The 69,650-nt window shown below is 43.4% G+C and overlaps 2 protein-coding genes and 2 non-coding genes across 4 annotated transcripts; all 4 read left to right on the forward strand.

The window, feature by feature from the left end:
• Positions 1-6,387: 6,387 nt before the first annotated feature.
• Positions 6,388-25,194, forward strand: LOC121453379 (stress-70 protein, mitochondrial). The gene is made up of 17 exons (XM_041660113.1): positions 6,388-6,577; positions 8,708-8,766; positions 8,964-9,051; positions 10,193-10,374; positions 13,345-13,469; positions 14,306-14,379; positions 14,468-14,574; positions 15,767-15,929; positions 16,248-16,340; positions 18,713-18,922; positions 20,163-20,390; positions 21,303-21,407; positions 22,100-22,217; positions 23,238-23,332; positions 23,687-23,779; positions 24,116-24,256; positions 24,444-25,194. Exons 1-17 carry the CDS (start codon positions 6,497-6,499, stop codon positions 24,519-24,521), a joined length of 2,040 nt encoding a protein of 679 aa, XP_041516047.1. The 5' UTR covers positions 6,388-6,496; the 3' UTR covers positions 24,522-25,194.
• LOC121453736 lies at positions 19,128-19,200 on the forward strand. Its single transcript, XR_005975056.1, has one exon. It is a non-coding gene; the product is annotated as a small nucleolar RNA SNORD63 (small nucleolar RNA).
• Positions 20,934-20,999, forward strand: LOC121453739. The gene has a single exon (XR_005975057.1). It is a non-coding gene; the product is annotated as a small nucleolar RNA SNORD63 (small nucleolar RNA).
• Positions 25,195-28,080: 2,886 nt separating the features above from the next.
• LOC121453666 (eukaryotic peptide chain release factor subunit 1) lies at positions 28,081-58,950 on the forward strand. Its single transcript, XM_041660591.1, has 11 exons — positions 28,081-28,235; positions 28,394-28,497; positions 49,366-49,541; positions 49,818-49,957; positions 52,180-52,318; positions 52,508-52,698; positions 53,031-53,160; positions 55,228-55,383; positions 55,770-55,834; positions 56,916-57,063; positions 58,004-58,950. The coding sequence occupies exons 2-11, from the start codon at positions 28,412-28,414 to the stop codon at positions 58,084-58,086; spliced, it is 1,314 nt and encodes a 437-aa protein (XP_041516525.1). The 5' UTR covers positions 28,081-28,235; positions 28,394-28,411; the 3' UTR covers positions 58,087-58,950.
• The last annotated feature ends 10,700 nt before the right edge of the window (positions 58,951-69,650 follow it).

The following is a 69,650-nucleotide window of genomic DNA, read 5'->3' on the forward strand; positions in this document are numbered from 1 at the left end:
ACAGAGAATTTTGATACTGTATGCTATTATGCTCTCTTTGAATTGTTTGAATGCTGAGGAAGGAGCAACAGATGTCAAAAGATATTTGTTTATAAATGCTGCTGAACTAATCCAACATAGATATTTTGTGCCTTGAATTTGAAATTTGGATCTAAGGACATGATGCTTTGGAAAGGAGTTTCTTATTTTGTTTTCACAGAGGATGAGACCCTGTTCATTTCTTCTATTCTGATTTGGTATGATGGACCACGCCCTCCTGAAGGGTTGGTGTGAACACCTTCAGAAAATTGCTTCGCTCAACTGCCAACTGAGATGAAACTATCACACAGGTTATACCATGAAAGACCTAATTAACGACGCCCCCATTCAGCAGGAAGCAGTTTGGAGAGAAAAAACTGCGCCCATGTTCCCAAATATGGTTTATTAACGTTCTTTAACATTTAAAGGGGGATATGATATAGATATGAATAATTTGTATTAGTATAGATTTTGCTTTATTGATAGAGATTTAAGGTCAATTTTGTTATATGTATATGCATATTTCTGCTATTGATTAAGATATTGTGATTATGTAGTTCATTAAAAAATGTAATGTATAATTAAGAAATAGGTTAATGGATAATCATCAGTAATAGTCAAGCTTGTAGTCATGTTAGTTAGATTTTCTAGATATATAGAGATACATTTTTCAGTTAGATAGACATTCTTCATATCTTTCAAAGATTACAGAATAGGATATTTAATGTTTTAATAACTTAGGGTTTTTCATGACAATGAGACACTCTGCTCCTGGCAGCACCAATCTACTTCAAGAAAAAGATGTGCATCGAAGAGGATCCTTATGGAGTTTGATAGCCATTTGGGCAAGAAACTGCTCTTGCCTGGACTATTGCATAAACTGGACACAGAGAACCCGCAGAGAGAGGACTACTGAACTTGCCTAAAGGTGAGATGATCTTTCGGGGTTCCTGATTCATGAAAGAGTTTGCAAGACATTCTTCAGGACAAGCAGATAGTGACTGCCTTTGAAATTTCCTGCTTTGTGGAAATGTCTGCTGGAAACTATGGGCCTGTAGGCCAAAGATGAATGCCCCAACGGTACAGAGGAACTTTGGGTGACTGTCCAGGCAGCAAAATGTCTCTGTCATTTCTAGAGTTTGTAAGTTGTTTACTTCTTATTTACTTAGGTAATATTATATTCTTCTGGAGTCTCTGATGGTGTTGAAGAATAGATAGATAGTTATAGTTGTTTTCCTTAGTTATGATAAAGATAAAATAAATGTAAATATTGTAATTTTTACTTGATAACTGTTTTGTTATATGTTAAAGTTAAAGCTTTCCTTTTTTTTGTTTAAACAGGAAAAGGGGAAGTGATGTGGGAGTGTCATATATCAATGTGTTGATTTCATTGGTTAAGTAATAAACAAACTGCTTGGGCTCATAGCTTAGAACATAGGTGGGTGGAGTAAACAGAACAGAATGCTGGAAGAGGAAGCGAGTGAGGTAATGGACCAAGCAGTGTTTAAAAGAATACAGTGTCCGTGTAATTATTTCGGGGTATAAGCTAGCCAGGCAGCCAGGGTGCTGGGGACGCAGCCCCGCTGCTCCTATCACTACACACCAATATATAATAAATAAATAAACCTTTAAAAGAAAAAAAAAGAAATAGAAGGTATCAGCCGGATAGAGCAGCAACCCTTCAACTGTGAAAGCACCCAGAGCAAAAGCCCTAGGTGAGATCCGGCTGGCAAGAAAGCAGGTCAGGTCCCTCTGCACAGCTGATGAGTGCGCTAGGTCAGATGTGAGCAGGCTTGAGAGACATTGAGGATGAACTACTCTCTCGCAATCAGCAGCAGAAACCAGAACTCAAGCTGGCATGGTAGAGTGTACTTGCAATCCCAGCCCTTGAGAGGTGGAGGCAGGACAATCAGGTCATCTAGCTATGTGAGTAGGAGGCCAATCTGGACTATATGAGACCTTGTCTCAAAAGAGCCAAAAGGGAGAGGGGATACTGGGAGGATGGCTCAGTTGGTAAAGTACCTGCCATGCAAACCTAAGGACAAAGAACATGGGCTGTGTGGAGCAGTGCACGTCTGCTGGCCTGCTAGTCTAGCCAAATTGGTAAGGTCTGTGTTTAGGATAGCTCCTATCCCAAAAAATTAGGTGGAGGGCAATTGAAAAAATACCTGATGTTGGGGCTGGAAGGATGGCTAAGAGGTTAAGAGCACTGACTGCCTTTCCAGAGGTCCTGAGTTCAATTCCCAGCAACCACATGGTGGCTCACACCATCTATAATGAGATCGGGTGCCCTCTTCTGGCATGCAAGCATACAGACAGACAGAACAATATATATAATAAATAAATAAAATATTTTAAAAATACCTGGTGTCAACCTCTGGCCTCTGTGTGTCCCTGCAGACACATGTGCACTCATGAGCATGTACATACAAACATGCACAAAGCTTAAAAAAAGGACCAAATCAGGGAGTGATCAGAATTGTCTCTAAACCACCAAAAAGATCCAAGATCAAATCATAAGGTTATCTCTAGTCAGAAGCTTTCAAGTAAAGAACAAGGGTATACTACTTCCTTGAGAATTAACCCAAATGAGCCTGTCAATCACTTAGACAGGAATAGATCCCCCAGGAAACCATCTGCCCCAGATTTTAAGAAACAGTATAAAGTGGCTGGGCAGTGGTGGTGTATGCCTTTAATCCCAGCACTCAGGAAGAAGAGGCAGATGGATCTCTGTGAGTTCAAGGCCAGCCTCGTCCACAGAATGACTTCCTAGATATGTTCAAAAGCTACAAAAAAAAAAAGTTCTAGTATGTCTTTATCACAACTACTGACTTTTTTGAGGTAGGAGGAAAGAAGAAAAGTCATTCTTGAAATATAACTCTCGTCTTGCTATTCTCTCTCTCTTTTTATAAATCTCTATTTATTAGTTATAGTGTTGTGTCTGCATGTATACCTGCACACCAGAAGAGGGCACCAGATCTCATTATAGACAGTTGTGAGCCACCATATAGTTGCTTGGAAGTGAATTCAGGATCTCTGGAAGAGCAGTCAGACTCTTAACCTCTGAGACATCTCTCCAGTCCTCTCTTTAGTCTTATAGAGAGGAAGGACACTATATTTTTAATGACAAAATTTGAGGGGTTCTTTGTTGTTTTGCTCTTTTGTCTGTTTGGAGACAGGAGGATATTACCGTAGCCCAAGCTAGATACCCTAGAACTCTCTGTTTTTGTTTTTGTTTTCTCTGTGTAGCCTTGACTGTCCTGGAACTCATTCTGTAGACCAGGTTGGCTTCAAACTCCACGGGCAGACCAACCCCCGGGATTGGTCCAAACGTGATTCCTTCCGGTTAAGGAAAGCAACAGTAGCAGAACGAAAGCAACCGTAGCAGAACAGGGAGAGACTCACCAGTTGAAGCCATCTGAGAAGCCGGTGGTGGGAGTGGAAAAAGAACCCGGTTCAGGATATCCGAGCTATCTGTCTCTGACTCCTGAGTGCTGGGATTAGAGGTGTGCACCACCACAGCCTGGCTAATAATAATAAATTAAAAGAGAACATGGGGGTAACAGAATTAGCACTGTTTCTTCTTGTCTGATGCTAGGGATTAAGCCCAGGGCTTTGCCCGGGTAAGTAAGCACTCTGTCATAAGCTGTAATACTAGCACGTGGTCAGCACCTCTAAAGGCAGGTCCTATAATGAGAAGCCTCAATGCAGGAGCTCAGTAAAGACTTTGTAAAGATGATGATGATGCACATGGCTGGAGAAATGGCTCAGAGGTTAAGAGTACTCATTGCTCTTGCAGAGAACCAGGGTTATGGTCCAGCACCCACATAGAGGCTCACAACAATCTCTAACTCCAGTTCCAGAGGATTTGATACCCTTTTCTGACCTCTACAGGCACCAGGTGCATGGCACAGATACATAAGTGTAGGTAAAACATTCATTCACAGAAAATAATCTTTAAAAACCCTAATGATTAGCAACCTCAGTTCATAGATGGGTTCTTGGCTTTTGATAAAGACCAAGAAGAATAATTGTGTTTTCACCCAGGGCTTTGCTTTGAAAAATGTAGGGCATTCTCAGGCTGAAAGTGTAGCTCAGTTAGTAGAGTGCTTGGCCCAGCACCACGCTAAACAAGCATGGTGGCACATGCTTATAGTCACAGCACTTGGGAGGTGGAGGCAGAGAGATTAGAAATTCAAGGCTGGGCTAGCAAAATGGCTCTCACTGGGTAGAAGTGCTTTCCTTGCAAGCCTCAGATGAATCTGAAACCCCAAAATTATTCTCTGACTTTTGCACCTGTCCTCTCTCATGTACACACATGCGAAATAATTTTTATATTATGTATTAGTTCAAGGTCGTCTTCGCTACCTAACCAGTTTGAGTCCAACCTGAGCTACAGGAGACACTGAGTCACACAAAACAAAGACAAGCAAAGGACATTTACAACTTGTACTATAACTAGTGGCTAGACATTTCAACCTCAGGTTTCTTTACTTTAAAAATTATGTTTTTGCTGGGCAGTGGTGGTGCACTCCTTTAATTCCAGCATTCAGGAAACAGATGCAGACGGATGTCTATAAGCGTGAGGCCAGTGTGGTCTACAGAGCGAAGTCCAGGACAGCCAGACTACATAAAGAAACTACTCTGTCTCAAAAAAACAAAACAAAAAAAACCTCAAAATTATTTATATTATTATTATTTTACATGTATAGATGTTTTGCTTGAATGTCTGTGTGTGCACCATATGCATGCCTGGAGCCTTCAGAGGCCCAAACAAGGAGGCAGAGGCAGGCAGATCTCTGCATGTTTGAGGCCAGCCTGGTCTGCAGAAGGAAGTCCAGTACAGCCAAGGTACACAGTGCAACCCTGTCTTGAAAAAAACAAGACAAATAATTTTTAAATCATTACTGTATGTGCATGTGCCACAATGCAGGCGTGGAGTCAGAGGACAACCTTGTGGAGTCAGTTCTCCCCTTCCACTTCTACACGAGTTCCAGGTCTCGAACTCAGACAGCAGAGTTGTACATCAAACATTCTGTCCCTAAGCCATCTTTCCAGCCAACTTCAGGTTTTCAATTAGCAGCTGTGTTCAGTACCTTTATTTATTTTTTTCATTTTGTCTTATGCATGTGGGCTTTGCCTGCATGTATGTCTGCACTAGGTGTGTTCTGTGTCACAAAGGCCAGAAGATGGCATCAGAACCCCTGGAAATGATCAGTGGTCCTGCAGGTCCAGGAATCTGCGACTCAAACCCAGGTCCTCTAGCAGTCAGTACTGCTAACCACTGAGCAATCACGCCAGTCCCCAGGGTTCACTCTCTTGGGGATAGCAACTAAAACTAGTCACCCTGGCCCCTGGCATCCACCCCAGCGCTCTGGCCTGGGAGTTGCATTGGTCGGAACTCCAATTCCCAATATGCCGGGGAGGTCAGGCTCACTCCCACAGGCTATTTAAGTGGGCACTCAGAGGAGGAACATGTGGTCCTGGGTTTTGTGTGCGCCCCCCCCCCCGTTTTCTGTGTCCCCTGCCGTGCTCTCGGCCACCCGGGAGTGCTTTATTTACTAAAAAAAAGAAGAAAACGAAAAAAGAAAAAAAATGGACATTTTAATTTGGTTTGATTTGACCTGGTTGGATTTCTTTGCTCAGGCGGAATAGCTCGGCTTAGGATTTTTCCTAACAGTGCTAACCAAATGCTGCCCTAGAAGTTGGAAACTCAACCGTGCCGCCGCAGTGTGCGGCACAAATTTAAGGATGCCCTATCCAGGTGTGCATACTTCAAGCTGTGCACAAGAGCTGACAGAGAAAGAACACGGGTACACTCAACAGTGCCTCAGGGCAAGATGGCGTCCGCTTCACGAAGAGGCCTGAGGAGAAACTTCGAGGCCGTCAGTGCGACCTCGCGCTCCGGGTACTCCTGGGCAAACTCGCGTACACTGGAGCACCCAATAAAGCCGACAGTTAGGTCCCAAACCCAGGTCCGCCACGCCCTTCGCACTTGCGCGCTAGAGCCTAGGTCGGGTGCCAAGGACGCAGGCGCAGGAGGCTCCTCCTTCTGCGCAACTGACGCAAGGAGACTGTAATCTTTTCGTAATTTACCCCGTGTGTCCTTGAGTCTTTCCAGCCGCGAAGGGCCGGGGCTGTCTGAAGCACTGCCTGTGTGTTCCTCTTCCCCGTCTCCCTTCTCTCTGCTCCCGCAGCCGCGGAGGCCGTGTAGAGAGGACAGAACTTTTCAACAATCTTGTTGCGGGGCGTGCTCGCCGCGGGCTGCGATTTTGGGAGCAGCAGCCGTTCAGTCTCTGTTCAGGCAACGCGCTCAGCGCCTCAGCGGAAGGGGGGGCCTTCGTGCTGCGGCCGTCAATTCCCGCCCCCCACCCCACGTGGTTGGAGGTTTTTAGAAGTGTGGCTGCCGCTCTGCCGCGCAGCTCCGGACCTGTGCGGTGCTTGCTCTCTGCTCTCGCGTCCCCTCCGTCCAGTCGCCATGATAAGCGCCAGCAGAGCCGCAGCCGCGCGTCTCGTGGGCGCCTCAGCCTCCCGGAGTCTGGCGGCCGCCCGTCACCAGGTGAGGAAATGCTATGCCTTCTGGAAGGGGCTCCAGGCCCTGACTTGAGTGAGGTAGGTCTTGCCCTTTAAGGGTCAGACTCTAGGAGAAATCCGGAGCGGAGAAAGGTAACGGACCTTCGGTGGTCAGGGCTGCTGGCCTTGGTCAGGACTTTAGCCTCGAGCTCTGCTGAGTCACAATCCATGGCGTTCTGGAGTCGCACCCACTAATTCACGAGGTAGCGGTCCTCCCCACCTGACATGGGGCGCATTGGATGTGCTTAGTCCCAGGCAGCGGGTGTGGTCTATCGGAAGGCAGAACTATGAGCTAGGCTCTGTTTTCTTTTTCTTTTTCTTTTTTTTTATTTTTTATTTTTCGAGACAGGGTTTCTCCTAGGCTCTGTTTTCTAAAGAGCCGAAGGACACTTGCAGCTCTGGTTTTTGTTTGTTTGTTTTTTCTTGAAGCAGGTTGTCTTTGTAGACCTGGCTGGCCAGGAACTGACTATGTAGACCTCATAGAGACCCGCCCGTCCTTGCCTCATCTCTGCTGAGATTGAAGGTGTGCACCACCCACCACACCTGGCTCCAACCTCGGAGACTTTTTTTTTAATGTCTTCGATTTACTTGTGGATTGTAATAGAACAGGAAAAGGATTGTGGATCTTGGTCTGAAATAAGAGAAAGTACGTCTTTGAGACTATAGCTCCCCAGAGTAGTTGTTGACAAGATCATTGGAAGTGGCTCCGGTATCTTTTGGAGTGCAGGTATAATGAGGTTCAGGTGTGCGCAGCTGTGGGTTTGAGACAGGGTCTCACTATTTAGCCTTGGTTGTACCGGAACTTACCAAGACCAGACCTGCCTTTGGCTTTCAAGTGTTGGGGTTAAAGATGGTTGCCACCAGGCCTGGCGACTGTGAAATAATTTTGAATTTTTTGCATAATGTCTTCTTAATCTGATCAGCAGCAGCACAAGTTGTTCCCCCAACTCAGGGGAATTGGGGGGGTGGCAGGTCTGTCAGCTTCCGGGTTGTATTGACTTTGAGGGACACTAATTTATGGGCTTCTTGTTGGTAAAGAGCGGAGTTACTTCTAAGCATTCCACACTTAACGGGTCACAGCACGTTGTACCATATCAATAATGTCAAAGTTGAGAACCCTCTGTTGCACTGTAATTCCTTTTTTCTTTTTCTTTCATTCTTTCTTTTTTTTTTTTTTTTTTTTTTTATTTTCGAGACAGGGTTTCTCCGTAGCTTTTGGTTCCTGCCCTGGAACTAGCTCTTGTAGACCAGGCCGGCCTCGAACTCACAGAGATCTGCCTGCCTCTGCCTTTTTTCTTTTTTTAATGCTAGTTTTTTTTTTGTTTGTTTGTTTTGAGATTGTTCCTCTATATAGCTCTGGCTGTCCTGTAACTCATTGGTCCACCTGCCTTCCGCCTCCCAAATGCTGAGATTAAAGAATTGCTCCACCCACACTTCTTGTCTAGTTTTCTGTTTTGTTTTTTCAATTTTTCTTTCTTTTTTTTTTTTTTTTTTGTAATTTAAGACAATTAGTTTTGGGGTTTTTTGTTGTTGTTGTTGTTTTTGTTTTTTGTTTTTCGACACAGGGTTTCTCTGTAGCTTTGGTGCCTCTCCAGGAACTAGCTCTGGTAGACCAGGCTGGCCTCGAACTCACAGATATCCACCTACCTCTGCCTCCTGAGTGCTGGGATTAAAGGCGTGCGCCACCACTGTTTGGCCCCAGTTAGATTTTTTTTTTTTTTTTTTTTTTTTTTGGTTTTTCGAGACAGGGTTTCTCTGTGGTTTTGGAGCCTGTCCTGGAACTAGCTCTTGTAGACCAGGCTGGTCTCGAACTCACAGAGATCCGCCTGCCTCTGTCTCCCGAGTGCTGGGATTAAAGGCGTGCGCCACCACCGCCCGGCTAGAATTTTTTTAGAGTTTAAGACAATTTGCTTATTTTTACCTGACAGTCCGGAAAACTTGTAGATGTGTGGTAGACATGTAGATCTTTTTCCTTATACATACTAAGTACTTTTCTTCTGTTTTTTATACAGGCTACTACTTAATTCTAAAGGTTGTATGTGTTTCTCAGTAATAATTGGAAAAAGTCCAAGTGTACTTGTGTAGTTGACGGATGATGCAATTTTTCCCCCCTCAGGATGGCTGGAATGGTGTTAGTCATGAAGCTTTTAGATTTGTTTCAAGAAGAGATTATGCGTAAGTATAACTTTAGTTTCTTTGGGAGAAAACGCATATTAATTGAACACCTGGGCTGTGATCTATACATTTAAATAAATTTTCCCTCTGTAACTTTATACTTGTAGTTTATGAAATATGCCGCTTAACACCAACATAAAAACAGTTATTATGTTGGAGACTGTTAAGATAACCATGATGTTTTAAATTTCTTGCAGATCAGAGGCAATTAAGGGTGCAGTTGTTGGCATTGATCTGGGTACTACCAACTCCTGTGTGGCGGTTATGGAGGGCAAACAAGCAAAGGTGAGCAAGATTGGAAGCTGGGGTCACTTAGGTTTCCTGCCTGACCTTAGGTGCTTAGAAATACTGAACCGAGCCGGGCAAGGTGTAACACCTTTAGACAGTGGAATCTCAGAGTTTGAGCCCAGCCTGGGCTATAAATAGAACCCCTGTCTCAAAATGAGGGGAGGGGAACATAGAATCAAGTTTGGTGCTGGTTTTTCTATTGAGACAGTATATATATTAGGCTATTCTCAAATGTAGATTATTCAGCACTAACATTACAGGCATTAGCTATTACTCCAGACATGTGTGTTTCTGTTTTTGCTTTTTATGGTGTTTGTGTTTGGAGAAAGGGTTTCTCTGTAGCTTTGGAGCCTGTCCTGAAACTCTGTAGAGCAGGGTTGCCTAGAACTCACAGAGATCCGCCTATCTCTGCTTCCTGAGTGCTGGGGTTAAAGGCATGTGCCACCTTCCCTAATTTGCATTTTAAAACTGCTTTTATTTCTTTTCTTTTTTTTTTCTTTTTTTCTTTTCTTTTTTTTTTTTTTTTTTTGGACTTAGGAATTCACTTGGTATTGATAATTGAATGAATACAACTTTCCAGGATAGGATCTAAATGTGTTCTCTAGCAGTATGGGTGGTAATGCCATTAGAGGACTCGGAATGGCTTTCTCAGCTTGGAGTTCAGCAGGGTTCAAGGTGTCTGCTATGGAGAGGCTGTTAGAGTCTCCTCAGAATGTGCAGATCTTAAGAGCACCTGTAATTGTAGAGTTGTCTGTTCATTCTTGACCCTTCATGTTTTCTTTTCCCATGCCCTCATCTGAAACAACTCGGGCTATTTACAGGAGTCTGGCTTACTGAATACTAAGAGAAGTGAAGCCCTTCCTTAGTTCTATTTATGCTGCTTATCCTCACCCCCCATTTTCTGAAGCTTTAGCTTCCACGTGCATTTTGCATATTATTCATCTTCAAGGTGTATGATCATAGACTTCTCCATACATTTGAAATGATACTGTGTAGCATTCCTAGCAGTAAACATGCCAACTTAGTGTTATCCTTTTAGCATTTGTTTTATGATTTGAGCTGTGATTGTATCTTAAATCAGAACCACAAAAATGTTAGTGGTGACTAGTATCTTAATCATTATCTTTGGTAATTTTAGGTCCTGGAGAATGCTGAAGGTGCCAGAACTACGCCTTCTGTTGTTGCCTTTACAGCAGATGGAGAACGACTTGTTGGCATGCCAGCAAAGCGACAGGCTGTCACCAACCCAAACAACACCTTCTATGCTACTAAGCGTCTGATTGGGCGTCGCTATGATGACCCTGAAGTACAGAAAGACACGTGAGTAATAGCAAAAGCAACCGAGAGTGCTTTGCTCGAGGTCTCTTTTTCATTATTGTTCCTAAAAGAAATTCACATCTCTGCCAAAAGAGTAAACAGTTTTTAAAAGCCCATTTGTGCTTTCATAGACTAGGCTTTTTTTTATTCAATAACATGACAGGTAATATGTTAAGATGCATTAAGGTTTTTGAGATATTCCTAAATGATGTTCCTCATCAGTTGTGTAAGGCTGTTATATGTCCTTACATTACATGCATGTGTATGTGTGTGTGTTTACAGTCCTTTCCCATTATTTTTATTTGTTTGAGACAGGGTTTCTTTGTGTAGCCCTGGCTCTCCTGGAAATCACACTGTAGACCAGACTGGCCTTGAATTCTGATTAGCTTGCCCCTGCCTCCTGAGTGCTGGGATTAAAGGCATGTACCAGTGCCTGGCTAAGCTTTTATTAACATTTTTGTTTGTGGGTATATTCATCCTCACAAAATGGGAGGTCAGAGTCCAGATTCTGTTCTCCTGTGTAAGTCCTGGGCGTTAGCCTTGACAGTATGAGCCTTTATTTGTTAAGCCATCTCCTTATCCAGCTCTTTGGTTTGTCTCTTTGTTGTGCTTTCAAGACAGGTTTCTGTGTAGCTTGACTGCCCTAGAACTCATTCGGTAGACCAGGTTGCCCTCAAACTCAGATCTGCCTGCCCCTGGCTCCTGAGTGCTAAGGTCAAAAGCCTGTGCCATCCCTGCCCAAACAGGTTTTTGGGTTTTGTTTGTTTGTTTTGTTTTGCCACAGTGTTTTTCTGTGTAACAGCCCTAACTGTCCTGGAACTAACACTGTAGACCAGGCTGGCTCGTGAACTCAAAAAGTTGAACTGGAGTTAAAGACAGTTTTGAGCTGCCATGTGGGTGCTGGGAATCGAACCTGGTTCCTCTAGAAGAGCAGCCAGTGCTCTTCACCACTGGTCTATCTCTCTCTCTGGTCTTCAATAGAAATTGCCTGTGACCAAATAATATTCTATTACATGAACATATTTTTTCGCAACTTTCAAATGGTCATTTGAATTAATTTCACTTTGTTGTTTTGAGTAATGCTATCCTAATTATTTGTTTTTACTTTTGGTTTATTTGAGACAGGATCTCACTGTGTTGCTCTGGCTGTACTAGAACTCACTATGTAGACCAGGCTGACCTCAAATTCAGAGGTCTATCAGCCACCTCTACCTAGCTCCTTGGCCATTCTTACAGGTATAAGGTGGAATCTCAGAGTTGTTTTGATTTGCATTTCTCTGATGACTAAGGATATTGAGCATTTCCTTAAGTGTCTTTCAGCCATTTTAGATTCCTCTGTTGAGAGTTCTCTCTTTAGGTCTGTATTCCATTTTTTTTATTGGATTATGTGATCTTTTGGTGTCCAATTTCTTGAGTTCTTTGTATATTTTGGAGATCAGACCTCTGTCTGATGTGGGGTTAGTGAAGATCTTTTTCCATTCTGTGGGCTGTCGTTTTGTCTTGTTGACTGTGTCCTTTGCTTTACAGAAACTTCACAGTTTCAGGAGGTCCCATTTATTGTTTCTCTCAGTGTCTATGCTGCTGGGGGTTATACTTAGGAAGTGGTCTCCAGTGCCAATTCGTTTAACTGTGTTTCCCACTTTCTCTTCTATAAGGTTCAGTGTAGCTGGCTTTATGTTGAGGTCTTTGATCCATTTTGACTTGAGTTTTGTGCATGGTGATAGATATGGATCTATTTTCATTCTTCTACATGATGCTATCCAGTTATGCCAGCACCACTTGTTAAATATGCTTTCTTTTTTCCATTTGATATTTTTTGCTTTGTCAAAAATCAGGTGTTCGAAGGTGTGTGGATTAATAACCAGGTCTTTGATTCGGTTCCATTGGTCCTCCTGTCTGTTCTTAAGCCAATACCAGGCTGTTTTCAGTCTGAAGCTCTGTAGTAGAGTTTGAAGTTAGATTGTGATGCCTCCAGAAGTTCTCTTATTGTACAGGATTTTTTGCTTTTCCATATGAAGTTGAGTACTGTTCTTTCGAGGTCTTTGAAGAATTTTGCTGGGATTTTGATGGCAATGCATTGAATCTGTAGATTGCTTTTGGTAAGATTGCCATTTTTACTATGTTAATTCTACCTACCCAGGAGCATGGGAGATCTTTCACTTTCCAATTTCTTTCTTCAAAGATTAAAAGTTCTTGTCATACAAGTCTTCCACTTGTTTGGTTAGAAACTCCGAGATATTTTATGCTATTTGTGGCTATTGTGAAGGATGTTTTTTTCTGATTTCTTCCCCAGCCTTTTTATCATCTGTATACAGGAGGGCTACTGATTTTTTTTTTTTTTTTTTTTTTTTGGATTTTTGAGACAGGGTTTCTCTGTAGCTTTTTTTGGTTGCTGTTCTGATGCTAGCTTTTGTAGGCCAGGCTGGCCTCGAACTCAGAGATCCGCCTGCCTCTGCCTCCCGAGTGCTGGGATTAAAGGTGTGCGCCACCACCGCCCGGCTTGATTTTTTTGAGTTAATCTTTTATCCTGCTACATTACTGAAAGTGTTTATGAGTTGTAGAGTTGTAGAAGTTCCTTAGTAGAATTTTTGGGATTGCTTATGTAAACTATTATATCATCAGCAAACAGTGAGAGTTTGACTTCTTTTCCAATTTGTATCCCCTTGATCTCCTTTTGGTGTTTTATTGCTCTAGCTAGGACCTCAAGAACTATATTGAATAGATATGGAGAGAGTGGAAAACCTTGTCTTGTTCCTGATTTTAGTGGAATTGCTGCTTTGTCTCATTTTTGAGAACTATTAAGACAATTTTTGAAATGATTTCAAGTCATCAGGCTCACATTTTTACACGATAGTAATTATAGAGATTTTTAATAAACCTGTCTCCAGGAATTATTGTTTATTGGTCCATCTGTTTATTTTTATAATTTGAAATGGATAGATATATGATGACATAATTCTTTTTATTTTTCAGCAAAAATGTTCCCTTTAAGATTGTCCGTGCCTCTAATGGTGATGCCTGGGTTGAGGCTCATGGGAAACTCTACTCTCCTAGTCAGATAGGAGCATTTGTTTTGATGAAGATGAAAGAGACTGCGGGTGAGAAGATTTAGTTCATTCTGGGGAAATTGGAAGTGTTGGTGGTTCCTCTGAGTTTATAAACTCATGCCCTGTAGATTATGCTCTTTGCACAAGAAATTTAGGAACGGCAAAACTGTGCAGATGAAGTTTTTTTCACACTTCATCTGCAGGTTGAGTTTAATTTCCCTAATGATACAGGCTGGTGCCTTTTCAATAGGGGGCAGTGTAGTATTTGTTAAAATCTGGAAAGCTACACATTAAACTTAGAGTCTAAAGGTCAATTGATGTTGGTGAGTCTTGGCTGAAATGCTAAAGGTAATTTGGAATTTCTGGCCAGTACCACCTTGGCTGCTGAGCTACACAAAATTACTCCCTACATCTCCAAATAACTTTGTAATAGAGGAGGGGGTTGGCTGCCTTGAGCTTCTGGTACTACTGTTACAGCCTCTGAAGGACTAACGGTGGTCAAGGTGATTTGTTTCTGAGAATAAATGTCATTCTGGAGTTTACGTTTATCTTCAGACTAATTTTGTGGCCAAGGCTGGTGTCAAACTTAGGGTGATCTTCCTGACTCAGCTCTGGATGCCAAGATAACAAAAGGCATGAGCTGTGTAACCCAGGACAGCCTTAAACTCACCTTCCTCCTGCTATCTCCCTGGCGCTAGATTACTAGGGTATAATACAGTGTTCAGTGTTTTTCTTATGTGGCCTGTCTGCAGGTTAAGCTGCAAAGGAGGTGAGTGTTCTCTGTTGCTCCACAAGAGGATTTGAGGAGGAATATTAGGCTTTGGTAGTAATTTTGATGCTTTTTTTTTTCTGACATAGTGCCACAATTGAATTTTATTCTTTTCCAGAAAATTACTTGGGTCACACAGCAAAAAATGCTGTGATCACAGTCCCTGCTTATTTCAATGACTCACAGCGACAGGTAAGGTTAATTATATCTCCTATTTGCCTGGGGGAAAAGTTGCCAGAGTTAAAGGATGGAAAAATACATTTATTTTTACTTTCTCTAGGCCACTAAGGATGCTGGCCAGATATCTGGGCTAAATGTACTTAGAGTGATTAATGAACCTACAGCTGCTGCCCTGGCGTATGGTCTGGACAAATCCGAAGATAAAGTGTAAGTTTATAAAGCGTAGATACTCGTACCTGAATTATAGGTTTTTACATGATTTTTTTTATTACATTTTCTAATTCTGTGCTGGTACTTATGTTGGAGGTATGTTTATGCTATGGTATGTATGTGGAGCTCAGAAGATAAAATGTGTGAGCTGGCTTTTGTCTTTCTCAAAAATGGGTCTTGGATCAGTTTGTCTGGCTTGACAGCAAGTGCCCTCACCCTCAAAGGCCCTTAACGTTTTATTTTTTTTTTAATTAAAAATTACTCATTTTCAATTATAAATGTGTTTGTGTATGGCTATATGCACGATATTGCAGATACCTTCAGAGATGTCAGATTCCCCTAGAAATTAAATTACTGGTGGCTGTGAGCTACCTGATGTAGGTACTGGAAATCAAATTGGTCCTCTCTGCTTTAAAAGCTGCTGACTCGCTCTAACCCGTACCCTCCTTGTCATTGACTATGTGTGTGGTGGGGCATGTTCATAACAGTGTGCATGTGGAAGGACAGCATGGAGTTCATTCTCCTTTCATAGGTTCCTGGGGTTGCATCAGGCTTGGAGCCAAGGATCTTCACCAGATAAAAAGCTATCTTGCCAGTCCTCATGTTGTAAATTGTTTTGTTTTTATTTTGTCTTTGTTTTTCAAGACGGATTTTGCTGTGTAGCCCAGGCTGTCCTGGAACTTTCTCTGTACACCAAACTGGCGTCTAACTCAGATCCACCTGCCTCTGCTTCCTGAGTGCTGGGATCAAGGGTGTGTACTGTACCTGCTACACTTGTACTGTAAATTAACCTGAACTGTGAATCAAGTTATAACAACTATAAGATTTATCCTATAATATTTCCATTTCTTAGGGTTATAAGGGTTGTGCTTAGAATGAAAATGTACTTCCTTTTTTCTCCCCAAATTTGTATATATAGTCTTTTTTCGTCGTTTCAAGACGATTTTTCTCTTTCCTTGGTACCCTGGACAATTTTTGTTATTATGGGTGTTGATACATACTTTGGGAACCATGGTTTGTGTGATACGAATTTTGCTAGTCTCTCTTATATGTTACCAATGCCATATGTTAAAAGGCATGTTGGTTACTAGATTTCAAAATTAGTATTTCAGGAAGATAACTAAGTTAATCTTTGGTTATTGAATTCATTCCTTTGTAATAGGATTTGTTTCTTTGTTTTCCTTTCTAGCATTGCTGTGTATGATTTAGGTGGTGGAACCTTTGATGTTTCTATCCTAGAAATTCAGAAAGGAGTGTTTGAGGTGAAATCCACCAATGGGGATACTTTCTTGGGCGGTGAAGACTTTGACCAGGCTTTGTTACGTCACATTGTCAAGGAGTTCAAGAGGGAGGTTAGTTATCATTGTGGATTTAATGTGTAGGCTTCTTTGTAGGAGGTTCAGACTTTTTGTTCAAAATGCTCATTTGCTTTCTGAATAATTTTTTTGCACTAAAGTAATTAATTACATTCAGGTTCATGGCTAGACTCAACCATTTTAGTTACATATATATAGCACCTTAGATTGGGAACAAAAGACTTGTCCCCTAGCCCACAAATCCTCACAATTTATATTTCTTTATAAAGGATGACCCTTTCATAAGCAGACAAAATAAATCTACATTGCCACTGCAGTTTCTCTATTAATTGTCTTATGAATCCTATTTTGTAGACAGGGGTTGATTTGACCAAAGACAACATGGCACTTCAGAGGGTTCGGGAAGCTGCTGAGAAGGCTAAGTGTGAACTCTCCTCATCTGTTCAGGTGAGACATGAAGAAATCCAAGTTCTTTTGGTGGATATTTTTAGCCTAACCTTATTTGAATCATATATTCTAATTTACCTAATGTCAGTGTAGCCTGTTTATGGTTTTCTATTTGGTAAAAACCGTGGCAGTGCTGGCCACGCCTTTACTCCCAGCACACTGGGAGTTCGAGGCCAGCCTGGTCTACAGAGCGAGTTCCAGGACAGACTCCAAAGCTACTGAGAGAAACCCTGTCTGGCAAAAAGAACAAAAACCTTGAGCTGGGCAGGGGTGGTGCACTCCTATAATAATCCTAGCACTCGGGGAGGCCCAGGTAGGCAGATCACTTTGAGTTCAAGGCTACCCTGGGCTACAAGAGCTAGTTAGAGGACAGTTAGGGCTGCGATACAGAGAAACAGTCTCAAAAAAGAAAGAAAAATACGACAATGATCAGTTTTCTTTTTAATGAATTAGGTAAATCTTTGTGTGTGGATCTTTTGTTCACATGTATATACGTACTATGTGTGTGCTTGGTCCTTGCAGAGGCCAGAACTCCCATGTTCTCTAGAAGACCTGCCAGTGCTCTCAAGCACTGAACTATCTTTCCAGCCCTGAGACAGATATTTTTTAAATTATCTATTATATGTGCACTGGTGTTTTTACCTGCATTTTTGTCTCAGGGTGTCAGATCCCCTGGACTAGAGTTACAAAAGCAGTATGGTGAATGATTAACCTTGAAAAAAATTAGTGTCTTCAATATACAATTTTGTGGATTATATGAATTACTAGTTTTCTGCCTAATAAATTGGATCACCATTCTAGAAAGTGAGCTGTGGGAAAAATCTGCCCTTTGAGCAACAGATTTGCTCCAACTCTCTGTTCTGCACTTGTTTGTTGACCTCAGTTCTGAGAGGTAAAGCTTCCCTGTCTTAAGCAGATGTAGACTAGTGTAAAATCTAGGTTACAGCCTCACCAGCGTGAAACTAGACCATTCTAAACCTGTGACTGCTTAAGATTCTTACATTCACAGCAACAAGTTATGATAGCTGTTGGTTAAGTGGTTGTTGCTAAGTAAGTTGCTGAAACCTGAATGCTGTATACAATAATCTATTTTTGAGTTCCCAAGCCTTCACTGTTGTAAGGGGCTGTGAGTAGTTAGTTACTATGTTGTCCGTACTATGCTCATGGGTAGTGATGCCATTCTCCCTGCTGAGTGACAGAACTTGTGTGACTTATTCATGTTTAAGGTTGTGGTTTAAGAGCCTGGGTTTGTCAGTAGAAAGAGAAATCTATAAGTCTCAGATTTGATACTGGGAGGGGAAACAGTTGTTTACGTTTACATGGCTGTGTCTTACTGACGGACATTTTCTTTTCTAGCCTTTAGCACTTTAGCAAAGTATTTAGCCAAGTCAGTGTATAGTTATGATTTTAAATCTGTAAAATAAATCCTTGGGAACATCTCAGAAGACTTAATAGTGTACTCTGAAAAGATGGATTTTACCTAGAATATTAACTCAGCCCTGTGGTGGTCTCCTACCACTCAGACTGGCCTTGAACTCACTATTGCTGAAGATGATTGTGTGAGTTCCTAAGGGCTTAGGCAGTGCCAGCACATCCAGTGTGCATCGCTCCTGCTTTTTTCTAGTAAGAGCATATGTAACACTAATTCCTGGAACTTAGTCTGGATATGTTAAGAGGTTGATGGGGAACATATGTTCTTTTTGTTTCTTGTTTGACTTCGTCGTTCCTCACCCACCCCCCATACACAACACACCCTGATTTCTCTATAATAGTCCTGGCTGTCCTAGAACTTGCTTTGTAGACCAAGCTGGACTCAAACTATCAGATCTGCCTGCCTCTGCCTCCTAAGACCTGGGATTAAAGGTGTGCACTCCAATGGCCCTTCATGATTTCTTTCTTTGATTTTCATTTTTATATATGTGGAGAGGATGAGAGAAGGTAAATGTGGGTACCAGTGGAAGCTAGAAGAGGAGAGTATCGGGTTCCTCAAAACTGCAACTATGGGCAGTTGTTAGCTACCCAACATAGGTGCTAGGAATTTCACTCAAGTCCTCTGCCAAAATTGCAAGCACTGTTTAACTATTGAACTCAGACATGAGATATTTTAACTCGATGTGAAAGATAACCACACACACAGTATGTTTTTATGGTACTATTCATCTGTCACATGATAATTTCTTCAGCTTGTGTGCCCCAGACTTCATTGTTAATATTTATAAACCTTATTAAAAGAGATTTTAGTGTATTTACACTACATTGTAGGAATTTAGTAAGGCTGATTTTCTGTGCTTCCTAGGTTCTATCCTGGGGTATAGTCTTAACCTTAATTGGAGTCATAAAGATTAACTTATAGTGAAATATTTTCTGTGTAGACTGACATCAACTTGCCATATCTTACAATGGATGCTTCTGGACCCAAGCATTTAAATATGAAGGTAACTCGAGCTCAGTTTGAGGGCATCGTCGCAGACCTAGTCAAGAGGACTATTACTCCATGCCAGAAGGCGATGCAAGACGCAGAAGTCAGCAAGAGTGACATTGGAGAAGTGATTCTGGTTGGTGGCATGACGAGGATGCCCAAGGTATGGACTCATATCTCATGTGGGGGAAAATCGATACATAATGCAATTTAATTAAAAGATGCAAGAAAGGGTATCAGGGAGACTATTAAACCCATTCTTATAATGTTGTCAAGCCTTGATGGTGGTCATTCCCTAGGAAATGTCTTTTGGGCACTTTTTCCCAGCATAGTGGTTGGGACTACTTGCATTACTTCAACAAAGATTTGTGCAATGATGCATTTTATTAATCAACACATCATTCTGAAAACAGATGTGTAGATAAGTAATAACTGAGCACAGACTGTTGTTGAAGGTGCAGTTGTTCCTTGGAGGCTGGATAGAATTATCTTGGGTCCAAGTTAATGGTGGAATTACTGCTTTTGGTGGTGGTTTCTGTTTTTTTTGTTTTGTTTTTAATTTTACTGATTTTTATTGAGCTCTATGTTTTTCTTTCTCCACTCCCTGCCTCTCCCCACCCCTTTAACTCTCTCCCTGGTCCCCATTCTCCCAACTTACTCAGGAGATCTTGTCTTTTTCTATGTCCCCTGTAGATTAGATCTATGTATGTCTCTCTTAGGGTCCTCATTGTTATTCTAGGTTCTCTGGGATTGTGATTTGTAGGCTGGTTTTCTTTGCTTTATGTTTAAAAACACTTAAGAGTGAGTACATGTGATAACTGTCTTTCAAAATGATGTTTTCTAGTTCCATCCATTTGCCTGCAAAATTCAAGATGTCGTTATTTTTTTTTTATCTTTGTAGTACTCCATTGTGTAAATGTAGGTGGGTTGTGTTTATGGGAGATTTTGTTTCTCTGTTGCAACACTAGGATATTGGAAAATGAATCTAGAATAAAGTTGGACCCAGAACTCTGGTTAGAGAAGACATGTTGATATTAACAAATTTATCCCAAGATGCTGTGTACTTTTGTTATCTCTTAACAGGGTCAAAAACTATCCCACAGAATTGGTATTACTGCTTCCTTCAAATTGGCCTCTGATTAATTATTTAATAGTGTAGGCTGTATTTTATAGTCCCTTGCCTTATGCCTTCTGTTTCCAGTGATGAATGTCATCTGGAAGACAGATAATTGAAGCATGCTTCTAAATTAAGGGGACAAAGTGAGTTTTCACCTAAAGAAGAAGTCAGCATTGTTGGAGCTGAGTTCATCTGACTTGCAATCTGGGTGGCACCTTAGTGCTCTGTCTCAGTTCAGCAGTGGCCCTGGGTGTTGGCTAACAGGTTCTTTATCCTCCGCTCACAGGTTCAGCAGACTGTGCAAGATATTTTTGGCAGAGCCCCAAGTAAAGCTGTGAATCCTGATGAGGCTGTAGCCATCGGAGCTGCCATTCAGGGAGGTGTGCTGGCTGGAGATGTCACAGATGTGCTGCTCCTGGATGTCACTCCCCTCTCTCTGGGTATTGAGACTCTGGGAGGTGTTTTTACTAAACTTATTAATAGGAACACCACAATTCCAACCAAAAAGAGCCAGGTAAGAGTTATCCTTCCTCACAGGTTTCAGTTCTCTGAGTGCATAACTGCAGCCACTTCATGAACTGTTTACAACTCAATGTTTCTAAATCCACACCAGCTGACTGGGTGGTGAGATTACCATTTGTGTGTGTTTTGTTGCAGTTTCTGGAAAAGTTCTTAGATATCAGCTAGCAGTGATGATTAAGGGAAGGATAATGCAGTCTCCTAAAAGGGCTGTTGTCATTTGCCACTTAATTCTCTGTAGTCAGAAATAAAATAAAAAGTCTGGTTAGCAACATGGGACTAGGCTTGATTTCAGCATGAATGATGGGGGCTGAGTTGTGTTTTACCAATCAGTGAGATATGGGCATGGCTTGGCAGGGTCTTGGTTGAAGTCACACTTCTTGTGCCTGGTTGGATTGTCGCAAAACTTGGGAATTTGAGGCATGAAAATTGAGAATGTGAGAACTGCGGACCATATAGTGTGACACTGTCTCAAATGGTTGTATTTCCAGACTCAAATCAGTCTTGAATTATTCTAGGATCTCTCTCTTTGGTATTTGTGCAGTGATGTATTTGTCAACACATCATTCTGAAAATATGTGATGACATCTCAAGACTGAGCACATGGTACATCGCCTATCTCTGGTCTTACTTCCTTGGACTGACAAGTTGTTATTTTATATCCTTATTTTGATGTCTTAAACTTCCAAGCTTAAAGCTTCATCTTGTCCAACATACTTGTCTAGCAGAAACAATAGCTGTTGTGTGCCATTTAATACTAAACCTGTCTTTGCAGAGATAAACCTTTGTTCTGAGAGTAATGTATGTTAGGAATCATCAAGTATTAGAATGTCATTGTCTCGTTAGCCTTTTTCTGTATAATGGGTGTAAGTTTAATCATCAAGTAAGGAAGTTTCCTTCTTACTAGGTATTTTCTACCGCTGCTGATGGACAAACTCAAGTAGAGATTAAAGTGTGTCAGGGAGAGCGAGAGATGGCTGGGGACAACAAACTTCTAGGACAGTTCACTTTGGTAAGTATTTCAAATCTGAGTATCATGCGTTTTGGTCCTATAGCTTACAAAGGTGACAGTAGTCTAATCTCTCCAAACTGCTTGCAAACAGGCATACTTTTACTTTATTAATACTTTATTAAGGTTTTATTGTATGGGTGTATCTCTATGTACCAAGGGCACTAAGGCCAGAAGAGGGTATTGGGTTCCCTGGATGGATTTACTACAGTTTTCTGCAATGTGGATGCTGGGAATCAAACCTGGGTCCTCAGGAAGAACTGCAAGGGCTCTTAACCACTGAACCATCAGCCCAGCCCATATCGTGTTCCTTTTGAAAAACAGTTTTCATAGGTGAACTATGAAACTCAAAAATTCAGTACTTTCTGTGTTTTCAGATCTTTATTGAAAAGCCAGGGACATGTTCAGTTTCAGAAGCAGTGCTAACTCAGAAACCAGTTGAGTCATGATCCATTGTTTCAAAACCACTTGATGGTCACCGTTTTGGGTCAGCATTACTACAGTGAAGAAGTCCTGATTTACTGAAAAAACTGGCCAACACGGCTATTATGGTTACGTATTTGCTCCTTGAAGCACTAAAATCTCAAGTTTGTGTACATTAGTGAAGATACCACTTGTTTTCGGGAGCACGTGGTAGATGGCCTGTTTGGAAATGGGAGCATCTGAGAGGAGCTGACTCTGGCTGTTTACTTTAGGTTGGAATTCCCCCAGCCCCTCGTGGAGTCCCTCAGATTGAAGTTACATTTGACATTGATGCCAATGGTATTGTACACGTTTCTGCCAAAGATAAAGGAACAGGACGTGAACAACAGAGTAAGTATTCAGGCTGTATGAATGAGGTATGATGCTGAGAACGTCGTCCAGCAGTAGAGTGCCTTCCAGCATATGTGATGCCCTGGGTTTGGTTACCATCAAAGGAAAAGTAAGGTGGCCATTATTAGGAACTACATACTCTGTTTCTATGCCTCTTCTCCCCTGGGATGGTTGCTACCACACTGCCCCCTTTTCCAGGTATCAGAGATAGGGGTGCTTCACTTGCATGGTTTTTGTTTCTTTTCTCTTGGTTTTCTGAGATAGTGTCTTGAGGATTTAAGGTGTGCGCCACCACTGCCTGGCTTTGCATGTATTTCTTGTACCTCATGCATGTCCAATGCCCTGGAAAGGATTGCTGCCAGTCTTACTGAAGTGAATTTCTGGCTTGTTTTGAGACAGGGTCTGACTTTGTATCCCTGATTGACCCAGAACTTGCTGCTCAGACCGTGCTAACCTCAAACAATGAGATCTGTATGCTTCTTCCTTCCAAATGCTGGCATAGATCTCTAAATTTTTTGTTAGGTTTTTGAGACAGGGTTTCTCTGTGTGTAGCCCTAGTTGTCTTGGAACTAGCTCTGTAGGCCAGGCTGGCCCCAAACTCAAGGTTCATCTGCTTCTGCCTATTAAGTGCTAAGATTAAAGGTGTGTGCCACTACTACCTGGACAAATATCTGAATTTTCATAAGTTAACATTAGGAGGGGACAAACCAAGCCTGACCTTGTGGAATGCTGAAGTTTCACCAGGGAGGCAGGTCACTTGGTCTTTTTATACAACTCACTTATAAGACAATAACTAAAATCATAATTTGAATCATTCAGATTAGTTACTACAGAGGCAGCATTTATTTGTTTATTGTGGAAGCAGAGTCTTATTTTGTAGCCGTGACTGACCTTAAGCTCAGAGTTGCCTGCTTCTTGAGTGTTGGGATTAAAAGTGTGCACCATGTAGTGTAATGTTATTTGTTAATACAGTGAAAGAAGAGAACTAAAGAGATTTTTTTTTTTTTTAATTAACTCTAGTTGTGATCCAGTCTTCTGGTGGATTAAGCAAAGATGACATTGAAAATATGGTTAAAAATGCAGAGAAGTATGCTGAGCAAGACCGGAGAAAGAAGGTGATTACTTCTGAACGTGTTAAAGCTGACAGACTGGGCTCTTAAGTTTCTCATCTTTATTGTTCCCTTTCATTAATTTATACTTTGTTTAATGTGAGATTACACCCTCCCATTTCTCAGCCTCCACTAGTACCTGGGACTAAGAGCACTTAACTGGGTTGGAATGTTCTCTTAGTCTCCCCGCTATCAAAATTCCCACGCCACAAAAGCCAACTCTTTTCTCCGGGTCAACCCAAGTACTTCTGAGTACAGTCATTCTAGCTCTACTGTTAACAGTGTGGAAAGTAACTTATTGTATCACGTGATATAGAACTTAAGGGAAATCAGTTATGTTAAACTCATAATTTTTTTAAGGAACGCGTTGAAGCAGTTAATATGGCTGAAGGAATTATTCATGACACAGAAACCAAGATGGAAGAATTCAAGGATCAGTTACCTGCTGATGAGGTAAGTTATTAGAAAAAATCAAAGAGAATATTCGCTGATTCATTGAAGCTCATTTTTTATTGGGTTTGATAGTGATTGGGGTTTTTTAAAGCATGAATAAAGGGTAGAGGTGGGAAGGCAAAAAGAATGCTTGAAAATTTGCCTTTAATCCCAGCACTGGGGAGGCAGAGGCAGGCGGATCTCTGTGAGTTCGAGACCAGCCTGGTCTATAGAGCTAGTTCCAGGAAAAACAAAAACAAAAAAAAAAAAAAAGAAAGAAATTTTGAATAGTACACTACATATAAGAAAAGAACATTCTAGAAAAAGGGTTTCTTTTTTGTTTTTTGCCTTTTACAGTGCAACAAACTAAAGGAAGAGATTTCCAAAATGAGAGAACTGCTTGCGCGGAAGGACAGTGAAACGGGAGAAAACATTAGACAGGCAGCATCTTCACTTCAGCAGGCATCACTGAAGCTCTTTGAGATGGCATATAAAAAGGTACAAGGGCCGGAGGGGTAATTTGGTCGAGATTACTGGGAACAGAATGTTACAGGGAAAGACATAGGAAATAGCAGTGGTTTACAAGGGCGGGTGGAAGGAATGATGAATACAATGTGAGTTATGTATGAAGGATGAGGTTAGACCTAATGTGAAATCTCAGTGATCGCAAATATTTTCTCAACAGATGGCATCTGAACGGGAAGGTTCTGGAAGTTCTGGTACTGGGGAACAGAAGGAAGACCAGAAGGAGGAGAAACAGTAACAGTGGCAAGGCATTGAGAGAAGAGGCCAGAAGGACAACATGAAGCTTGGGAGTAAAGGGACGTCCTGAGCAGAAAAAGGGTCAAACTTCAGTCTTTTTACTGTGTTTTTGCAGTAACCCATATAATTTCCTTAATAAATATATGTAGTGAAAATTAGCCAACTCATTTTAACGGGTGGTAATTCAGAAGTAGACCATTCTGTCACTAGCTGGTTAGTTTCAGCCACGTGTAAAGGGGTGGGGTGGGACTGTATACCAATCATTATTAAGATGTATCTGGTTTGTGCTGAAGGGGCCATGTTTTCAAAGTGTGAAACCCATTTCACATGCAGTAGTCTTGTCATGGACCTTGGATTGTATGTAGATCTTTGTTGGCCAAGAGGACTGCTATAAAGAACGGTCTATTTGTATATGAGGCGATCCTTCAACAGGCCTTGCAAGACTAAGCTACCTGTGCCATGCATGGTTTGTTGGTACAGAAGCTAAGCCAGTGTAAGCCAGCTGTTAACCATGGCTTACAGAGATGCAGGATAGTGATGAAGTCTTTTGTGGTCCTAAGCCATACTTTCCAAGCTACCCTCTTGGTTGGCCTGTATCTGGCACTATATCCTTGGTGATCATTCTTTTCATCCATTTTGGAGGTTTTTTTAAGAAAATAAAATTCTAAAAACTTCTTGATCTCCTTTGTGAATGGCATTAGTTTCAGGAAGAAATGACAATGACTTTCTAACACTGGCTAAGTTTGGACACATTAAAGATACAGGAGGAATGATAAAAATACTGGCAGAAGCACACTAACGAAGCCAGGCAGGGCTACATAGTGAGACTCTCACAAGTACTGGCTGGCATAAACAAATCTAAAGGAAAAAAAAAAAAACACTCAACTACTTCCTAGGCAGATGAGGAATCTTTAGTTTCCTCTGTTCTATTTACAACTTTAAAATCTTCAAGTCTCTTAAGCTGTCATGGAACAGGGCACATAATAGCACCGTGGAACACTTTTCATACAGATTTGATTAACGTCTTGTTACCTTGCAGTCCACACCTGACACTTAACCCTAAGTATTTCAGCATCCACTTTACATGATTCCCACAATTATCAAGGTCAGGAATATTAGCACTGAAATAACATTTTAATATATAATTCATATTAAAACTGTCAAGTATCTTGCTCACAGCTGAAATCCCAGCACTTAGGAGGCTGAGGCTGGGGGATTCTCCAAGTTTGGAGATAGCATAGATCACAGTGAGACCAGTTTTCTGTCTTGAAAGCAGTAAAGCAATCCCTTTGATCAGAGCATAGGACCACATCAGTTCTCAAGTAAAGTTTGTAGTGTAGTCCTGGTTGGCTGGGAATTCGCTCTGTAGAACAGGCTGGGCTCGAATTTATAGAGATCCACCTGTCTCTGCTCCTGAGTGCTGGGATTGAAGGCGTGTGACACTATCGCCTGACTTACTGGACATTTTAAATTATTCAAGACAGGGTCTCACACAATCCAGGCTGCCTTAAGCTTACTCTGCACCTTGGGCAGCCCTCGAACCTAAGATCCTGCCTCATTCTTTGAAGAATAGGAACTTTAACCGTGTATCATTATCCTACCCTCCTTTTGCTTTTTTTGTTTGCTTGTTTAAGATGGGAGTCTTATGTTCCCCACCCTACCCAACTCAGCTGACCACCTCAGTACCAGAGCAGCTGTGACTGGCTGTACTCTAGCACTCATGCACCACAGGCATGCACCACTCAGCCAGTTTTCTTTTTTCCCCAGCAACAGTGATGCAGTTCAAATTGAGAATTTTGCTCATGCTAGACAAGTATTCTTCCACTGAGGTATATCCCAGTTCCAAGCAAAATTTATTATGGGGCTCTGGTTGGGGCAGGGGGAAAAAAAGGCCCCAAAATATTTAATCCTAGCAAGGGTTGCAGATACAGGACATAAAACAGGTGGTGGAGTGTTTCCCAGCATCCTCAAAGACAGGGTAATAGGCACACATTTTACTAACATTCAACCTCGGTGGCCAAAGGTTTTTTCCATGCTGGGTACCGTATGTCCAGTCCTGACACCACCGGGAGTTAGTACTAGATCCCACAAGTTCAGCATCTGTAGGTCTACTTTGGATGCCTAGTAAGAGTTCCAGGCTGAACCTGACAAATGGGACCTTCTTTCTGGGTTTGACAACTTGCTAGAGTGGCTCACAGAACACGAGGACACACCTTATCCATTCCAGAGGATAGTACAAAAGATACAGAATAACAGCCTAATGAGGGTCTAGGAGGGTCCTGAGCTCGGGGCTTGCGTCTCTTGTTCTTGCTGCTACTACAAATGAGCCTACCCGCTTTCCAAATGCTATGTTTGGCTTAAAAAGTTCCTGATCACCTCTCCCCCTGTGGCTGCAGCACATCGTCAGTTTTATAGCTCCTCAAATATATTAGACTACTACTTTACTCAACCTCCACGTTTTATTTCAGAATTAGATTCCTTGTCATATACTCTCATATCCGTCGATTATTTTAATACACAAAATATAAAGATCGGCTGGGTTTACTGGTTCACACCTGTAACCCCATCATTCGGAAGGCTGAGGCAGGAGTGTTGCCCGTATTTTTGAGGCCACAAACAAAGTTATAAAAATTACGAACGGTTGCTAAGCAGCGGTGGCGCACGCCTTTAATCCCAGTAGAGGTAGGGGGAAGCGGCTCTCTGAGTTCAAGGCCAACCTGGTCTAGGAGAAACCCATGGGGGGGGGGGGGGGGGGACGGACCAAAACGTTATGAACGGTTATAAGCTCAACTAAACTGTGAATTCCACTAAAGTTAATATTACTTACTCGATTCACCTCTTTCTAGAAAAACTAGAGTTCAACAACTTGCTCGGAGTTCAAATCTTTGATTACACACAATTTGTGAAGTTGGAGACAGACAACTGGAAAGCTTAACTCTTGACAGTTCTAACGTTGCCAACGTTCTCCCCACCTCCACGCTCACAGTTAACAAACCCTCCTTCACTCCAGCGCAGCCGGTCGGCTCCAGCCTCGGCGAAGCTCCTGATCCAGACCTAGAGACCAGGATTCTGAACTTTTGTTCGCGAAGCCACGATACACGCAGGCGCACCGCACTTGGTCAGCGACAAAGCTGACGGCGGAGAGACGTCCTCCAAGCTTTCCAAGCACCTCTGACCACACGCACGTACATACGAGTCGGTCCGAGAAACAGGATTCTGCGTGGCAGAGCTTCAGGTGTCCGTTCAGGTGAAGGGGCAAAAAACGGAAGACAACGACCACTCTCTCGCGCCCTTTAAGAGCCACCGCCATTCCAGCCCATAGAAGCCGAGAAAATGCTCGCCCGGCCACCGGAGTCCAAAGCCGGCGGGGCCGGAACGGAGGCGGTGCCTCCCGCTCCCCGGCCTACACCTCATAAGGCAGCGCGGCCGCAGAGGCAGCCAATCAGAAGAACTCTTGTAAGCGGAGGCACGAGAGCCAATGGGAAGTCGCGGCGCGCGCAGACCCTCTGTGCGTCGCACCGGCCCCCTCCCTTCCGCCCGCCGCCTTCCACTCCGCCCCTGGCGGAGGAAGTGAGATCAGAGGCCCCATGTGAGCGGATTGCAACACATGCAGCTGCCTGGAGAGAGGGAGCCGGTGTCCTACGTCAGAGCCGCCGCCGCCGCGGAGCCGCCGCCGGGGAGGAGCAGCCGCTACCGCCCAGCACTGGGCCCCTAGGTAAAGCGGGCGTAGGAAAGCCGGCGCCCGATGCCGCTGGTTGTCGGGGCGGGAGGAGAGGGCAGCTTGGGGGGTGGCGACGAAGGGGGCCTCTCTGCCCCAGCGGCGGCACTAACTCTGTGGTCTTGGTGTCTCCGGGCCCCGCCGGGCCGCTCTAGGGAGGAGGAGGCGAGAAGATGGCGGACGACCCCAGTGCTGCCGATAGGAACGTGGAGATCTGGAAGATCAAGAAGCTCATTAAGAGCTTGGAGGCGGCCCGCGGGTGAGAGCCACGTCCGCCACCCCCCTGCACTCTTGGATCCGGGACCCTCGGGATGGCCGCCCCCACCCCACATGGCCGGATGGGGAGAACCCGGCACTAGCCAACTCCCGCCTTTAGACCTCCGGGTAGTAGCCTCTGACTGGAGGGCGAGGGTCGGCGCTGCTGGCCGGGAAAGAGTCCTGCCCCCACCCTCTAGGGGTAAGGAGCCGGCTCCCACGGCTCAGATCACTCGGTGCCCTCTCTGGAGAAAGCCCCTGCGACTTTTGTACCACTCTCGAGCCCTTAAATCCAGCTCCTCACTTTTCGGGCTCCTTGTGCTGCCACCCGACTTGGGTGCTGTTGGGGTAAAGTACTTGGCGCTCCTTTCCGAACGCCCTACCCTGATTTTCTATCTTACTCTCGCTTCACGTTCCTCACCCAGGCCTCATTAAAATGGCCTCCCCCACTTGGACTTTCAAGTCCCTTGTGGGTGAAGTTTTGATGGGGGCTGTAAAGGAGAGTTGGCCAAGGGAGATCTTCCCGGCTCACCATTATTTGTTTGGGTCTTAGACCTCTCCGACTTCCCCTAAGTTTTCTAATTTCTCCGGCGCTTCCTGGTTTTGGCTGTTCCAAGACTCGTCTATAAACCGAAAATGCCAGCGTGTGCGGGATGGGCTGGTGGGTTTTTTTGTTGTTGTTGTTAACAAATCTGTTGTGTGCTCATTCAAGATAATTCCAGGTAATGCGACTGGTTGATAGAAACCATAACATTAGTGTCCTTGTTGGCTTTTCTTTGTAACATCTTAGTAATGTCATCGTCGAGTTTCCTGATGGATTAATAATGCTGTGGAAATTCAAAACTTAAAGGGAGCTTCCGGGCTCCTGTAAGTTTTTGTACGAATTTGTTAGTTCATTCCTGGGTGAATAAGCTAGGTTGAAAGTAGCCATATGTTTGCTTTTTGTGAGTTTGCCAGAGGTATTTGTGTTACTTCCTTGTATTGCTGTATTTACTTTCCCAATTATGGAAACTTTTTACTATCTGGCTTGCCCCCACCCGAAAAGTGGAACGTTATATATTGCTGCACTCCATGGCATAGTTATAACAGAGTGCCTTTCTTCCCTGCCATGTGGGAAGTTGACTTCGGCCCACAACTGAGACGTTCTGAGTTTCAGCCCGAGTTTGTCACGGAAGGGGAATCTGACGGTGGTGTGATGACGACGTTGGCACCGAACTCATTAACTTTTTTGGTGGATTCGGCTTCATTCTACCAAAGTTCATGGTTTTAAAGCCAGATGCTTTTGCTTTGGTGTTTCATTCTTAATTAACGAGAAGCTCTAATTTCTGTTTGGAATTAGACGCCTGAAAGATCAGCCTGAAGGTCTTTGCTCATCCCTTTGATGTAGTGTAAAATCTTGAGATGTGGGTAGATAGATGCTTTTGTTGTTATTTCTTAGGGTGTTTTGTTTTAAATGGAATATAAAAACTTTCTAATAGGAACTTGTGCCGTGTGGAGAGTGGGGGGGGGGGTGGAAAGCCCAAATGTGAAAATCATATAGGAGTGTTACTAGAGGTCATGATTCATTAGGACGCCAAGAATTAGCCAAGTACTGTTGTTTCAGTAGACATCCTTTTGTTGTTACTTAAAGCTTTCTGTGGGGTACTCATTTATGAATTCGTCCTGTTACACTGTTTCAAGTTGAACTTGAACCAGTAGGTTATCTCAATGCTTTTATTTATGGTTCTTATTAGAATTTGGATATAGTGCATTCTCTGAAGCAGTTTCAATATGAATTTTTATACTAGTTTGCTTGAGTGAAGTTAACATTGGAGGCGTGGTAAGCTACTTTTCTTTCTCCTAGTTGATCTCATTTGTTCCTAGCCATAGTTCCTAACTACTTGGAAGTGTTAAGGCTCTCTTAAAAGTCTTTGGAAACTTTATTTTCTAGTTTAGAAAAGTTCGGTAAAGTTTGGAGCGTGCTAAAGAACATGTTAGACAGGATTACGCTGTCTAAATTAGCTCGGGGCTCTTCCTCTGAACAAGTAATGCAATTTATAATCGTTTCCTGCTTTGCTTAATAATTTAGCCAGGATCTGGTTGCACCTCGAACCCATGGAAATGCTAAAATCTCAGGTGTTGGTCAGGGAATCAAAAGTTTGTTGTATGTGACTCGGAACTTTTTTGGTGCGTATCAGTTTCTTTTGGGAAATGGCAAGATTTCGTTCTCATGGCTGAGTTGTATTAGTTTTAAGTGCCCCTCCCCCCCTAAAAAATTTTAATGGTTTTGTAAACCAAGCTGGCCTCCAACTCATTATGTGGCTGGCTGAAGCTGGCCTGACTTCTGATCTGCCTCTATTCCCCGAGGTGCTGGGGTTATAGGATGAGCCTGACTAATACTAAAATATTTTTAGGATGATTGTGATGAACCTTAAAGAAAAATTAAATGGCAAAATGGATCCATATGTGTTAGTCTTTGGAGGTGCCCCAGTTTAACATGCGTAGAATTATCTCAGAAGTAAATAGGAACTTGTGGGCAGGTTTAGGATGTGGGCCCCATTAGCTTTCCTTTAGCTTCTTTGTGTGTGCGCATGGGTATTTGTAGAGGTCAAAGGACAACTTTGTGGTGTTAGTTGGTTTTCTCCTTCTACTTTAAGTCACGTTCTGAGGCTGGAGTGCAAGTCATCAGGGCCCCAAATTTTTTGAGTTATGTTCTTACTATGTTGCCCTGGCTGGCCTCGAATTTGGTGTATAGCCGAGGATGGCCTCTAGCTCACAGAGATGTGTGTGTCTCTGCTCGTATATGCTATCACCATTCTCCGCCTAAACACTACTTTTTAAAGTTTGCCCGAGTAATTTTGAAGTTTACTCAGTCAATATGAGGTTATCTTTTGATATATAACCAAATGTAGAGTAGCCCCAAAAAGGACTCATTAGTTAAAATACATTGACAGGATGAAGTCACTACAAAATGATTGACTGAGCGCTTTGTCATAGATGCTTTGGAGTGATACGTTGTCATTTAATGTTCACAACAACAAATGTCACCAGTTGATACACAAAGCAGCTGAGAGCTTAGATAACTTGTTGTCTTGAATGTCAGAGTGTGAAAATGTGAGACACGCTAAGCGTCAAACTGCAGAAGCCGGCCTCTTTGACCTATGATTCTGAGCTTGGTATCCACGAGTGTAACTGCATAGTAATCCACATTCTAGTTTGTGAACCAGTGTGCTGGTTTGGAAAGCTGTCTTTTCCAAAATCTACAAGACTAGTCTTAAAAATTACTCTGAGTCCAGCAGGCTGTATTGTTGTGGAATTACATCTACAAAGGCCAACTACTGAAGGAGAAATTTGGTGGCCGTGTTTTTTGGGTTTTTTTTTATATATATTTATTTATTATGTATACAATATTCTGTCTGTGTGTATGCCTGCAGGCCAGCAGAGGGCACCAGACCCCATTACAGATGGTTGTGAGCCACCATGTGGTTGCTGGGAATTGAACTCAGGACCTTTGGAAGAGCAGGCAATGCTCTTAACCTCTGAGCCATCTCTCCAGCCCGGTGGCCGTGTTTTATAGCACATGGTGTATAGCTGGTTGGAGTGTTCCTGTTTAGGTGGGCTAATAGAATAAGCAGCCAGTTGTTTTCTTACGTAAACCTCCCTTAGTACTTACCCTGTATAAGTTTAGCTCTTTATGATTACTCATAGTATATTCCCCAAAGTTGCCTTATAAGGAAAAACATGTACATAGCCAAAACTGGATCCAGTGCCACGAGTTGAACCACACCTGGTTTCAAATAAGGAACTTAAAATGGTTTCTTGGCCTTTTTGTTTTTCTCTTTTGAGATAAAGGTCTCCTGTGTTCCTGGTTGGATTTGTACTCTTGATCTTTCTGCCTCAATCTCCCAAATGCTGCTATTATAGGAATGAGCCACCATGACCAGTTCATTCATTACTGAATGAACTAGCTGCTGGGAAAAGAAATGGCCCCGAGTTCAAGGTCAGTTGACTATAGGAGACCCTTCTGTAAACATCTTTCTCCTCTTAATAAAAGAAACCTTTCCTTTTTGGAGACAGGGTTTTCTCTGTGTAGCCATAGCTGTCCTGGAACTCTAAGTATCCTAGGTTGGCCTTGAACTCAAAAATCCACTTGGCCTTTGCCTCCCCAGTGTTGGGATTAAAGGTGTGCCACCACTGCCCAGCAGAACATTCTCAAACTAGTGAATTTCAGGTAGTTTTTGGTTTTATTCATTTCTCAATATTCTTTCTTAAATGTGGCTAAATTTGGATTTTAAAGATATTTTAATAAGGTTTAAGCATGCGGATTAAGGGACTGTGTTACTCAGAAGAAAGTAAGACACACCTAGAAAATGGTAAGGGCTTCTTAAAGAATTGAGTGTAGGGAAGTAAGCTTTTCATATTCTTGAAGGTGTGGTTGTGACTCAGGTGATACACTGGCTAAGATCCTACTTGATGACACAGTTACAAAGCTAGTGTGTATGATTTTCAGCACTTTTCTTCAAAAAGAGTCTTCAGAGTGATAGCTTACAGTCATTCAGTCTTCTTTCTCCTCATTTCATACCTCTTTCCATCCCTTCCTCCATTCCTTCTAGTTTTGCACACTCCGTGCATTTGCAAATATATATTGGGAGGAAGAGTGCTGGAGATTGAACTTAGGGTTGCAAACAAGCACTGAATGGACATTCCAAGCCATTTTTAAAGATACTGGTTTTGCTGGTAGTGGTTGAACTCAAGGCCTGTCCATTTCTGGCAGTCACCCTGTTACTAAGCCACGACTTGAGCTCTCAGAGTCTTTGAGGGTTAAGAATCTCACTCAGTTTTTACTGCTGGCCTGTTTCAGACTTGGCAGCTGTCTTCTAGGCTTTCATATATCTACCTAAGCCATTAGAGATTCAGGCTCTGGAAGAGCCTTCATCCATCCCTTTGTCTTGTGTGCCATGTCCCATCTTAGATTTTAAAGTGAAAAACAGAAGAGTCAAGGATCAGAATATTTATGATTCAGGGGAGAGGTGAATATAAAACCAATTGCAGAGACTTGTTTGACATATGACAGGTTATATGTATTTAACTATGCATAGAAGTCTTGGATTGTGCCAGGCAATGGTAGCTCATGCCTTTAATACCAGAATTTGCAAGGCAGAGTCAGGCAGATTTCTGTAAGTTCAAGGCCAGCCTGGTCTACAAAGTGAGTTCTAGGACAGCCAGGACTGTTACACAGGGTTTCTCTGTTATGTTAGTCCTGTTATATACACTGATCTTTAGAACTATCTTACAGGAGCTAGCTCTAGTGGCACGGGAGTAATTTTATCTACCTGGGAAGCTGAGGCAGGAAGTTGCATGCTCAAAGTCTGCCTGAATAACTAAATGACATTCTGATTCAAAATAAAATGTAAAAAGTAGTATTGTGATACAGTTCAGTGGTAGAGTACTTGCCTAACATGTTTAGGGTGAGTCTCAAAAAATTTGGTGGAGAGTAATTGCACACAGAGGAAGGGGAGTGATGAACGCATCCAATTAGGATGTGGTAGTCTTCCTCAGGTAACCCTCCAAGTGTCTTAATTCAGAACTAGTCGTAAGAGCTTGAGTATTCTGTTCAAGAGTCCTATGTCCTGTGGATCTAATGAACAAACACTCGAGTTTCGAGTCTTGACACACATTGCGGTAGGAGATGTACTTAATCCTTCAAGGGAAGGGAGATCTCTAGACACATTCTTCAGTAAGCATGCATTTACGGCGGCATGTAGTAAGGTATTTTTCTATCCTTCCTGCCACACCCCATAGACCAATTGGATGTACCCTTTAACAAGAGGATTCTTCTTTGAACTAGGGCTTGAGAGAGTACTTGCATGATAGTTCTAGTAAGATACTTGCTTGTAAGATACTAGTTGGAGTCTGCTTGAAGAGTGGGAAGGAAAATTTTTGCCTGCCCATTATCAGGTCTGTCTGTCCAGTTGATCATCTCCAGCAGAGATTTCTGAGTCCAGCCTATTCTCCAGGAATCTCAGAATAGAATCTTCTCCTAGGATACATTCTGTAGGTGTCTTTTCATTCTTTCGCAGCCTGCTATCTTAAGAGGGAGTGGGGGGGGGTGGAAGGTTCGAAGCTCTTTTCCATGAGGTTAGAAATTATATGGCTTCCCGCTCAGGCACCGAGAGCTCCGTGAGACTGCCTCTAAAATAGCAGGCTTTAGCGTTGCCATTTGACATGCTTCGGATGCTTAGCTACAGTCTTTATTCTTGTTGCAGCCCTTCCTACTAGGTTCATAGGACTTGGCATGTTTGGGTTCCTGGCAACTCTTTGTAGTCATTCTGATAACCTGGGACCGTTGGCCTAGACTTGGTGTCTTGAGACAAAGTTTTGCCTTATTATCCAGACTAGACTAGTCTTGAACTCTTTACAATCCCTCTGCCTCAGCCTCCCAAGTGCAGGATTATAGGCATCTAACATTGATCCTTTAAGGCTTCCTTGATGTTTGGTTTGGTTTTTGTTTTTCAAAATAGGGTTTTCTCTGTGTAGCCCTGATTATCCTGGAACTCGATCTGTAGACCAGGCCCTTGAACTCACAGAGATCCACTTGCCTCTGCCTTCTGAGATCTAGATTAACTTTGCTTTTATGTCTGGTGTCTTGGGTTGATAGAGAGAAAGAGGTCCCCTCTTATTTGTGTTGGCTAGGTCAGGCTAGCTGTGTGTCCATCCTCCCCACCTCCACCCCTAACAGGGTTTCTCTGTGTAGTCCTGGCTGTCCTCAAACTCAGAGATGCACCTGCCGCTGCCTCATTGGGGATTAAGGATGAGCATCAGGCTAATTTTGAGTTTGTGAGTTAAGCGGTCGTCAACTTTAACCTCTTGAGTAGCTGGGCCTGCAGACACGACCCTGGCTAGGACTGTGGTTTACTGTTGTCACGTTGATCTTCTAAAATCTCCTTTAAGGGGAATGACCTTTGTCAGGGGTTTTGTCTTTTTCCCCGCTGTGTCTTTTATTTGTTTTTGTGGTACTGCATGGAGATCAACTCCAGGATTTAGCTCATCCTACACAAGTATTCTACCACTGACCTGCCACGGCTCCATCCCACCATGTCTGTGACCTTCAAGTTATGATTTTATCCACACATCAAAAATTAAATCCACAAATGCTTTTTTACTATTAATCAGTCAAGCTTATCAAACCCTTTGTAGTGAGTTAGACAGGTATTTAAGAAAAATGTATAAAATAAAATGAGAAAGTGGGGGCTCATGAGCTGGCTCAGTGGATAAAGGTGCTTGCGGCTAAACATCAGGACCTAAATTCTGTTCTTGGAACAGACACACACAAGTAAATACATGTAATAAAAGTTGTGTGGTTTTGGAGGGGACCTTTTTTCTTTTTTACCTTCCAAGTTCTGTGATTTCAGGCAGTAGTCACAAGCCCAATTTATAGTCTTTTTTTTTTTTTTTTTTTTTTCCCGAGACAGGGTTTCTCTGTGGCTTTGGAGCCTGTCCTGGAACTAGCTCTGTAGACCAGGCTGGTCTCGAACTCACCGAGATCCGCCTGCCTCTGCCTCCCGAGTGCTGGAATTAAAGGCGTGCGCCACCACTGCCCTGCTCCGATTTATAGTCTTAAATGACATATTGGATACTATTAAAAAAGAATAAGGTAACTACTTGGACAAAAATTAGAAAGTGTCTTAGCAAGGCAGGTGTTTAAAAAAATGTTACTTTGAGGGGCTGGAGAGATGGTTCAGCAGTTAAAAACTGGGTTTTTCTTTTTGTCTTTTTTTTTTAGGATTGTTACCATGCATGCTAGGTAATAAAGTAGCCGAGCCCACACTTGTAATCCCAATAGTGGGGAGACTAACTAAGGCTGGAGGATCACAACTTCAAGGCCAACCTGAGCAATGAGCCCTTTCTTAAAAGAAGAGATTACTTTGTGCTTGCCTAGTGTGTACAAGGCACTACAGAAAAGTTGGTTTGGGCATTGGTGTTAGTATTATGTGGCTGGAAACTCTTTGGCATGGTAGAATAAAACTGTTACAATTGGGATGTTTCATTATTTTGAAATAAGATCTCCGAAACTGGCCCTCCTGTCTCTACTTCCCAGGGTACCCCATAGCTGCTGTGGGTCATTCTTGTATTGTACAGAGGATTGAAGCAGTTAAAATCTTTTTGAGTTATTGGAAATTGAACCCATGACCTTGAATGCTGGGCAAGTGTTCTTCCACTAAGCTACATAGTCTTGGGCCCCAAAATTCTGTTGGTTGTTGTTGTTTAGAGTTAATTTATTCTGATAAATAAATGAATATGTGTGTGTGCGCGGATGCCTGAAGAGGCCAGATTACCCTGGAGTTAAAGGCGGTTGTGAGCTGCTTGATGTGGGTTTGTGGATTGAACTCAGGTCCTCTGGAAGAGCAGCAAGTGCTCTTACTCCAGCCTTAGCATGTTTGTTCTTAATGAACATTGATGGCGAGGGAAGTGTGTATTCAAAAGACAGTTATTGGGAGAGTTGTGCTTTTCTGTTTGTTTTTGTTTCTTTTCAAGACAGGGTTTCTCTGTGTTGCTTTGGAGCCTGTCCTAGAACTCACTCAGACCAGGCTGGCTTTGAATTCACTGAGATCTGTCTGCTTCTGCCTCCCTAGTGATGGAATTAAAGACGAGTGGTATCACCGCCTGGCTGAGAGTTGTGCTTTTCCTTTATTTCAAAATACTTACACATTGGTCAAGAAAGGCTCATCGTCATCCCTTTTATACTTTCCTAACTAGAGCACTGATAGTGAGATCCTAACATTGATTGACATTGCTGTTTCTTTGTAGTGCATTGTTTTGACAAAACTAGAAAAATTTTCCAACTATTGCTGCTTCCTGGTGGAATATTCCAGTATGTAGTGTTGGGATGTTCTGTTAGGAAGGGTGGCTATTAGCAAGTGTGTTTTTGTTTTAGAGGACAGAGTGGTCTGCTTTTGGTGATAAAATGCTACTGGAAAACGGCTGCTCCATTAAATCACTCTATACCTGCAAGCATCGGGAGTGTCTGCGGGCGGGCATGTGTGACGTGCCTGCTGTCAGGATTACTTGTGGGAGTCAGTTCTGTCCTCCACTAGGTGAGCTCCAGGGATTGATCTCAGGTCATAAGATTGACAGTAAATTACTTTAACCAAGCCATCTTTAATCTTCCCTCCCTCCTCTTTTTGTAGACAAGGGCTCAAAGTAGGCCCTAAGCAGCTGATCTTCTGCCACCACACCTTGTTTATGTGATGCTAGAGATCAAACCCAGGAACTCCTGCATGCTACCACCAACTAAGTTATAGTCCCAGCCGGATGACTAATTTTCTAGTTCTAATTTTGTGTTCTAACCAAGTTCTGTCCACCCCTTGACCTGTATCATAGATAGTGGCATTAAGGTGATCCTCAAAATCAAATGAAAAAAAGAAAATGTGGGATTTATTATGGGTAAAATAGTGTCCTAGCCTTTTTAATGATTTTTATTTTATTTTTTGTGAATTGGTATTTTTCCTGAATGAATGCCTGTATGTGGGTGTTGGATCCCCTGGAGCTGAAGTTGCATAGTGTGACTTGAGACTTGAATGTGGATCCTCTAGAGCAGCCACTTAACCATCTCTCTAGCGCTGGTTTTTGTTTTTCAAGATAAGGTTTCTTAGTCCTCCTTTAATCTTAACCCTTGGGAGGCAGACACAGGTGGATCTCTGTGTTTGAAACCAGCTTCAAACTTGCTGTGTGAACAGACTGTGCTGGCCTCAAATTTAAAGAGATCTACCACACCTGGCAGGCTGATCTTTTTTAGTCAGGTGGAAGCTGAGAGACAATTAGTTATTTTAAGATAGCATATGTTCAGGGAAGGGCCTTGGACTTCCCACGGGGCAGGGTACCCTACCCTCTCTTAGGACTGGAGGGGGAGAGGGGAACAGGAGGGAAATGGGAGGAGGGGAGGAAGTGGAAATTTTGAATGATATTATTTATAAAGCAATAAAAAAAGATAGCATGTGTTCAAGCCAGGCAGTGATGGCACATGCCTTTTTTAGTCCCAGCACTCGGGAGGCAGAGGCAGGCAGATCTCTGAGTTCGAGGCCAGCCTGGGCTATGAGAGCTAGTTCCAGGATAGGCTCCAAAGCTATAGAGAAACCCTATCACGAAAAACCAAAAAAAAACCACACACACAACAACTAAGGAGTGACTGACTTTATTGAGACTGGATCTCACTACATGCCCAGACTACCCCCAAAAGCATTATTGTCCTACCTCAGTGTTCCAAGAGTTACATAAGTAGATCATCATATCCACCTAGGAGTAGAAAGTGTTTAGTTGAATAAAACATCTGATGCCTGCTTATCAGAAAGTATATTGACACCGGGTGCATTGGCTCTCACCTTTAATCCCAGCACTTAAGGCAGAGGCAGACAGATCTCTCTGGATTTGAGGCCAGCCTGGCCTACAGAGTGAGTTCCAGAAAAGGGAGGAATATGCAGCCCCCGTCTTGAAAACGGCAAACAAACAAAGGTGTTGGAGGAGACTGCTCTTTAGTTTCCCGGCCACTCAGACCCGAGTAATCACAGAAACTATTAATTACAACACTGTTTGGTCAATGACTCAGGCATATTCCTGGCTAACTCATCTTAAATTAACCCATTTCTATTCATCTTTGTATCACCATGAGGCTGTGACCTACCAGTAAGGTTCCAGCAGGGGTCTTTCTCCTTCAGCAGCTACATGGATGGCATCTACCTGACTATCTCTCTATCTCTATCTTTGTTCAGAGTTCCCGCCAGGCTTAACTCTGCTAAGCCATTGGCCAGAACAGTAACCAATAAAAGCAGCACATATACGAAGGACCTCCCACATCACAAAGGTGTTGGGGTCCAGTAAAATGACTCGGCAAGTAAAAGTGCTTCCTGTGCAAGCTTGGTTACCTGAGTTGAATCTTCAGAACCTGTGTTAAAGTGAAAGAGAGTGACTCCAGAAGTTGTTTCTTTGACCTCCTCATGTACACTGTGTCCTGGTAACAGATAAATAAGGTAACTCCACCTCTGACCTCCAAACACGTTCTCACACAGAGATATAAATGTAGCTAAGATGCGGTATACAGAAGACATTGCTTTTGTTCCTCAAGTATTTTACCGCCACTGTGTGCGGAAATGATTTCTACCCTCGAGAGCACCAGCCTGTGGCAAGGTAGCAGGCCTCTGTGAAGTAGCTTACCCCATGGGACCTATGCTACAAATGTAGGGTTCGGACATTTCTTTGGTATGGCTGTTTAATGTTTTAGATGATGTTGAATCTGTTGTGCCACCGTCCTGGAAAAGTGGTTACCACTTACCAAAGTCCACTCTGCCTCTGTGTGGACATAGCCAAGTTCAAATAATGCTCCTGTGGGGCTTCGAGAGCTCACCTCTTGTGCCTATGGGGAGGAACTGCCAGAATCTAGTTGCCATTTAGTGATTACTTACTCTCTGCTCTTCAGGCTGAGTACTGAACACAGCCTACAGAATCATCATGACCTTGTGAAGTAAATAGATAGCAAGATTCGCGGGAATTTAGGTCATTTGTTTTGGGTCAGAAAGCCCAATGACAGATTAGAGCCTAAGCCTGGATGTGCATGATTCCAAACCTGTACTCAGAGTCATGAGATACCTGTGTTTTTCTACTGTGGGGATGCCATCCCACTCCTTACAGGATCAGAAGATAACTTTGAGTGTTGGTCTTGGGCCTCTTATAGTTTGTCACTGTGCACACCAGGCTACTGGCCCACCAGCTTTCCGGACCCTCCATTCTTTGCCTCCCATCTTGCTGTAGGAGCACTGAGATTATACATAGTCCCTGTATCCATCTTCTAGGGATTTGAACTTGCTCTCACACTTGCATGGCACATACTTTAACCACAGAGCTCTCTCTCTCCAACCCACTTTAAAAGATGATCTAGGAAAAGAAGGAAGAATTGAAGTCTTATAGTGAGTCCAGTAAGGACAGTTTTGGGAAATGGTCTGAAAATTGGTGAGGAATTGACTGATTTCTCCGTCTTTATCATGGTTTTAGCATCTTTCCCAGAAATGGTCTAGGTCTAAGTTGAACTTCGGAGCATGATAATAACTTGGGTCATCTACATACATCCTGGGAGGTAGGTACCCAATTGAATGTTGAGCTGAAAGAGTCTTGGAACTATGCTCAACCCCAGCTTGGGCTTTAGGAAGCAAATCTCTAGGCTGTTTTGGTCCAGTCCTGAAATAGTTGTATTAGGAGTGGTGACCTGTCTGATAAAACAGCTGGTGAGGTGTGGGTGTTCTGTCTGGTCAAAGTTGTGTTATTTGGTATGATTGTATAAGTAGGATAGCAGAATACTGCAGATGCTGCTGGGCAGTGGCCAAGGAAGTGTGTCTGCTAAACACCCCCAAGATTTATTTGACTGCTGCCTCCTTCAGGAAGAACACCAATTTTCATATGGCAGAAAGATCATACACACAAACATGTCTTTGTTTTTCTTTTTGAAATCTTGTTTGTGTATTCATTTGGTTTCTATGTGTCTGTGTCTCTTTGTGTGTGTGCCCGTGTGCATCTATGTGCATGCATGTGCCACTGTGTATGTGGAGGTCAGAGGACAACTTTGTGGCGTGTCCTTGCATGGGTTTCTTCAGAGAATCACCGCTGCCCATGGGCAGGCTGAAATTGTTTTATTTTGAGACAGAATATCGAATGTCCTAGAGTGTCCTCAAACTCCCTGTACAAGAAAGGTTAAATTTCCAACACGTTTGAGCACAGCATAGGGTGAATGCAGCTTGTGGGCTCTTTGGATTTCTGTTCTTGAATTTAGGCTTGTACTGCAGAGGTGCTTTGCCTTGAGCTGACCAGAAGAGGGTCCTGCTTGGAAGTACACAATTAGACATAATGAATGTTTTGTGTTTGAGATGAGGTCTGGAACTTGCTATGTAAACCAAACCTTAGTAAGACTTACAGGTGAAAGGATACTTCGGTATTGTTTGCCTGAAGTTGACCAAATACATACATCCAGTGAAGTCAGGATCCACTGGTCACCTTCAGTTTTTCTTGTTATATCTTCTGGGTAAAGTTACCACAGAGATGCTTGGCAGCACTGCGGACTCTGCTCTGTCTTATCCAGTAGATCTGGGTAGAGGAACTTCCCTGTAACAATTGAGTGAGGAAAGGAAAGCTAAATCTTTCCTTCCTGCGTTGTCTTTGCTGTTTTAATTTGACCAAGTTGTGTTTGCTCTGTGTATTTACTATATTTACAAGTACTCTTCCCTGGGAGTCCCAGAAGCTAGCCCTCTAGGTAAATGGTTCTCTGATAATGGAAGTATCCTGGTGAGTATGAGCAGGACAGAGGACCTTGGAAGCTTTGTGTTAGTCATTGATCGTGGTTATATCTTGCTTTTTATGTCTTTGAATTTTTAAGACCTGTGTATGAATCATTGCTATATATCATGATTCTTGGAGTTGTTTTTTTTTTTTTTTAAGTTTTGGGTTGAGTGTAGGGGTCAGAGCAGTCTGTTCTCTCCTATCATGTGGTTTCCAGGAGTTGGAAGTGTCTACCCGCTAAGCTGTCGCACTGGCCCCTCACTGGCTCTTGTTGCTTTGAGACAGAGTCATACTTTGTTCCCAGCTGGCCTGGAACTCTCAGTATGTCAGGTTGTCCTCAAACTTATGGCCATACTGGCTTTGCCTCCTGGCTTAGTCTCCTAAAATCTGGGATTACAGGTATGCACTGCCAACCTCAGCATGCCATATAGTGGCTTCTTTGTGTCTTCTCTGTCATCCTCCTCCTCCTGAGTGTGCTTGAGGTGGGGTGTCGGTCAGGGGACAACTTCAGGTGTGTTGGTTCCTCCTTGTTGGAGACAGGATTTCTTTGTTGTTTCACTTCCTGTTCAAGTAGCTGGCCTTTGGGTTGTGGGAATTCTCCAGTCTCTGCTTTCCATCTTGAGATAGGAGTGTTGTTATTGTTGTTTGTTTTTCTTTTGACAGCTTCCCCACTCACTGGCTAACCAGGAAGCCCTAGGGATCTCCCTCTCTCTGCCTCCTTAGTTACAGGTTGTTTGAGGCTTGCATTGCCATGTCTAGCTTATGTGAGTGCGCTGAGGATCTAGTTCAGATCTTCATGCTTCCAGAGACCGAGGTCTTCTCTAACTGGAACATCTCCCCAGCCCTTACACTGGCTCTTTTCCTACATTTGTTTGTTTGTTTGTTTGGGGGGCATGGTCTTGCCATGTAGCCACGGCTGTTTTGGGCTCTTTGTGTACCACCCTTCCAAGTGCTGGCATTATAAATGTGTAGTCGTTGCCCCCTTCCCCCCCCCTTAACATGTGTAGATGTTTGAGCACCACGTGCATACCTGGTGCCTTCAGAGTCCAGAAAAGGGTCATTAGATCCCCTAGAGCTGACTTCTTCTGTGAGTCACTGTGTAAATATTGGAACTCTGGGACTTGTGGAAGAGCAACTATTACTCTTAACTGCCAAATCATCTCTCAATACCCTCACTGGCTGTTTTTAATTAGGGTCTTTTGATTTTGGAAAGGAGATATAGTGACAGCGGAGAAGGTGAAGAAACATTAGAATTAGAGAAGGCAAGCAGTGTGGTGTGGTGCACACCCTTCTTAATCCTAGCACTTGGGAGGCTGGGCAGGCAGATCTGGGTTCCAGGCCAGCCAAGGATACATGGTGAGACCCTGTCTCAGAGATGAGGAGGTGGTGAGGATGAGAATATGCTGTAGCTTGCTCTTTATAGCTAGCAGTTTCTCAAGTGTCTGGAGACACTAGGCCTTGCGGATGCCAACCAAGTACTTCATCATTGAGCTACATGCCCTGCTGCAAGAGTTTTGTTTCTCATTCTCATTTTAAGAGGTATTTGCTGTATGTGAACATGAAATACTCAGCTTCCTTGAGATTTTATTCTTGTATTTACACAAACTGGTCTGACAGCTTTGACTCGCCTGGGAAGTAAATGAGTGTGTCTGCTCCGCAACTTTCCTGGCAGAGGCCTTTAATCTGCAGAGTTAACGCTTACATAAAAATTATCAGGCAGTGCTGAACCATTAGGGTTAGTGCCTTGGAGTACTGGGGTACAGGCATGCACTACCCTGCTCTACTCTACCACAAGCTGTGTTTTTAACATCTAGATTTCAAGCCTTTCTAGCCAAGTGTCTTAGAAAGGTGAGTTAAGAAATAAATGTGTTCCCCACCCCTCCCCACACACACAGAGCAGGGAGAGTTATAGATGGAAACTGGTGGAAGGTAGTTTTGTCCCTAAAATTTCAGGGTGGGTCAGAGATGGATGGACACAATGTATCTTTGGGGGAGAGCCACCCTGCTCTGTCATTGTGATCCTTATCCCCTTGAAACGGGGTCTTTCACTGAACCTCAGCTAGGCTGGCAGCCAGGGAGTCATCGTGTCATGCCCCGTCCTCATCGTCCGTCCGTCCCCCACCCCGGCAGCCCTGTCGTTACCTCCCACTGCCCCAGGGTTACAAGCACATGTTTTTATGTAGATTCTGGGATCTGAACTCCTGTCTTCATGAAGACTTGTACCCATAGAGCTATCTCTTCAGTGCAGTCTTAAACTTTAAGGTAGTATGTTTCACAGTTAGCAACTTGATAGAAATGTACCCAAAAAACCCTGGCAAATTATACCTCTGAATCTGTTTGTTTGTCTGTTTGGGTTTTTTTGTTGTTTGTTTTGTTTTTGGTTTGGTTTTTTTTTTTTTTTTTTTTTTTTGAAACAGGGTTTCTCTGTGTTAGCAGGCTGGCCTAGAACTCAGAGATCCGCCTGTCTGCCTCCAGTGTACTGGGATTAATGGAGTGCGCCACTATGCCCTGCTCTACTTCTGAACCTTTTAAACAGTGGGTTCCAGGAAATAGCCATATCCTATCCCCAAATGTGTCCACTGCTTTATCTTCTCTGGAATGTTACATAGGGGGTGCAAGGTTACCCTGCTGTTCTTACAGCAAAATTGAACCTGTCTTTGTGGAAAATAGATAACTGCTTATCTCAAGGTCATTACTCTGTCCTGCACGCCATTTTTTTCTGGCTTTGAGGTATTTTGGGTTTGCTCAGTTTGTTCCAGTCCTTCAGGACTGGGTTCCTGTGCCATCGACTCCGCTGTTCTCCTTGCTCTGCTCTTTGTCAGTCCCATCTCAGGATACTGCCCTGTAAACAAGGCTGTGTGCTTAGAGCTGTAGCCTGGTTGGTTTTTGTTTGTTTTTGTTTTTTGAGACAGGGTTTCTCTATAGCTTTGGATCATGTCCTAGAACTTGTTCTGTAGACCAAGCTGTCCTAGAACTCAAAGAAATCTGCCTGCCTCTGCCTCACAAGTGTTGGAATCAAAGGAGTGAGCCTCCCTCACCCAGCTTGAACTGGGCCCTTTTGAAGAGAATTCCTATGGTTTCTAAAGTGAACGTATATGCTTCCTTGAAAATTGTTCATCAGGGAAAAAGAGAGAGAGAGAAAACTGTTTATATTTAAACTGACTTGTCTTGGGACTGAAGAGGTGGCTCAGCAGGTAGAGCCCTGATTTCTCTTGGAAAGAACTGAGGTTCCAGGGGATTCACTGCCCTCTCTGGCATCTGAGGGCACCAGGGATGCAATAGTGCAGACAAGATAGGCTTGTATACAGGAAAAACACCATACACTTAAAGAATTAATAATTTTGTTTTGTTTTGGGGATGGTTTTAGATAGGGTCTCTGTGTATATCCCTGACTGTCCTGGAACTCATGCTATAGACCAGGCTGGCCTTGAACTCACAGAGCTCTGCCTGTCTCTGCCCTGTGCTGGGATTAAAGGTGTGTGCCACCACCGCCCGGCAAGGGGTGATTTTTTTTTTATGTGTATGGTGTGTGTGTGTGTATCTATATCCTTACACCACATTCATGCATACTTGGTGTGATGGTTGTGAGCCATCATGTGGTTGCTGGGAATTGAGTCTAGGTTTTCTAAGGCAGTGCATTTAACTGCCTAGCCATCTCTCTAGAAACTGGAATGTGTATATGTGCACATGTGGATTCTAGGAAATGAGTTTAAAGGTGTTTCATATATGTACATAAATATTCCGGTCATACTTACCTCCTGTGTCTTAGTTACTTTTCTGTTGCTGTGATACAACACTACCAAAGCAACTTCTAAAGGAAAGAGTTTCTTTGGGCTTATATGTTCCAAGAGGTAGAATCCTGTGTGGAGTGGATCAGCTGACAGCTCCCATCTCCAGCCATAAGCGAGAAGCAGAACAAAATGGGACTAGCACCGAGTCTGTGAAACCTCAAAGCCTGTCCCCAGTGACATTTCTTCCAGCAAGGTCACACCTCCCAAACAATGCCACCAACTGGAGCATTCAAATGCCTAAGACTAATCTGCTTCCTTTTCCTAGCTAGTCCACTTGTACTGTGTGTATTGGCCTACCCATCTGTTGTCACAATGCCTTTTGTTAGGGTTTGTGGGAACCTGCTCCAAGGATGATCTTGAATTTCTGCTACTCCTGCCCCCAACTGTGCTGGTGATCGAACCCAGGGTCTCACACTTGCTTAGCAAGCACTCTACTAACTGAGCTATATCCTAGCCATAACTGATTTTCTTTAATTAAGTGTGATTTACATATCATAAAATATACCCCTTTTAAAAGGTATAACTTGGGGCCTTGTCCTGGTTGTCGGTTGCCATGTAAAACACCCTGACAACAGGCAGCTTAGAAGCAAGAGTTTACTTGAGCAGCGGTTCCAGCCTGAGGTCCATCATTGCGGGAAAGTCAGGCGGGGACTTCATTTCTGCAGTCAAGAACAGAGAAGAAATGTGTACGTGCTTGTTGTAGAATATTATTTTAAGGTGTATTTTGTTCATGTTACATCCGTTTGCACCTGATGCTCCTAATAAAGAGCTGAATGACCAGGAGCAAGGCAGGAGCAAGACTAGGTGGTGAAGGATAGGCAGAACTGGCGGGCAGTGTCTATAGAAGGAGAGGAGGACATCAGGGGCCAGACAGCCACGGAGTAACGGTGAAAGTAAGATTGCAGAGTAAGAAAAGGAAAAGGCTCAGAGGTAGTCTGTATAACCTAAGAAAAGCTGGAAAGAAGAAACAAGCCAGTACAGGCCGGGAATGGATGAGAAAGAATAAGCATCCATTTGTGTTTCTTTGTGAGCCAGGTGTGGGCCCCCAAAAAAGCTAAAAGAGTAAAACTTTGCACAGCACATGCTTATGACCACTTTTCTGTTTTCATAGTCAGAGTCTTCCCATGGCACCTACCTATCTAGTTGTTTTCTGAATAATGTATGTAGAAATAACTAGACAGCATGTGGTCTTTTATGATTGATTTTATTTGCTATAATTTAAACTGGTATGAATATCAATCTGTCTTAAAATTCATTTGAATTATGTATATGGGTGTATGAATGCCGCAGCATACATGTGGAGATAAGAGGACAGACAGCCTAAGGGTATTGGCTCTCTCCTTACACCACATAGAGTCCCAAGAATCAAACTCAGGTCATCAGACTTGACAATTAAGTACCTTTACTCACTGATCCATCCCGCCTGCTGGGATCATCCCATATTACACCTATGACATATTGAGCTTTTATTTTTCTGCATCCTGTAACTTCTCTTTTCTAAATTGTGGGTGGGGCTTCATTCACTTCTGTATGTGGAGACCAGAAACCAAGGTTGGATGCCTTATTACTCTCAAGGTTTATGTGTATAAGTGTTTATCAGAATAGATGTGTGGGTCAGAATAGGGCACCAGATCCCCCTGAACTGGACTTACAGTCAATTGCAAGCTGCCATTCGCGTGCTGAGCACTGGACCAACCTGGGTCCAGTGCGATAGCAACAGGTGTTCTGAACCACTGAGTCACTGCTCCAGGCTCCTGTTGTATGTCAAAGCTTTTCCTGGGGAGATGGAACACACACAGCTTTGCTTACCCCAGATAGGGAACCCATGGCAGACCACAGTGCCTTTCTGTGGTCTTTGCAAAAATGTCTATTCAAGCCCTTTTTCCAGTTTTATTTTGTTTTTTCTTTGTTTGTTTGTTTGTTTTTTGGTTTTTCGAGACAGGGTTTCTCTGTGGCTTTGGAGCCTGTCTTGGAACTAGCTCTGTAGACCAGGCTGGCCTCGAACTCACAGAGATCGGCCTGCCTCTGCCTCCCGAGTGCTGGGATTAAAGGCGTGCGCCACCATCGCCCGGCTCCAGTTTTATTTTGTATTGGTGATTGAACCTAGTGCTTGCTTAGCAAACACTCTGCCACTGACCTATGTCCTTCGCTGGCTTTTGTTATGTCTGTTTGTGTAAGGCTTGTTTTGAGACAAGGTGGCCTCCTACTCAGATCATCTGCCTGCACATACCCCATGCCCAGGCTTTGCTGGTTTTTAATTTGGGTTGTCTTTTTGTCGTTGAGTGCTGGGAGTTGTTTACATGTTCTATGTAATCTTTTCAGAAATCTTACATGATTTTTACACATTATCTTATGTGTTATCTTTGTGTATGGTACACACATGGGTGTTCGTGTGTGCACACACATGTTTGGAAGGAAACCAGAGGCTGGCATCGGGTATTTTTCTTTATCAGTCTCCACTTGTGATTTGAGATGATCTCCACTTGAACCTGTGAGCCTCCTTAGTGCTTGCATGTGGCAGATGCCTTTACCTGCTGAAGCTTCTCTCTCTGGCGTTGGTCATCTTAATCAACTTCATGTGTATAGTCATTATAGATGAGTATGTTCACATTGTAAACCAGTCTTCAGAACTCTTTTCAACTTACAAAACTGGTTTATGTTGCTGCTGACATGCCCTGCACTACTCCTTGGTGTTAGAATTTGAACCTGTGACTTCATGCATGCTAGACAAAACAGAACTAGAAATATTGAAACCAGGTGTAACTGCTGCTGGTGGTGTTTTGAAAGTACGGGTTAAAGAGGTGGTATTCTCCTGGGTCATCTTTTGGCTCTTGATATTTGAATTTGTTTGGATACTTAATTAGGTTCTCAGTGAGTTATTCTTCTAAAATTTTAATTTGTGTGTTTGTACATGCATGTTATGTGATAGACTTTATTGTCTACCGCCCTTGGAGATGGTGTTACTAGGCATGTGCAGAACACCTGTTGTGTTGCAAGGCTTCTGGGACTCAGCTTCAGGCTTTCATGATAGTGAAACAAGATGCTCTCTCAGTTACCCAGCCATCTTTTGCCCCTGTATGACTTCTGTAAAATGTTTGAGTCAAACCAGTGTAATCCAAACACATTCTTGGTAGCATGCCCCTTTAATCCCAGCACTCTGAGAGGCAGAGATAGGAGGATTTCTGTAGTCTACATAGCTGCAGAACTATACAGAACGACCCTATCTCAAGGGGGTGGGGGGAGCCAAGCACAAAATATTAGGATACAAATTGTTTCATAACTGGGATATTTGTGAATTGTCGTACTCTCCTATCAAGAAAGCCTTGGGTATGCTGAATTGGTGTTTGAGGATTTTTGTGGCAACCTAGAATTTAAGGAGAAAGGGTGATATTAAGTGAAATATTTGTCTGGACACCGGAAGACTTGTTGCGTTATCTTGGCATAGCTTCTCCCACTGAAGAACAACCAGAACCTAAGCCTCTACTGTTGACAGGCTTCATTCATGGTAAAATTCCAGCTTGTTGGTCCTCCACAGCAACCTCTTCTCTTCGTCTTTGAATATGAGGTTTTCCCTTTGAGTGCCTTCATTACTCGGCTAATCTCCGTTTTGAAGTAATTGCGCTGTCTGCTGGCTTTTGTTAGGCTTCTTTGGGACATGCACTGATGTGCTTACTGCCTTTCTAGTGCCGTTTAGATGGTGTGTTTTTATGATTTCTGGAGCGCCTCACCGTAGCTCGTTTTACTGGTGGTAAACATGAATTTAAACTGGTGTTTCTCTTCTCCAGCAATGGCACGAGCATGATATCGCTGATCATTCCTCCCAAAGACCAGATTTCACGAGTGGCAAAGATGTTAGCAGACGAATTTGGAACTGCTTCTAACATTAAGTCACGAGTAAACCGCCTTTCAGTCCTGGGAGCCATCACATCTGTACAACAGAGACTCAAACTTTATAACAAAGGTAACCGTTTCCCTGTCCGCTCTGCCTGCTCTGCTCCGCTCCTGCCGTAGGGCCTTACTGCTGTGTCTTCAGCTAGCTGATGTTTAGCTTTTTCATCCATTGAGCGCTGAGTGCTATTTGCTGTGCTTAAGGAATAAATCCTACTGAAACATCTCAGAGGAAGTTTTGCAAATGGGGTGAGAATTTTGCCTATGAGTCTCAAGGGTTTTTCTGATTTATTTAAGTTATGGTTATGGGAACAATTAAAAGTAGAGAAATTGTTTATGTTCTTTGCAGTACCTCCAAATGGTCTGGTTGTTTACTGTGGAACGATTGTAACAGAAGAAGGAAAGGAAAAGAAAGTCAACATTGACTTTGAACCTTTCAAACCTATTAATACATCATTGTATTTGTGTGACAACAAGTTTCATACAGAGGTAAGAGTGAGCACAGAAGCCCCATGCCCATTAGCGGCTACTGTCCTTCCTTCAGCTTCTGCAGCTCCAGTCCACTGCTAATGTACTTTCTATTAATAGTTTGGCTTACACGTTCTTATATTGGAATTGTACAGTCTAGCCTTTTTCAAGATTGTTAGTGTGGTAGCATATTTCTGTACTGTTCTGCCACTCTGTCATTGAGCACTCTGTGGTATACATCGATGTCTGGGTGGTTTTCACTGTCTGGCTTTCATGAACAATGCCACTGAACATTCATGCACAGGGATTTGTTTGTGTAACCATTTCTTTTATTTTTTGTAGATTATATATGTAGAAAGAAATAGAACTGGTAGCTCAGATAGTAATCATAGTTCATCTTTTGAGAAATCACTTTTCTAAACCATAGGCAACTTTTTACATAAGTATTTTTCCTTTTCTTTTCTGTGTGGGGGGTGCTGGTGTTGGAGGACAAGGTGTATATTGCTGAGGCTGGTTTTAAATTCCTAATCCTCCTGCCTCCACCTCTGAAGTGCTGGGCACTCCATCTGGACATCCTCCGTCACAACTCTTTTCAGAATAATGCATGTTTTTTATGATACTGCTCATTGGGATGTTTGAGGAAAATGCTAAGGAAAACGAATTAGAGGCAGGTGATTGGTTACCTCTGGCTGGCCTATATTCTTGCACCTTAGCACTAAGTTCACAAATTCTTCAAAAATAAGCAAATAAAATGCATTTGATGCTTGTTTTGGGTTTTGTTTGTTTTTTGTTTTTCCTGTTATAAAACCCGAGTGAGTGCTAACTCTGATGAACATTAATGGTGGAAAAGAAACCTCATTAGACTGACCCAGATCAGTCAGCAGTGAGCAATCAGGAATTCACAGCTGGCTCCGAGTTCAGTCTCTTGCCTTTCATCAACCTAGAGAAAACCCTCTGCAGTGGAATTAGAACTGACATTTGTCTGCAGTTTACAGTGGCTGATTTTTGCTAACGTGACAGGAATTCCAATCCCAGTTGAATCTTGCTTGACTGTATGGTGGTCTAGCATAACTTTTTCTTAGCTTCTAAGTTAGTGCCTGGCAAAGGCCGCTTGGAACTGTTAGCGATTCTATCTGACAGATTTACTTATATCAACTTTGAAAGCAGATTTTGGATCGTTCTGACTTAAAAAGTACCCAATAGCTGTATTGTCTGACTTTAGATTGGTTATTACATTAGCATAACTGATTTTTACTGTTCTTCCAATAATCATTAAAATGACTAGTAGAGGTAAGGATGGAGATTCTAGTACCCTCAAAACCCAACTTTGACCCATACCTAGTTTTTTACATGGATACAAACTAAGGTCCTTACGCATAGCAAGCACCGTACCTACCAAGCCACTTTCCCTCTCAGCCCCTATTGGAGTTTAGTTGTTGAGACAAACTGTTCTCAACATAGCTGGGCGGTGGTGGCGCACGCCTTTAATCCCAGCCCTTGGGAGGCAGAGGCAGGCGGATCTCTGAATTCGTGGCCAGCCTGGTCTACAGAGTGAATTCCAGGACAGGCTCCAAAGCTGTAGAGAGATTCTGTCTCAAAAATGAATGAATGAATAAATACATAAATAAATTTAATAAAGGTTTTTGTACACCCAAGGATGACCTTGAACTTCTGATCCTTTCCACCTGAAGACAAGTTACAAGTGTTACAAGTGAATCCCAAAACCTGATTTTCTTGTTTTGTTTTGTTTAAGACAGGGTCTTGCTGTCTAACCTAGGCTAGCATTTTGGACTCAACTCTCATGCCTCTGCTTCCCAAGTGCTGGTATTAAAGGCATGCCATCACACCAAATTTACAATATATGTATCTTACTACTGTTTCATTTGTCCAAAAATAGATTGCTAATTCAGTAGCCTGCATTCTAGACATCTTTATAAAGGTTTCTTATTCATTAATTAAAGTAGAATGAAAGATATATCAGTTCTTTATTATGGTGAAATCCAGATAAGTCACCTTAACTGCTTTTAGTTGTGCCGTTCAGTGTGTACGAGCACCATCTTATCCCAGAGCTAATCCTGTAACTGTAAACAAGTGTCTCCTGCAGATGGAAACTCCATAGTCATAGCTAATGTCCGTACTTACTCCATTCCCTCCATAGTGTAAGAGCTCGTGTGTCGCTGAACTTTGTCTCTGCCTTGACAGAACCCTGGAGTTCATTGTACAGTGTTGTGTTTGTTTTTTAGGCTCTTACAGCATTACTTTCAGATGACAGCAAGTTTGGTTTTATTGTAATAGACGGCAGTGGTGCTCTTTTTGGCACGCTCCAGGGAAACACCAGAGAAGTCCTGCACAAATTCACTGTGGATCTCCCAAAGAAACACGGTATGTAGGAGGAGCGCCTGAGTCCTTTTGCTTCCCTCTAGCAGTAGTCATGAAGCTCAGTTTGTACTAAACAGTTGGGGGGGGGGGGTCCTTTTCCTCTGTAGCTTGACTGGTTATTTTGTTTCTACTTCATGGCCTATTGTACTCTTTAATCTTTAACCCTTTCTTCCCCATACTTTTGTATCAAAGGCAGAGGAGGTCAATCAGCCTTGCGTTTTGCCCGTTTAAGAATGGAAAAGCGACATAACTATGTTCGAAAAGTAGCAGAGACTGCTGTGCAGCTGTTTATTTCTGGAGACAAAGTAAATGTGGCTGGTCTGGTTTTAGCTGGATCAGCTGACTTTAAAACTGAACTAAGTCAGTCTGACATGTTTGATCAGGTAAGAAATAAGAAACAGCCGGATAGAGTCTCTAATGTGGGGTACATTCGTCCCCAGCATATTATGCGTGTGTTTGTATTCCTAGCCATAAATTCCCTAAGTATTAAAAAAAAAATCTCTGGGTAGCGATGGCTCAGTGGTTAAAGGCACACACGGCTTTTACAGAAGACCTAAATTTGGTCCTAGTGCCCACATCAGATGGCAGACAAATACCTGTAACTCCAGCTCCTGGTGGCCAATAACTTTTTATTTATTTATTTTTTTTAAGGGAGAGAGTGGAATTTTACTAAAGGTATTTAAGGTCCTAATGTTTTTATTTTTATTTGTGTCAGAGGTTGCAATCGAAAGTTTTAAAATTAGTTGATATATCCTATGGTGGTGAAAATGGATTCAACCAAGCCATTGAATTATCTACTGAAGTTCTCTCCAACGTGAAGTTCATCCAAGAGAAGAAATTAATAGGTATCACTGAAATGCTATTTTGCTTATCCTGTGAAATGTTTTTGGTATGATGTCTGAAGAAAGACACTAAAAAGGTATAAAAGAAAGGGCAAGCCAGGGGGTGGTGGTGCATGCCTTTAATCCCAGCACTGGGGAGGCAGAGACAGGCAGATCTATGTGAGTTCGAGACCAGCCTGGTCTACAGAGCTAGTTCCAAGATGGGCTCCAAAGCTACAGAGAAACCCTGTCTTGGAAATGAAAAGAAAGGAAAAACAAAAACAAAAAAAAAAAAATCCAGGCAACCAGGTGGTGGTGGTAGTGGTTGGAAGGCAGAGACAGTCGATCTTATTGAGTTCGAGGCTTTCCTGGTCTACAAAGCGAGTAAGACAGCCAGGACTGTTACACAGAGAAACCCTGTCTTTAAAAAAAGAAAAGAAAAATCAGGTGGTAGTGGTGCATACCTTTATTCCCAGCACCTGGGAGGCAGAGACAGAGAACTCTTGAGTTGGAAACCAGCCTGGTCTACAGATGCCCTCTAGAACAGGTTCAAAAGCTACAGAGAAACATTGTCTCAAAACACCCCACCCTACCCCTCAAAAAAGGGAAGGAGAAAGAAAGAGCTAGATGTAGTAGTTGATATTAGAAATCCCCACACTAGGGTGATTGAGCTTAGATCAAGGTCATCCGTAAGAGCTTTTAGGGCTTTTGTCTGTCTCAAACAAAGCTAAAGTGAAAAAAAAAAAGTAAAAGAATAGAAAACTAAACATTTTCACTGAGGGGGAAGAAGTATCAGCTGGGGCTGGAGAAGATGGCTCAGTGATTAAGAACACTGCCTCCTTTTCCAGAGGATTTTTCACTGAGGAAAAAAAGTATCAGCTGTGGCCAGAGAGATGACTTGGGTTAAGAGCACTGCCTGCTCTTCCAAAGGTCTAGAGAGTTCAATTCCCAGCAACCACATGGTAACTCACAATCATTCATAATAAGATACGGTGTCCTCTTTTTAGCCTGTAGGCATACATGCAGACGGAACACTGTTTACATAATAAATACATCTTTAAAAACAAAGTATTAGCTGGACATGTCTATGTAATCTTATCACTCAGGAAGCTGAGGTAGTGGTATTGCCACAAGTTCCAACCAGCCTGATTTTCAAGGTGAGATTCTGGGATGAGGGCTGGGTCCAGTGGCGAAGTGGCTCAGTAAATAGAGTGCTTACCTAGCATTCAACAAGACCCTCGAGTCAATTCACAGCACCAGTATAATATACTTTAGGGGGAGCCTGTAATCCCAGCACTCTGTGGTAGAGGCAGGAAGATCAGAAGTTCAAGGTCATCCTTAACTCTAAAGTACAGCACCAGCCTTAAAAGGGTGACTCGGGAGGACCTAGGAGCTCAACAGAAATGATCCAGAAACCCTTGGTTTCCTCAACCACATGGGCCTAAGGCCATGAACAGCTAGACACTGGAACAGGCTCGCTGTGATGGGTCAGCTGCCAAGCCTGGGACTGAAAGTGGGATTCTCTTTATAGCGATCAGGACTGCTGGAACTGATTGCATAACCTTGTGAGTTACAAAATCCAGAGCTGTGCAAGGCCCTTAGAGAAATTTGCATATAGCACATGTACATCGTCCCATGTACTTTAAATTATCTCTCAATTACTTACACTACCTTGTAAATGTCATATAAATAATGTACCTTTTAATATATTGTAAATATTATATAAGTAACCATATGTTATTTAGATTACAGTGACAAGTAAATGTCTGTATGTTCAAAAACAACCGGCCGGGCGGTGGTGGCGCACGCCTTTAATCCCAGCACTCGGGAGGCAGAGGCAGGCTGATCTCTGTGAGTTCGAGACCAGCCTGGTCTACAAGTGCTAGTTCCAGGACAGGCTCCAAAACCACAGAGAAACCCTGTCTCAGAAAAAAAACAAAACAAAACAAAAAAAACAACCATTGCATGCTTAGTTCTCTAGTACCTCTTGGTATGCTGTGCTTACTTTTCTGCGTGTTTAATCCATAGTTGACTAAGTTCATGGATATCAAGAGCCACCGTATATTTTATTGTTATGTCCCTAATCCACAGGGCGATACTTTGATGAAATTAGCCAGGACACAGGCAAGTACTGTTTTGGAGTTGAAGATACACTAAAGGCTTTGGAAATGGGAGCTGTAGAGATTTTAATAGTCTATGAAAATCTGGATATAATGAGATACGTTCTTCATTGCCAAGGCACAGAAGGTAAAAAAAGATGAAAAAATTGTTGCTGTCTATTACATTTCTCTGTGTTCGGGAAGCCTTGGTTTCAGGCGCAGTTAGAAGGGAGCATATAATTGCATAGGATTTAGGATCATGTGTCATGTTGTGTCTCTGTCTGTGTCCATGTTGTATTCCTGCTACTGCCGCCCCCACCCCCATCTATTTGATGGCTGTTCGCAGTTGAAGTTGACAAGGAACGGGGCTGTGTCTTGGATGTTTCCCTATAGTGGCAGAGTACAAGGGCTGTATACTGGGGTGTTTATGGGAATATTTAGTTCAGGAGTCCTGTTCTTATCTCCTTATTCTGTTAGTATTGTGAGAGCCAGGATAACACTTTTTTTTTTCTTTTTTAACTTTTAATACTACAGAGGAGAAAATTCTCTATTTAACTCCAGAACAAGAGAAGGATAAGTCTCACTTCACAGACAAAGAGGTATGTAAACCTGAGTTCCTTTTGTAAGGGTAACATACGAAAGCATGAGTGCTAGAGCACGCGATCTGACTCCAGGGGAGGGGTCGCGTTAGTAAGGGCTGGGTGTGGTGTGCACCTGTAATCTCAGACGCACTCTGGGTGCAAGGCCAGCTAGCTACAACTACACGAGATGGTAGCTAGTTGATTATTTCAGTATTTCCCCTCTGGCTATGGCCTCAGCAACAAAATGTCAAACCATACTTAGCCAAAAAAGGTTAAGAAATCAGGAAAACACTCTTATCCTTGAAATAACGTAGATTTAATTTGAGTAGCGCTGTCCCACCCTGTGAGACCTATTTTGTTTTATTAACATTTTATCAGCTTTTCCTTTGAACTTAACTAAATTTATAAATGCATTGCCGTGGTTAATAATGAATGCTACATTCCTAACCAAGACAGCTATAATGGCAACTGCCCTGAGTTTTGAGTTGGGCTGATGAGGAAGAGGACATGCTGCCCGAGAGCCGACTCCAGCTGTTTGTCTTCTGACGGCCGCGTGTGCCTAATGGCATGTTGACGTCATATACATACATACTGCATGCTGTTGAAAACAAGGCTGACAGGGGCTGAGGAGATGGTACAACAACTAAGAGCACGTGTTCTTGCCGAGGACCGGGTTTGGTTCCTAACATCTACATGGTAGCTCCCAGCTGTCTATAATTCCACTTCCTGGGCAGCAGGCACAAATGTGGTGGTTTTGTTTGTTTGTTTTGTATTTTAATCTGCCATGTCTCTTCTGGGCTGTTGAATAAAGAGGAACTACAGCAACCTAGTTTATAGAATCAACAATAGGAATCATTAGACTACTAAGTATAGTTTGACATTTTATTGCTGAGGCTACAGCCTGAGGGAAAATACTGAAATAATCAGTTTATTAACCATCTCAGTTATTCAGTTATGTTCCCAAGAACCAGGATATTTTTAAGATTATACATTTATAGTACTCAGTGGGTAAGAGGATCAGTGAAGATGGGCTGGGGCATTGAGGGTCCTAAACTCTGTGTTCTGATCCCATTGTTTCTGTGTCCTGACTGCCCTATAGACTGGACAAGAACATGAATTGATTGAGAGCATGCCCCTTTTGGAATGGTTTGCTAACAACTATAAAAAATTTGGAGCTACACTAGAAATTGTCACAGATAAGTCACAAGAAGGATCACAGTTTGTAAAAGGATTTGGTGGAATTGGAGGTGAGTAGCAAACTCTAAACAGGATTTTTTTTTTTAACCAGGACCTCTTGTGGCTAGCCTGAAATAAGTTAGTTCAAGTGGCATATGCTCGCTCTACTTGAAAGGTGGTTGGAACAGCAGGTGGAGGCATATTCCTTAGTTTGAACCAAAAAAGTTTTTTATTAGCATATATTTATGTGTAATAATGGATCGTGTATTTGTGATTTGTTTGTTTGCTTTGGTTTTTCAAGACTTGGTTTCTCTGAGTAGCCCTGGCAGTCCTGGAAATTGCTTTGTAGACTGGGCTGGTCTTGGACTCAGAGATCTGCCTGCCTGTTCTTCCCAAGTCGTGGGACTAATGGGACTGAAGACTTGTACTAGCATGTTTTTTTTTTTTAATGCATGTACATGATGTATTTAATATTTAATCTCTGGGGTTTTGTTTGGTGTGTTTCTGTGTGGGGCATGCATATGGAGGTCAGACAGCTTACATAAATCGGTTCCCTCCTTCCACCTGTGAGTCCTGGGCATCTGCTTGTGCAGCAGTGCCTTTACCTACAGAACCATCTTGTTGGGCCTGTGTTTGTTTGGGGAGTACAGCTTTGTGTCTACAAACACTCTGGTGTCAAAGGAAAACTGGGAGTCCACTCTTCCATCACGTGGGTTCCAGGAATGGAATGGCATCAGGTTTAGCACATGCATTATTATTCTCTATTCCACTTCTCCCTCTCCATTATGTTTTCTTTGAGGGGGTGGGTCTGAGACTCACTGTGCCACCCAAATTGGCCTCTAACTGAGCAATCCTTGTACCTTGGCCTCCCAAGCACTGAAATTTGTATTTGTGAGCCACCATGCCTAATCATTGCCATTTTGTAATTTGGGAAGAAGATGGGCTTCTCTTGGAAGAGCAATCCTTCCTGCTTCAAGAACCCAGATCACTCACTCTGCTTTGCTTCTTCAGGTATCTTGCGGTACCGAGTAGATTTCCAGGGAATGGAATACCAAGGAGGAGACGATGAATTTTTTGACCTTGATGACTACTAGGTAGTCGACATGGGTCCGGCAAAATGTGCCTCACCCTCCAGCATTCAACCCAAGGAGCATACCCGTGGTGGAATCCAAACAGATCCCTGCCTTACAATTGGAACATTTCCAGAACTTAATCCGTGAGCATTGGATACTGAAAAGAAAGCGAAACAAAACCAGACCCAACCCTACACTTTGTCATGGAGTCAGCGCAGCAGCCACAACTAAGTCCTAAATGCCACTGGACTAATTTAAAAAAGAACCCCAGTTTTTACTTTTACTTGATGGTAAAATTGGTTGCTCTTGTATTTTATGAAAAAAAATGATTTTTTTAACCTTCATACATAGAAGCAAAAATACTTTAACTGCTGTAAACCTTCAAAAGTTAGTAGAAGTGAGATCATACTGGTTTGTTTCTTATTTTGATCAGAGAATAACTAAATTGCTGCATTTCGCAGTGACCCATTTACATGGCATTCTCAGCTTAGACTGCACAAGAAGAAATATATGTGGTGAAATATTGGAACTGTTTCTCTCTTGGTCTCTGTTTAATGTTGAAAGGGTGAGCTAATAGGAGGCAATTTCAGCTTCACTCCCGCACACTTCCCACTCCCAGACTGTCTGTTTCAAAGGTGCAGATTGTGTTGCAAAGTCAGACTGAGTGCTGAAACATTGGGGCCAGCGCATTCTTGGCTTCCATCTTTTTGGAGGCACATTTGTGCCAAGGATTTGGGAGCCCTTAGTGTCACTAACATTAATGAAGCTCCTCCCTTTTGTCTCAGCTTAGTAGGAACCAGTGTGGGATGGACATGATGGGGCTTCTGTGCTATTGCTGGGATTGGGAGAAATAAAACATGCAATTTAAGTGGAACCAAAAAAAAATGCAAAGATGATTTTGCTTGGATGTATTCTTGATAAACGGAGGTGGTCATGTTTCCTTGTGTTGGGTGGCATGAGATTATGTGTTTTGATTTTTTTTTCTTCCAAATGAACTGCAAGGTTTTTCACATGAACAACAGACAAGACATGTATGACTGCATGTTTCTCAGACCCCTGGTGGGGCTGGAGCATCTGTTTCACAAGTGGGACTTAGAGCACTCTCAGATGAGAAAGTATGGGAGGAGGGTGGGAAGGGCGGGGGGGAGGGATGGGACACAGCTTCTGGCACCATGGATTAAACCATGTTAGATCCAAAAGTTGGCCGAAAACCTGAAGCTTATGCTTCACAGCTGGGCTGTAAGTTGGATTTGAGCCCAGTTGAAGTACAAGGTCGTGTTGTGCTCAAGGTGGTGACAGTAAAGGAAGTGTAGGATGTGCCCAGTGGCAGCAATGGGGAAAGCATACCAAGTGGACTTTGAAGGACCAAAGGTTTTAAAGTCAGTTGGTATCACCCACACTCACCAGGGTGGTGGGGTACATTGGGTTTCAAATTGGGTACTTTTAACACTTTAGTGCCTGACTGCTGTTCTTCACTGACTTGACTCAGTCACTTGTAGCTTTATTGGTCTGAACCAGCTCCTTGTTCCCAGGTTACAGACCTGCCTATCGTTCCAATAATCCTGTTTCACTTGAATGAAGGGAGTATGTCTTAAATGTAAAGCTTCTGGTTCTCACACTGTACTCTGAGGTCCAAATGACTGTCTGTCGTGTAACCCGATGTCTCAACCCCCAGTGAGAAGTCAATTCTCTCGTGTTCACCAACATGGCAGGCTTCACCAGAACAGGCTTTTGCTTTGGGCTCTGCTGTTTGTTTGCAGAACACCCAAGAGCAAGCAAACACACTTTTCCCAACAGTACCTTAGGGCTTTGCCATTGTAAATGGGTCTAATGTGATATGACAAGACCAGAGAAATCAGATGTAAATTTACAGTTTTGAATATGCTTGTTGTTTCACATGATACATTTAGGGTATGCAGCTCCTTTTGTAGTTTTTATTTTTACTATTTAAGTTTGGAAATGATGCCAAATTTTTGTATTTCTTTAATCAATGTGTTCTCCTTGGTGATATATATTGCATTATATATTGATGTGTGTATCAATATATACCGATATGTGTTACACTTCCGCATAAAAACACATACGTGAGAGGGGTGAAACCGTAGCCTGCACTCCCTAGCCTCTGCAGAGAGACCCTAAGAGCAGAATCTCGGTGTTGTGATGTACAGAAATGGAGAAGAGTATTAAACCATATTTAAGAATATATTTTGTGTGCTTGAGATTCTTTAGGAATGTTCCTAGGAAAGTCTGAACTACAGAGACTGAATTCTCCCATTATTAGATTAGCCATGCCTAATAAATGCTCAGCCTTAGTGATTCTCTCCATGTCAATGAAGAATAGCTGAGGTTGCAATCCCAGGGTTATGCTATAGGAGCTTCCACTCTCTAGGGCCAAGCTAATTTATACCTTTCTCCACTTTTACATGCATGCCAGAAGGGAATGTGCATGTGTTCAGCTTTGAATTTTTGTTTAAGATATTTCAATCATTCCTATACTCCATGGAGACAGATTGTGTCACCTAACGGGTAAGAAGGCCTTCATTAGCAGCTCTTTGGTGATAAAGCCAATATTTTATCCTAGTTCCAATTCTTTTTTTTTTAATTTATTTATTATGTATACAATATTCTTTCTGTATGTATGCCTGCAGGCCAGAAGGGAGCACCAGACCCCATTACAGATGGTTGTGAGCCACCATGTGGTTGCCGGGAATAGAACTCAGGACCTTTGGAAGAGCAGGCAATGCTCTTAACCGCTGAGCCATTTCTCCAGCCCCCCTAGTCCCAATTTTTAAGTTAATTCTATGTCCACTTCCCTTTGAGTCCTATAAAAGGTCCCATAGTCCTGTGGTGGTACAAGTTTGAGGTTAATCTTGGCTTCATAGCAAGATTCTGTCTCAAAAAATGAAAGAATAGCCCAGGGGGCTGAGTAAGTTATCTCAGCAGTTAAGGCTGTAAGCAAGCCAAGTGGCACATGCCTTGAATCCCAGCACTTGGGAGGCAGAGGCAGAGGCAGGTTCAAGGAGAGCCAGGGATAAACAGGGAAATCCCATCTTGGAAAATGGGAGGGGCGGGGCACTGGCTACACTTGAAAGTGTGTGGGTTCAGTGCCCACATGGTGGCTCACAACAGGCTGTAACTCCAGTCTTAGGGAATCCGGTGCCTTCTGATTTCCGCTGGCACCTGGTGCATGCATTAAAAGTAAATCTGGTGTGGTGTGGTTGGTACATATCTTTATAACAATATTTCTTTTCTTTCCTTAAAGGTTTAGGAACATAGACGTTGTTCATTTAACTTTATTTTATGTGCATTGGTATAAAGATGTTAGATCCCCTGGAACTGGATTTTCAGACAGTGTGGGTGCGGGGAATTGAACCCCAGGCCCTCTGGAAGAACAGTCAGTGCTCTTAACCATTGAGCCATCTATCCAGCGCTCCTGCCTTTCTTTGAGAGTTTAAGCGTAGTTGAGAAATAGTCTGTACATGGCTTGCTATTTCCAGTTTCAAAGAAAACTGACCACTAATTGTGATTTTTTTTTTTCCCTCTTACCCATCACTGCTTTTTCAGTGCTTTCTCATCTGTCCCAGAAAGTTCTCGGATTAAACCAGTCTTCCTCTGGAAAGAGGCAGGCACATTGTGCAGCAAAGGAGGGGGTGTTTCTCCTGCAGCATGCCTAGGCGGTGTTCTTGATTAAGGTTCAGCTGTTGGAAGGGCAGGACGTGTGAGCTGCGGCCCTTGCCTGTCTGGGCCTGCAGTGCTGCCATCTCGTTCCCCATTCCCATTCTCATACCACAACACTCCCAGACAGGCCCAGCAGATTGGATGAATGCCATGGTGGAATTTAAGGTTATGTCAGCTTCCCTATAGGCAACTTGAGTGCCAGTTGGAATTCGCATCTGCCGAAGTCCCACCCTGATGGAACTGTACCTTGGTGGGTGTAGGAGCTGACGGGGGGGGGGGGGGGGGGGGGGCAGGGTGAAAACATGGTGTTAGAGCCTGTGAGACAGGACGCCACAGGTGGCATGAGGCCCAATGAGAACTAAAGGAAAATAAGCAGACATTCTTCTCTAAGTGTACGTCCTGGCCCATGAACTGCCCTGGAGAGTAGAGCCATCTCCAGGAGTCCCAGAACTTGGCAGGCTTGTCCTTACCTGGGCTTAACAGGAACCAGCCTGTAATCCCTGATCCCTGGGAGGCTTGGGCAAATCAGCCAGCCTGCTGAAACTAGTGAGATCCTATCTCAAAACAAAGGGCTGGGGATGTAGTTTAGTGCTACGTTTGTCCAGTATATGTGAAGACTTTGGGTTTGACTCTTGTACCATGCCGAGCCCCCACCCAGTTCCCCAGCACATGAGGTGTTAAAAAGTCCTGGCTTTGAACTAACTACATGTGACAGACACTCCAGCACACCTGCAACACCGGCACTCTGGAGGCAGGAGAACGGAGTTTTCTAGGCCAGCCCTCCCAGCTGGAAAGACTGGCAGACCGCCTGAAGGATTTCATAATGGTGAATACATATGGTGAATGCATAGCCCGGTACCTGGAGCTCGATTGGGCCTGTGATGAGACTTGCTATCAAGATTCCTTGGCTACCAGCTTCCTCGTGAATGTGTCTAGAGTGACTTTATACCAGTGACCACAAGGTGGTGCTACACTACAAGGGTACTAGCTATGGATGAAATCTGCTTCATCTGCAAAGGCCGGATCTGTGACCAGCATCAGATGTCAGGAACAACTTGCTTTGTCCTTACAGTATGGAGAAATAGGGAGGGCAGTCAACCAAAAGAAGGAGGAAGAACCCAGGAGGCTCATTCAACGTCTGTTCAGTTTTTGCCCTCTGAAATCTAGGTTTGAACTGTCACCTGTAAAATAAATAACTGTCGTCACTGACATTCTAGTTACATAACCCTTAAAAAACCACAGAGACATAGTTCTATCTGTCCAAGCTATTACATGGCAATCTAGGACTCAGTCAGGTCTTTTTGGTTCCAAAGTCATGAAATGCAAGTAATTCTTGCATTAAGGGGGGAAAATGTTGTTGGGGCAAGTAAGGTTAAGTGGGCATACATGCCCATCCACTGGCAGGCTTTCCACCCTGCCTGAGTTGTGTCCGGAAACACTTCTTCCCACAGCACACATTTCAACTGGATAGCCTCTTATCCCCCAACACAGTTGAAGATGGACAAGGGGGTCCAGTGACCTCCAGCATCCTCACCAGACCTTGGAAGAGCACACTTAAAATGCTAGCACTTGGGAAATGGAGGCAGGAAGATCAAGGAATTGAAGGTCATCCTATACTGTGTTTAATTCTAGCCTTGGTTACATAAGACACCGTCTCTAGGGTTGGAGGAAAACAATTTATCCAGTGTCTTCATAGAACAGACAGAATTTTTCCAAACGGTAGTGTTTGTCCTTGGGCTTGTATTAATTAGCCCCAGTCCAGCTCTGAGCTAAGCAGGTGCTCCACCACTGAGCTACATTGCCACCGCCCACCCATCCACTCCTTTGGAAGCAAGAAAGGTCTTGCTAACTTGCACAAACTCTTGGTCTCAAATGGTTTTTTGGTTTTTAAATTTATATTTTTATATATGCATTTGTGCCTGCACACCAGAAGAGGGCGCCAGATCTCATTGTGGATGGTTATGAGCCACCATGTGGTTGCTAGTAATTGAATAGTAAAAGACCTCTGGAAGAGAATTCAGTGCTCTTAACTGAGCCATCTTCCCAGCCCTGCTGATTTTGTTTTTTAGACAGGATTGCTACATAGCCCTAGCTGTCCTGGAACTCAAAGCTGACCTTAAACTCAAGGACTGACCTGCCTCTGCCTCCCAAGGGCTGAGATCACCCCTGCCTCAAGTGACTGTTGCCCTTTTTGCTCAGCATCACAAGTAGCTGGTGACACAAGAGTGACAGGTACCTGCATTGTGCCAAACTTGCCCCCAACTAGGTTACTTTCTTTTCAATTTATCACATTTTTGTTAACATTTTTAGAGGTGCATGTCACAGCTTATATAAAAAAATAGGACAACGTGTAGGTGGTGATTCTCTTCACCTCCCTCCCCCTCCTGAGCCCTCTTGCCTGACCCTTGCCCCTGCTCTTCAAATTATATCATTGATAGGACAGTTAACACTGAGATGTGAACTGTAGATAAAACCACCAAAGCTGGATTCTAGCTTTAGCTGAGCGGTGGTGGTGCATGTCTTTAATCCCAGCACTCAGAAGACAGAGGCAGGTGGATCTCTGAGAGTTCCAGAACAGACAGAGCTACAAGGAACAAGGACTATTTGGGGACCTTTGAAGGACAAGGTCCTAGACAAGCAGCAGGCGATGGAGAAGCACAGCTACCTGAAAACATGGAGTCCAACCTGAAGACAGACTTGTGTCCTTGGTCTCCAGTCAGTCCGCTCTTGACTACAGTAGCCTAATACCTTCACTTCTCAAAAATGATTGTTTCAGGGAGAGAGAGAGAGAGAGAGCTCAGGAAGAGCACTGGAATCGCTTCAAGAGGACCTGGGTTCAATTCTTGCCACTCATACACATCAGTCCCAGGGATCTGATAACCTCTTATGGCATTTACACAGACATACATGCAGACAAAATACTCTTACACAAAATAATGTGTATGGGTGTTTGCCTGCATATATGTCTTGCACCAGCATAAATACAGTGCCTGCAGAGATCAGAAAAGGGCATTGGATCCCATGTAAGTGGATGGCTGTGAACCATCAGGAGGGTTCTGGAAACAGGCTCCAGCCCTCTACAAGAGCAACAAGTGCTCTTAACTGCTGAGTTGTCTCTCCAGTCCCCCAGTACTTGCGTTTTTGAGACAGGGTTTATGTAGCCCAGGCCAGTCACAGACCTAGTTATCCTCCTGCCTCCACCCCCTACGAGCTGGATTACAGGCATGCACCATGGCTGGATCTTTGAGAATCCTAACTTTAGCACTCGAGAGCCTTGGATCTTATCCTGTTCCCATCACAACCCAGAAAAGATGGCTGAAGACCAGAAAGCAACATCACAGATGACCTGCCGAGCTCTAAGTTAGCACAAGTGTCCAACAACTCCAAAGTCTGTGGTCGCAGCAAACAGGTGACCTTGTTTTCTTAAACCCTGCTCTCTCCAGTGCTCTGGATGAAAGAACAGATTGTGAGGGGGCAAGTGAATGGCCATAACCAAAGGAGGCCAAACACCCAGAGAGTGCTCTGAAGCCACTTCCCCGAGTCAGGGTTGCCTGAGTGTATGACTCAGTTGCTTCTCTTGCCCCAAGCTCCCAGCACCCTCTGCCACTCCGCTGAGACACCCTACATGCTCTGTGTGGTCCTTTCTGCTTGGCTCTCCAAACCACTCAGCTAGAGGTCCCATTCCTGGGGAAGCTACAGAAAGAACGGCAGCTTCAGAAACAGGCTCAAGCAAGGAGCAAGGATCTTGTGAGGTGGGGGCAAAGGAGAGCTCAAAAGGGAGAGAAACGAGGACTCGATGCCAGGACACAAGCCTGTTCTATGGCTGTCTAAACTGAACAAGTTCCCAGTCTGGACTTTGGGCTGGGGAGTGATGGGAATAGCAAGGCCACTCAGAGAGGCTGCAGTGCAGCCTCTGAGAAGATAGGATGACAGCTGCAGAAGGAGCTCCCTCCTGCAGAGTCGTGCTGGCCAAGACTGAGGATTACCTTGCATGTCTGGCCCTGGAGTTGACCCCAGCACTGGAGCTGCACTCCTGTGCTCAGGACTGTGAACCTTCCCTTGCCCCACGACAGCTCTGTAGCCCAGGCCGCCCTCCCATTCATGCCCCATCCCTTTCAAATCTGACTTGAAAGATAGGCAACAGATTAATTCTAGCCTGGGGACCTGAGCAGAGGGCCTCCAAAACCCAGACCCCACCCCAGGCTTGTCTACAGCGCCCCTCACTGCCATCCTTTCCCTGAGCAAGCGGTTGCAGGCATTTCCTATGCGCTGAGCCCTGTTCAGCATGCTGAGGCTCAGTGGTAAGCGGGCAATGAAGAGCAGAAGGCCCAGGCTCTGGTTATTGTCCAGCAACGAAACAGTTAACGAGGCATTAAAGGTGAAGAGTGGGGAGTGTTAAGAAATATGGAGGACACAGAGTGGCCCCTTTTCACTTGGAGCTCTAGGCCTACATGGGAGCTGCGGTCAGCTGCAGAGATGACGGGCGTGTGAAGAGCCGAGTCAGTCCTCACCTCATCCGAAAGCAAGGAAGTTACTCAAATTTCAGGATATTGATTTTTTTTTTTTTTCAAGACAGGGTTTCTCCGTAACTTTTGGTTCCTGTCCTGGAACTAGCTCTTATAGACCAGGCTGGCCTCGAACTCACAGAGATCCGCCTGCCTCTGCCTCCCGAGTGCTGGGATTAAAGGCGTGCGCCACCACGGCACGGCAGGATATTGATATTTTATACTCATCATTTCTCACTTGTTTATTAACTATATTAAGGTATAATAATACAATGTATTATTATTGTGTATAAGGTATAATATAAATACAATGAGACCCTGTATTAAACCATTTGTAAAATAGGTGCCTAGAAAGTTCACACTATAATTTCATTTTTTGAGATAGTCTCACTATGTAGCCCCAGATGGCCTGGAACTTGCTATATAGACCAGGTTGGCCTTGAACTTAGAGATCTGTCCGTTTCTGTCAGGATCTCACTATATTTTTTTTATTCTTTTTCTTTCCTCCCTCCCTCTCTTTCTCTTTCTTTCTTCCTTTCAGCATGGCCTTTTGTTTTCAGAGACAGGGTTTTTCTGTGTAGCCCTGGCTGTTCTGGAATTCACTCTGTAGACCAGGTGACCTCCAATTCATAGAATTCTGCCTACCTCTGCCTCCCGAGTGCTGGGATTAAAGTTATGCACCACCACTGCCCTGTTTAGTACAATCCTATACTATACCCTGGGGTAGCCTGGAACTCATTGCCCTGGATCTTCCTGCCCTAGTCTTCAGAGACCGTGGGCCCATGTGACATCACATCTATCAGGACTGAACCTTTAAACTATGGTGTCTGCACTAAAATCAGCTGTCAAAATTGAACTGTTGGATACCCAGTTCATGTCAGGGGAGACAGAGAATTGGTCGGTATGGGAGGAGACTCCACACACCCACATACTTGGTGTGGAAAATGTTGCATGTAAGAATCACAAAGTAGTACACTATTGCATGAACATCACAGTTGCCGCTTCCCCTGGGGGATCTGGCTCATTACTACTTTTTACTCATGGTGCGTAATGTTGCCATTACCAATCTTTGGGTAACTTTTGAGGAACTGGAGAGATGGCTCACTTAATAAAGTGCTTACAAGTATCAGGAACTGAGTTAGAATCCCAGAACCCACACAGAGAGCTGGGCATGGTGGTTTGTATGTCCTTAATGACTAACCCTGTTTCAAACACATGTTCATATTGTAATCTGCTGGCCTGCCCTGTCACCTGAGTACCCTGTCCCTTTAAGAGACAAGCCCCGCTTTTTTCCTGCCTAGGCAAGCAAGGGATCTCCTGCCTGCACTCCCTCTCTCTCTCTCTCTCTCTCTCTCTCTCTCTTCTGAAGAGGCTGCTTGCTGTCTCTCTCCCTTTCTTCTCTTCTGTTCCCCTCTTCTCTCTCCCCTCCCCCCCCCCCCGCCAATAACCCCTTACTCTTATACCGTTCCCAATACCCACTAAATAAACTATATCCTAACTCTCTCTACATGGCGTGTCTGTCTGTCTCCCACCCGCGGGGCCTTACGTCACCCGTGTCATGAATAACACATATGACTGTTGGCCATTGGCACTGCATGTTCCTGTCCTTTGTTCATTTTTCACTTAAAAAAAAAATAACTTGCCAGGTGAAGAAGGTACATATCTTTAATTCCAGCACTTGGTGGGCAGAGGCAGGAGGATCTCTGAGTTCCAGGCCAACCTGGTCTACACAGTGAGTTCCAGGACAGCCAGGGCTAAACTGAGAAACACTGTCAAAAAAAAAGAGAGAAAAAATTAAGTCCTGCAACTCAAGGACACAGAATGACTATTTATTTAGATTTTCTTTCTTTCACTATGGTTTATAATTTCCATTGAACAATCTTTCTACTTCCTGAGCTAAATTTATTCCTGGGCATTTCTTTGTGGTTGAAAATGGAATTATCTTCATTTCTTTTTCAAATTGTTCATTGCTGGTGTCACTATGGTTTTGATTTGCATTTTCTGATGACTAATAGGAGCATCTTTTCATATGCTTATCAGCCGTGCAGAGCCCTCCCTGGTGAAATCTGATCTTGGGGTTTTGTCTTGTTTATGAATGGGTATTTGCTTGCATCATATGCCTGAGCACCACTTCTGTGTCTGGCGCTGCAGAGGCCAAAATGGACACTGGATCCCCTTGAACTGGTGGAATCACAGTTGTTATAAGTGGCCATGTATGTGGGTGCTGGGGATCGAACCTGAGTCCTAGGCCCTTCTCTGGGACTCAGAGAACTACTTAATGGATGTGGGGTGGACACTAGAGTCTGCTGTCCAGGGGAACAGTGGCAGTCCACTTAAAGGCTCTGTGACTTTGAGATGTTGTTTAGCCTTTCTTTCAGGTTCAAGTTTGAAATGAAGTTTTATTAAATATACTAAGTTGTTTACTACACACTATAGACAAGCAAAGGGTAAGCCCCCTGGAATGTTTCATGAACAAAAGAGACAAGCCCTAGACTTCCAGCCTAGTGAATCATTCTGATGGGACATCCAAACGCCAGGAGGGTTATGTGTGAAATAGAGGTCGCGGGGCTAACTGACCTGACAGAGAAGAGGATCACTAATCCAGAACAGCTCGTTGAGGAGGCCATGGGAATGGGTCTTCTGAACTAAGGGAGCGTGTGACAAAGGTTGAACCTGGAGAACCCAGGCAGACAGAGCCTGGTCATTCACGTCTGTCGTCCCAGCATGTGGGAGGGGGGAAGGACCAGGGGAGGAGAGAGGAGGGAGAAGGGAGGGGGAAGACAGAGATAAGCAAGCCAGGGAGCAGATCCCGCCCACCGAGTGTGAAAGGTGGGGCTGAGCTCACAACACATTTGAAGAATATGGAGACACTACTGCAGTATTTTAATCAGGGAGGTGACACTCAAACCTCTTTTTCAAAAGGTCCCTATGTGCACAGCGCAGTTTGGAGAGAGCCTGGATCATTGTGAGGAAGCTCACAGCTACTTCACACCCAAGGAGAAGAAACCTACAGGCCTGTGAGTGTGATATGGAGAAGATTCGGAACACGCGGAAGAGCAAAGCGTGCACACTGCCCTTTGCCCTTGTAAGAGGACCTCGGTTCAGTCTCCAGCTCGAGGGAATCTGACGCCCTCTTCTGGGCTCTGAGAGCACCTGCATGCATGTGCACACACCTATCACATGCATCTGTGCATAATTAAAAATAAACCCGATTTGTGTTTGTTTTTTGGAGTCAGGGTTTCTCTGTGTAATAGTCCTAGCTGTCCTGAAACTAGCTCTGTAGACCAGGCTGGCCTTGAACTCACAGAGGACCACCTGCCTCTGCCTCCTGAGTGCTGGGATTAAAGGTGTATGCCGGCACACCCAGCCAAAAAGAATTTTTTTTAAATATTTATTTATTAT

The sequence above is a fragment of the Microtus oregoni genome, unplaced genomic scaffold, assembly GCF_018167655.1.
Source record: "Microtus oregoni isolate MIOR12 unplaced genomic scaffold, Mior012 000011F_ref0000422, whole genome shotgun sequence".
Classification (NCBI taxonomy): domain Eukaryota; kingdom Metazoa; phylum Chordata; class Mammalia; order Rodentia; family Cricetidae; genus Microtus; species Microtus oregoni.

What these genes read in the sequence shown, in the direction of transcription:
- LOC121453379 (XM_041660113.1), top strand. Translation starts at nt 6,497, where the DNA reads ATGATAAGCGCCAGCAGAGCCGCAGCCGCGCGTCTCGTGGGCGCCTCA. An exon ending in TCAATGACTCACAGCGACAG is followed by an intron (nt 14,380 to 14,467) that starts GTAAGGTTAATT and finishes TACTTTCTCTAG; the next exon opens with GCCACTAAGGATGCTGGCCA. An exon ending in TTGAGATGGCATATAAAAAG is followed by an intron (nt 24,257 to 24,443) that starts GTACAAGGGCCG and finishes TTTTCTCAACAG; the next exon opens with ATGGCATCTGAACGGGAAGG.
- LOC121453666 (XM_041660591.1), top strand. Translation starts at nt 28,412, where the DNA reads ATGGCGGACGACCCCAGTGCTGCCGATAGGAACGTGGAGATCTGGAAG. An exon ending in ACAACAAGTTTCATACAGAG is followed by an intron (nt 49,958 to 52,179) that starts GTAAGAGTGAGC and finishes TTTGTTTTTTAG; the next exon opens with GCTCTTACAGCATTACTTTC. An exon ending in AGGATTTGGTGGAATTGGAG is followed by an intron (nt 57,064 to 58,003) that starts GTGAGTAGCAAA and finishes TTGCTTCTTCAG; the next exon opens with GTATCTTGCGGTACCGAGTA.